Here is a 71,039-nt window from a genome sequence, read left to right on the forward strand (position 1 = left end):
TCCTGTAAAGACACACACTTTAACTGACAATGGAGGTCTCCCAACGTATGCTTACAGATTTGGACGAAACTGGTGTCAATCGATCGCAAATTTAATTAGTATGAAATTTGCAAATGCAACTATCTGCAAATACGCAGGTTTGGTGTAGATATTTGCATAAAAAGAGGTGAAAACTCGCAAATTTGTAAGGCAAAATTCGAAAAGTGTAACATTGATGGCATTTTGGGGGCGTTTTCGCCTCTTTTTATGCAAATATCTCCGCCAATCCTGCGTATTTGCAGATAGTTGCATTTGCAAATTTCATACTAATTTAATTTGTGATCAATTGACACCAGTTTCGTCCAAATCTGCGAGCATACGTTGGGAGACCTCCATTGTGAGTATGTGTGCACAATGTCATATGTGTGTTATACATTCAACCATTATCGGTGTGGGTGTTATTGGATACGTATGTAGAACATGCGCTGTTAAAAATGGACCTGATTACATAACTGCATGCTGATTGTGCATGACGAGGTTTTTCCATCCGACTTTTACATATTCCACATACATATTTCTTAGGACACAAGTCGGAAAATAAGATTCCCCTACAAGAAAGGAGACTTCCGCTTGTGTGAAATTAATACAATTTTGTATTTTCAAATATACAAATTCGTCACATTTAAAATAAAAGCATTAACACATCCGTGATTAAAATGTATGTAGCTTGATCTTAAGATACATACATATCTTAGTAAATAAAGTAAAAAAAAACGAGAATTCCAAAACGATTTAAGTTGAAGTTGATTCCCGAAATTATTAACTGTTATTAATTAGTAATTGTTAACGGAGAGGTAAAATAATCACATTTTTAGTTTCAATGTATTTTCCAAACACTCAAGAATCTTATAAAATCACGCAGGTACATATGATATAAATCAGTAATTAATTAGGATTAACATTCTACCAGTTCGTAATACTGAGCTACTGTCACACTACAGATTCAATTTTCCAGCCAACTTTTTATTTTAGAAAGGTGGAACAAATTCGAATTAACAAAATTTTTTAACAACTAATTTTTGTATGGTACGTCGACGACCTAGATATTTTTAAACGTGCATATCTTTAGATTTTTAAAGTCGATCCAAAATTAAAAAAGTTACAGAAATTTAAAAATCTTAGTTTTTGGGTGGAAATATATTTGAAAATCCCTCCACTCGCCCAAATACGAGTATGAAAAAAACAAAAACAGACAAATAGCTCAGGTTATTCTTGGTGGCGAAGAAATTAAAGTGGACCCGATTAAAATATCTGTGCGTATAATTTGGCATTTAAATTTTTTTTCAATTACAGATGGCGCCACCATGGGTTAAAGTAGCCGAGACCGAAGTGCCTAAACCAATTGTGAGTAGGCCACCCTGGGTGACGACAGCTGTGGCTACTCCGCCACACCCATTCTCATTACCCAAGATACCATCAGAACCACCATCGGCTGGTCAAATCCAATGCGACTTATATGTCAACGGTCAAAACCAAAACTTCCCGCGTCCATCTGCTATTCAAACATCGGGGCAATCACCAAACAGCTTAGCGATCTTTTTGCAACAGGCACCCCTTCGTACCCCATCTGCCGCTGTAGAACAAGAAATCCCGCAACAATCACAACCATGTAACAAGATTAAAAAACCAGCCCCCGTAGCAGCCGGTCCGTTGGCAGGGGCGAAGTTTGTCCTGCCTCCACTTCCAGTTCGTCAAGCTCCTAAACGTGCGTGAATTTAGATAACCGACAAATATGATTTTTTTCATGTGTGCACTAAAATTTTGTTGTCAAATTCTCATCACCGCCTGTGTGACACACTTGACTACACCACCTTCATTACAATGTTGATCCTCAGTCTTAGTATTTAAGAATCATTGTATAAAATGTTACGACCAGACCAGCTGGTCCAGACGGTAAAATTTCACTACCACTCAGAAATATAGTCGAAATTCTAGAATTAGACGTCCTTTTCTATAAGCAATGCATAGAAAAAGGATCTAATTTTAAAAATTTCGAACATGGGAACTCCAAGTCAAACATAAAAATGTTCAGAATTTCAGACCCTTTTTTGTATGAATTGCGTATTGAAAAAAGTGTCCAATTTTAAAATTTCGAGATAACAGTATAACCCAGGGGGTTAAGTCACCTATGTATTCACTCCGGCGGATACGACATTATTTAAGGTGCAGAAGTTATGTGTGCATTTCACGTGGAAGCAATTATTGGTATTTATTTATGTTCAGCCGTGACTGGAAAGACGGACCGTGAGTTGGCCAGGATAGCAAGTCTGCGTCAATCCGTGCGCCCTCGCCCGGACGATATTACCAGCCTGCTGCTTGAAATACAAAGAGGAATGAAATTAAATCACGTTCCTTGTGACGACAGGTCAAAACCACTCGTTCGACGATGTCAGACTTTCTATCCTGAATTTTGATGAGAACTATGCCTAAAAATGGTTTTTGTTTGTGGAATGATGTATATTTATTCCTCTGATTTATGTTCGGAGAAAATAAATATAAAAAGGATTATGTGTTATAAATTGGGTATGATGGATGACATTTTTACAAAAGTTTGTTGCTTCAAGCTCAGTTGTACCACTAGTAGGTTAGTTTTGTTGTGACCTGCATTTCATAACATTGGATTTAAAACCTCACGTTTTTGTATAAGTTCAATTAATCCTTATAATTAGGGTTGCCGTGAGACGAGATGAGGCGAGATAGACTTCGTCTCAGCTCATCTCACTACTTGATGAAATGAGATGGAAGTTAAGTGAGATACAGTGTCGGACAGATGTCTACGTCCACATAGTCGCGTCAATTTCATTTTCAAATTATCACTGAACTACTGAACCAATTTTCATCATTGATATATCAAATTCTCACAAATTTAACGTAATTTCATAGCACATTATTAGTTTTCCGCTAAAAAATTTATTTTAGGCCAGAGATGTATTTTAATTCAAAATGAAAACAATTGGATGGACAAAAATCAACGTCCAGTCAGAGAAAACATACAAAAAAAACTGTAATTTATAAGGAATGTTATAACAATTAATTTTTAATATTTGGTTGGGCCTCCGTTCGCTTTAAGGACGGCTTCAAGGCGTCGAGTCATAGAGTTTACCAAATTCTTGGTCACATCTTCAGAAATGGTTTCCCAAACTTCACGAATTCTGGATTTTAGGCCCGGAATTCCTGAAAAAGATTTTTTTCTTATTTCTCTTTCAATGTGGTCCCACAGATGCTCAATGGGATTCAAGTCTGGAGATTGGGGAGGCCATTCTAGCTTCGGAATTTTTTTTTCTTGAAGTATTCCATGGTGGACGTGGCAGAGTGTTTCGGATCGTTGTCTTGTTGGAAGGCAAATCGTCGTCCAAGTCCAAGTTTTCGAACAGATTCCTGGATATTACGGTCAAGTATTCCCTGGTATTTGTATTGGTCCATAATTCCGTCAACAAATTCCATTTTTCCTGCCCCACTTGAAGCCATGCATCCCCACACCATTACCGACCCGCCGCCGTGCTTAACTGTGGGGTTGAGATTTTTTGGATTCAAAGCTTCTTTTGGATATCTCCACACTCTACGACGCCCATCTGACCCAAAGACATTGAACTTTGACTCGTCAGTCCATAAAATATGTGCCAGAATGTTTGTGGCTTGGAAATGTGGTCTCTGGCAAACTTCACTCGTTTGGTTGCATTCCTCGGTACAATAAGAGGCTTCCGGACTGCTCTGTGGGATTTCAAATTTCCCTTATTCAGTGTTCTTTGGATGGTCCTAGGACTAACCTGTTTGCCGAACATCTCCTTGATCTCGGTAGATAGCTTTGGAGCACTAAGTGAGGGTGTAACGTTGACTTTGTTGAGCACGTGGCGTACTTCTCGGTGAGCCAAAATCGGTTTTCGACCACTTCTGACCTTGTTTTGGACTGAACCATTGTGCAATTAAGAAGAAAATTATTTAAAAATTAATGCGGCATATGTTATTGATAGATTTATTAAGTTACCTGATTTTATAAATTGGAGAGATTTTTGTTGTTGACAATTAAAGTGAAGTGGACGTAGACTTTTGTCCGCTCAAATTTCATCCTCTCTCGCTCTGCACTATGATTCTCAGTTTTCCCAGAATTTTCAGAAATAACTCATATGTTTTATGAAATTACGTTAAATTTGTGAGAATTTGATATATCAATGATGAAAATTGGTTCAGTAGTTCAGTGACAATTTGAAAATCAAAATTGACGCGACTATGTGGACGTAGACATCTGTCCGACACTGTAGTCAAAGTTGTATCTCATCTCGTCTCATTTATGTTGAGATGAGATGAGATACACTGCTGCTTATGGATTTCGTCATTTTTAATCGTTTCAGTAGGATAAGACATATCTAAGTATTTAGTTTTACATAGATTTATTTGCTTTCTCTTGCAACGAATAGTACGCAATCATTAGTAAATGTTTGGTACGACTGCAATTATTACGAATAAGAGCAACATTTCCCTTAGCATGAAGTAAATGGAGTTTTTGGGTTGTATGTTTGGTTAGTTTATTGGCAAAATTATGGATTTAGATATCAAAACCTACTTTATTATTCTACCAACGTCATTGGGTTGCGTGGTTATGGAAAATGTTGTAAGTTTAACTTCTGCTGACCCGATACAGAGGTTATCCTGTAGATGAACATAGCTACATACACAGATGCAGTATGCCACTGTAGAGCTATTTGCTTCACGGGACTTACTTACATACATTTAAATATGGATGATTATAAGATTGATATGTGATTGGCAGTGTTGTGTAAATTGCATTAGTCCAACTGAAAATTTGTAACAAAACCGCAGAAAAAAATAAATAGGTAAATCTTGAAAAAGAGTGTAGATTCAAACTGGAAAGCTCGATAATAAAACCAATACTTTTCCTCCAATTTCCACTATACCTCCGTGTATTCCAATTATCCAAAAATAAGTTTATTGGCCTACTCATGGCAGCGTCTTGTTGAGGATCGGACCTCATTTTGCTAACTTTTACGAAACGTGTGGATTCACAGGGTAAAGTTTGGAAGAAGGAATACATGGATATCATACTAAACATTTTGCATAGACTCACAGACACCAAAAAAACTTCACCGGTGTGTTGTGTTGATATGCACAGTTTGAGAGATATGCACGATTTGCATAAACGTTGCAAACCTTTAAACAGTCAAACGAATAAACGTCATCAACGTGGATGTGGGACCAGTCATTCTATTCCAAACGAAAAACTCCAGAAGAATACACAGGCGAATCATATAAGGTATAAATGCATATTTTTTGTTAACAAATATTACCTATCTATGCGCAACTATCAGATTATGCAGATAAAGCGGATAAGTATGTTCAGCATTTCTAAATTTATAAATATTTGATTACAGCCAACTTTATAAAGTTTATCTAATTATTTGTTATATAAGTTACTATATACGTATATCACGCTGAGAGCCCACCTTCGGAACAAACCTTCTAACCATAAAGCCTTCAAAGTTTGAAGGTTTGAAGTTCACAAACCTTTCCCAATGGCAACTTACGGGAGCTGGCTTGCGGTTAAGCGGTACCTCACCATCTGCAAACACCTCTACCCCCCACCTTGGGTATGGGACACACCCACAATGTCCCCCACCCCCACCCCAATCTCAAAACTAATTCCATGGATCACAATGAACCTTGGAATGATTACAATCCTTATCTCAACAATAATTCTAATTCTCCACAAAATAATTGGAGGTTCCCCAAACGACCCGGATTTCCATCACGGTGTCGCCCTCGTCTGGGGTATCGTGACAGCCACTTCGATTATCGGCACTGCCATTTCGCACTTTTTAGCTTCTTTGAACCTGGAATTTTGCTGGTGGCTAGGAGCGGGCCACAATCTATCTCAGCGAGTAAATACTAGGAAATTTAAACAGAAACGTTGGACCAACTGGAAATCGGACTATATCGGGATTGCAATGCATTTAATGATTGGTACGCTGTTGCTGGGAAGTTCTGTGGGATTTATTTACCCCATAGTGCGACACGGAGATCCCTGTTTTTTCATATTTCGCACAGCTGGCTTAGCTCCGAGGGCCTGGTGGGTAAAATTGCTACGGTCCGTAATCCAAGGAAGTATCTTTGTCCATGGGAGCCTCGTGTATTTGGGTGCAATGTTGCCCGTATGGGTAGGGCTTAGCTTATTGATTAAGTTAATTCAGAGTTTGTCCCACCCAAAAAATTCTAGGGGATCCGGACCAGTTAAGGAATACCTTAACGATAAACTGATCTACGACCAATTGCAAATTTTAATGTTTGAAGGAAACAAATTGGTTTATTATATTGCCCCGATCGGATTTATGATGGGAATGACGTTGTGCATCTTACTTGGCAGCGTGGTCGTGGCTGTAGACCAACTCCCGATCGGGATCAAGCTGGAATGTTGTCTCATGTGGATAGGTGCTTGCACCGCAACACAGGTTCTTTTTCCATTTGCCGCAGCGGTTAGTAAGGGTTCAGAACAGGCTCGGAAGTTTTGGAAAGTTAAGAAAAATCAACTGCTCAAGTGGGAACGGAAGGATGTTAAGTGTTGGAGAAGAATTGTGGTGGATGTTGGGCCTTTTTTTGGGATAGTTAATTCTACAGCCACAACGTTCCTGTATCACACAATGGATAATACGGCGGAGCTCATAATTTGGTTGAAATTTAATTACAGTGGGTCAACGGGTTGAATTCGTGGATGATCTTTTAGACGATAAGAGAGCATACAACCGTTCATAATTTCATAATTTTTGCTAAGATAAATATATAATTTGTATTCATGTTGCAATCAATTAACTAAAACTGAGCATATGGTGCTTTACTATTTGGAAATATGTAATTGTAAGACTTATATGCATAAACACATTAATATTATATGTAGATAGTGGCTTCTGCATTACATGTTGCTGTTGGCACCAGTTGATTTAATGAAATGGTGCTTTGTTATTTTCAAATTTCCTCAGATATTCAATTTTTACATCTATATTATATCCATATTTTACAGAGCAAAAGATCAGACGGAATAAAGTTGGTACCAAAAGTTTTCTCAGACTGTATTAACCAGGCAATGATTTTGCTTCCTGAAAAAAAACAGCCCGATTTGAAACGCAATTATGGATTTTTTTCATAAGATTAGATTTGCATAAATGGTGAAAATCTTTATTACTGTCGATATTTACAGTATTCAAAAAGTGGGTGAGATGTACACATTTTTTTCTAGATATATTTTATATTAAGTTTGTTAACGGTCCTGTGCGTTGAAAAATATATACATAAGTATGATAACTGTCAAATCACACTCGCATGCTTGAAAATTCAAAAAACAATGTTTCATACTTAGGAGGGGAGCTTCACCACTTGCCACTCACAGAATCCGATGCCCCTTGGATATGTTGTAGTACCCGATGAGTGTACTAAAACCCTGAAACGGTTTGACTCCATGGCCACATTTGCGTCCGCCACACCCACTCAAAGGTGCGAAAAACACGAAAAATACTCTGTTTTGGTTCATTAAAAAATCCGCCAAAAATCCAATTTTGATCGGATTTTCAAAAAAATTACATATTCTTCATCTCAGACACTTCCTTTATGATATCCAATACCAAACTCAACTTTTTTGAAATTTTGATTTTTTCGAAGACATACCCATAGTCAGAAAATTTTCGAAAATATCCAAAAAAATTAAAAAAAATTATTTTGGTGTCGGATAAAGAACGTCCGGGAATGAATGGGAATGGTCTGAAAATGTGGTCATAAAATCACAATGAGTTATCGGAATTTTAAACTTTTTGCATATGTATAATACCAAATACGTACCTACATAATTTAATTAATAGCTAAGGCCGCCACACCCCCGTTGGCGACTAGTTCGATTTTCTTGCGAAGATTTTTCATTAAATTTTTTCCCGAAGTTTTTGCCACTTCCGAGGTGATTTTCTTCCATCGTCCTTTGAATTTTCGAAAGGTGTCAGGCACATCTTGAAGCCGGGAGTATACTGACTTAGAACGTGCCCAGAATTTTTCGATTGGGCGGAGTTGGGGTACATTAGGTGGGTTGATATCTTTTGGTACGAAATCAATATTTTTCTTTCTGAGGTACTCGGTCACTTTCTTTGCATAGTGACAAGTGGCGAGGTCAGGCCAAAACAAAACTTTATCATTTTTGTGAAACCTATTAATAAATGCTTCCAATCCAGCCTTGACGCAATTTTTCAGATAAATATCTTGATTGATATTCCCTTCGAGAACTACCGGGTCTGATACATGTCCGTGACTGGAGATGCATTGCCAAATGCAATATTTCTTTGGAAATTTGTCTTTTTTTCGTACTTTTTCTTCATAAATGCCACTTCAGAGGGATCCGAGCTATGAAAAAAATGACGCCCTGGAAGATTTGAAGGGTCAACCGGAACATACGTTTCGTCATCCAGGATCACTACTTTTCCACGCATTTTCTTCAACAATTTTTGACAGCAATCCTTGATCCGACTTTCTTGTACGGGCTTGTAATTTGGTGCAGGTTTTTTGGTCCTTGCTTTGATTCCTAATTTATGGACCTTAATTTCCCCCAGGTAGCTTTTGGAAATTTTGACTTTCCTGGCAGCTACAGCTACTGACGTTGATGGCTTGGTTTTGAAAATTTTTTCAATTCTATTTTTCACTCGAGTGGTCGCTAGCTTCGCCGGACGACCAGCTGGCTTCTTGAATTGCACATTTTCGGAATCCTTGAACTTTTTTATGTAGGAATACACATTTGAACTTGGAATTCCTTCCTGCTTAAAAAAGTTCTAGGTCACCTTGGAGTCTCGGTTGGCTGTCGTGTTGTAGAACTCCATCACTCGTTTTCCTAACAGCTCCCTTTCAAACAAGCTTCTTCTACCCTTATCCATTTTTGAAATTTAAGAGTGATATACCAAATTGACCCTAATGAAGTGGGCTTTCAGAAATTTAAATTATTATAGTTCGCGGGTTTATTGATTTGTCAATATACTCGCTAGAGCGCGCATTCCCATTCATTCCCGGACGTTCTTTACATTTTATAAAAATAATTTCAAGCAGGAAAAAAATTATTCGTGGATGTAATTGTTTCACTTGAATGGGAACTTTTCTTTTTCCATTTAAAATCATTGGACCACAAGTAACTCTTTCGTATTTATTACTGCCATGGCCAATAATAAATACGAATGGGTTTATGAACAAATGAAAGAACTCAACACTTCATGCAACAAATCGTACTTTGGGTAAAATCCATGCTTAGTTGAATCTAGGTCAACTCAGCACCTTAAGGTTTACAATATCTATGTACCTTTTCCTAAATATGGGTCAAGTTCAAGGGCCACAAAATTCCAGTGAATCATTTCTTCCCTCCTGCCAGTGAAAAGGTGAAGGAAAGTGTCACCTTGTCCTACATAAAACCCAAAATTCACTCACAAATATTCACCAGTCTTGCTCGACTCTCTTAGGAAACAAAGCTCATCAAAAATGGGTAGAAATCTTAACACTCCATTCAGTTTTACCATCGTCCTAATCGCTGCATTTGCAACAAGTGGGTCAGTTCATGCTGGCCAAATATTTCAATGGGACAGCGGAAGACCGATAGTTAGTAAAATAAAAATTATCGTAAATTAAATCAAACCAAATATGTATATCTATTTAAAATAATTAATCTACTTTTTAATCATTTGTTTAAATTAAAGAATTATTTTATTAATTTAATTTAAGTTTCATTTTATTTTATTTACATTTTTTTAACTTTTTTAACCCCTAGCTCTCCGATGAGTATGAACTTTACGGGTATAACAGCGCTAAATGTGTCACCCTTCACGGAGACAATCTTGAGAACGATGCCATCATCGATATTTGGGGTTGCCAGCATAAAATTAATCAAAAATGGACTTTTGGTTCGTTCGATTGGGCTAATGCAAGTTGCATACATGAATTTATAAAATTAACATAAATTTCATTCAAATAAAAAAATTCTTATGCTACATAATTTCAGTCCGCCAACACGGGAAGGTACGCTTTAGTGAATCGCTTATCTGGAAAATGTCTCACCGCCGGGCCTCGAGGTGGTAGCACGGATGAGGATGAATTTCAACAAATTCACGTCTATCAGTACGCCTGCTCGTCGGAGTATAATCCATACCAATTATGGGAAATGAATCAAAGTTGGGACTATCGGGTTAGGAGGGGAATTTTCTTATTTTATTCATAAATAAATAACCTTGATTTCATTTCGTGTACATAATTTTAGACGTATTGGTTCATCGAGAATGTCGGGACGAAGAAATGCCTCTCGGTTTCTAAAGGTCAAACTAATGAGGGGGCTGCCATGACTGTGTGGGCTTGTGACACCACAACCCCGAGCACGAACCAGTTGTATTATTTTTGGTAATAATCATAATTCGTTTTTTGTTAAATTGGTTTTTAAATTTGTTCAATTTTTACAAAATTTTTGTTTATTTGCCATCTATTTCTAAATACGTGCAACATTGGTGGGTGCATTCGTATTTTGAATCGATTTGACCAAGTGTAGATTTTTGGAGGAATAAATAAATATTTTTGTTTCATATTCCCTTAAATTTATTGATAAATCATCCAATTAAACTACATAAAACTCATTACAGATTCATAGGCATACATATGTAAGTCACCATTCATGAAAAAAGTCAAGTGGGGTAATGAATAACTGCATAACATTCCCATGCATAAAGCAAAATTTGTAATCTATTTATTAAATACTATTAACGTTAGCATATTTAAGTATGTAAGACGTTTTAAACGGGATGGTAAATATTTTATCTATGTATGCTGGTACAAATTTAGGTACTGACGAGATAAGTTTTTTTCCCCATGTTTCTTATAGATTATAAGTTTGGCTCGCCCAAACCCCCACTTTTGGCGAGCGAAACCTTCATGTGAATTTTGCCATGATGGATGACAAAATTTGTGAATTTAATTCTTCTGGAGATTCAAATCACGTTTTATTGTTCGTGTTCATATTTACATATATTATGCATATGTGAATCAAACAGTGTGATTAAACACGACCGTCGCAACTACCCAACTACAAAAGCGGAGACGATCTAAATGATAAGCTCTTACCTAAATATCTGCGGTATCAAATCAATCAATTAAACCATGCACATCACCATTTTACCTGTATGAGCAACAAGACAAATAATTAAAAACTGTGTAAGGTATGCTCTCCACTTTAATATTTTATTATAATTAATTAATTAAGCGCATGCACACTTGACAGAATCATCCCATTATAATTGTAATTAAATATTCACTTATCATTTCGATAAGCCAACCACTATCACGTGCTTGTTACGATAAGGCTTGAATATGTATAACTACCAAACGCCCCTGGTCCACTTGTCCAGTTTGGAATTGGACGTGGCTGTTTTGGACACCCCGATTCGAGTGTTAGCACCTGGATATAATTTTACCTTGAGTGACAGGTAAAATTTAGAGTAGGTTTAGTTAATAGTTTGTAATTTTATGACATTTATCAAAATGTACTCAAATACAGATATAGAACGGAGAGTACGACCTTCCGTGACCTTTTGTCCCACAAGGTCTGCACATTTCCAGAATTGCCAGGCATGTTTGTTCAATCTTATACCGGTTCGGATGACATATATTAGTAAGATAAGAAAAATCATTTTTTTACGATATTTGGGAAACTTTGTTATAAAATTTTGTGCATAGTCGACACCGCTACGCTCCCGAGTACTGCAGCTTTCGAGACGGCTTCGCCTACAACAATGGGTTGATCGGGATGGCTGGAGATATCATTGCGTACATGGGAAACACAACCTTTACCGATATGGTAGACTTGTAATTAATTAAGTCAATAATGATGCCTTATTAGCTCACCCTGCGTAGCAGAGGAGCTATTGAATTCCTCTTGTCCGTCCGTCCGTCCGTCCGTCCGTCTGTCCGTCTGTCTGTCTGTTAACGACTCTTTTGCATCAATTCATGCTAATTAGAGCCATTTATTGGCATTCTTGACCAACTTATTAGCACCACTGATATCGAACAATCGGAGACTCAAAATGGTGCCAAACAATTGAGGGAACAGATGCAAAACGCAGCAAACATGCAGTAGAACCGGATGAGATGACTATAATTTTTACTTGGAATTTGTCAAAATTTCATGTCAAAATTACTGTTTGTTTTCCCTCCTTTATTTTCCACCATCGACGCAAAATTATGTCACAATTATGTATATATTTTTTCCGCCTGTTCTGCACCATTAATGCAAACTTATACGAAAATTGCATATCAATTTTATACGCCTATTCTGCACCATTGGTGCAAAATTACGTCAAAATCATTATTACAGGGTGAGCTCCTTCTAACGTTACAACGGTTTATTAGCTCACCCTGCGAAGCAAGGGAGCTATTGAATTCCTCTTGTCCGTCCGTCTGTCTGTCTGTCTGTCTGTTTGTTAACGACTCTTTTGCGTGAATTGATGCTAATTAAAGCGAGTTATTGGCATTTGTGACGGACCTGTTGGCACCACCGATATCGAACAATCGGCGACTCAAAATGGTGCGAAACAATTCAGGGAATTAATACAACACGCACCAAAAGTGCAGAACAACCCGAAAAAATACCTATAATTTTGACGTAAAGTTTGTTAAGATTTTATGTCAAAATTATGGATTTACTTTAACCGTTTAAATTCCACCATTGGTGCAAAGTTAGACACAATTATTTGCATCGTTTGTACGCTTATACTGCACCATTAATGTAAATTATACCAAAATTGCGTATATATTTTGTCCGCCTATTCTGCACCATTGGTGCAAGATCATGTCAAAATCATTATTACAGGGTGAGCTACTTCTAACGTCACAACGGTTTATTAGCTCACCCTGCGTAGCAGAGGAGCTATTGAATTCCTCTTGTCCGTCCGTCCGTCTGTGTGTTAACGACTCTTTTGCATCAATTCATGCTAATTAGAGCCAGTTATTGGCATTCATGACCGAGTTATTAGCACCACTGATATCGAACAATCGGTGATTCAAAATGGTGCCAAACAATTGAGAAAATAGATGCTAAACGCACCAAAAGTGCAGAAGAACCGTCAGAAACACCTATGATTTTGCGTCTACTTTTTTAAGGTTTTATGTCAAAATCCTGGTTTCTCTTCCCTCGTGTATTTTGCACCATTGGTGCAAAATTATAGTAAGGATTATGGGAACCCGATCACTTGGATTTTTGACCTTTAGAGGGCCAAAAAATGATTCTAAAAATCACAAATTTTGCTAGGATATTATAAATATTATTGTTCACAATATCCGTAAACATAGAATACTTTAATCCATTATCCACTTCATATTTAATCTTTTTCGTCACATCCTTCATTCGTTGTTTTTCGGAAGACTTTGCAATTTCGTTGTTAATTTTCTCCAATCAGAAATGAAATTTTCTTAAAGTATCGACTGTTTCACGAACCTAGAAGTATTTCTTCTTACATAGAGGCCAAATTTTATTTTTTTGACGAAGATGAAGGATGTAGATGAGGTTTTCATTTTTCAACATCAAACTGATATTTTTTTTCGATTTCTTCCTAGATGGATGTTGCACTGTAGATTTTAGCACGGTCGGGTCAAAAACTTATATGGCATTTTTTTATACCTAATGATGTGGGGAATACGATGACCTATCACAAATTCCTTGAAATCTATTTTGGCATTCATACGACCACCATATATGCAAGGGTGCGAAATATGGCCAAATTGAACCATCACCTGCTAAATTACAGATTTTTTCGGAAATTTGAAAGAAAATTTTATTTTCTCGTCGGTTTTCACTTTCGTGGGATATTTGGGGTGGAAAAATGGCCTTCCCATATTTTTTGTCTGTGTTTTAAAGACGTGGGACTCGTCGTGAAATATCAAATCTTCTGGTGAAATTTTGCTGCAAAGCTTGGAACATGTTGCGTTTATCATATTTTCTTGAGCTTCCGTGTATTTTTCTGAACATTTTTCTTTATGCGCTTAAACCCTCAATTTATGGTGTTTAATGTGGTACAATCAGTTTGAATTAGTCTTTAACTTTTTCGCCACACCAGACACGGACTTTGATGCGTACTTTCCAAAAAACAAATTAATCGTTTTTAACTTTCGTGGGGTTGTTATAGTGTTTTCTTTTCATATTCCTTTTCTGAGGTTGACATTTTCGGATTCTACATACTTTTTTATGTATGTCTTAATTTTTACCGAAACATACCCGTCTTCCTTGAAATGTAGTCAGGCATTCTCCTCACCCTCGAGAAACGAATTCTGGTACTTACAAAAAACTCATTTCGCGAATTCTTCGCTTTGGAATCGTGTAGGAAATTTGTTTGCCAATGAAAATTTAAGAAATTTTGAGGATTCGTAGTTCGATATATTTGTAATATCATACCAAAAATTTGGATTCCTAAACCTGATTTTTGACTAGATCCCAGCTAAAGTTTAAAGTGATCGGCTTCCCATAATCCTTACCTTATATCCCAATTACATATATCTTTGCTCCGCATATTCTGCACCACTAATGTAAAATTTTGCCAAAATCGCTTATGTATTTTATCTGCATATTCTGCACCATTGGTGCAAAATTGTGTCGAAATCAGTACTACAGGGTGAGCTACTTTTAACGTTACAACGGTTTATTTATGATGACGTTTGAATATTTAGTTGTCCGAATTACTTGTCGCCATTGGGATGAATGAGACGACCTGGGTGAAGGACACCGACGACCACAATAACATGATGGGTCGCTCAGTTCCATACTGAGGAAGGATGGCGGACTCCTCCGCTACAATTCGGAATTGCTCAAGTACTTATTTACATATTTATTTATGACTATTTAAACAAGTTAAAACATGTTGGTTATTTCAGGTCCGTAGTGATTGTAAATGCTGCGGGGGGAATTTTAAGTTCTCCTCTAGATATGCTCAAGTATATGCAATTTCATCTAAATCTGGGCAAAGTAGGAGACCAGCAGATCGTCCCAGAGGTAAAATTTGTATGAAAATTAATGCCTGATTTACACATTATAATTATTATTCTGGCGCCCAGAACGTCATGAGCTGGTTGACCACACCATCCAACATGCAATTCCGCGGCGTCATAAAAACCGGAGATAATCCAAATGCCACAGTCGACCTGAACGTGGCGTATGGCCTTTGTCTCAATGTAGGAATTTATGACGGTTTGTGAGAAGATACGTAATAATTTCTTGGAGCAAATTGAAATTATGGAGAATTATTATCATCAATTTTTTGGTCAGGTTGGCTTCGCCTGAGTCATGGTGGCTACATCACTCCGTACGAAAGTTCGATGCATATCTTCCCAACGCTGAACTTGGGCATCTTCATCGTTATGAATGGACCTGGCTCAGTTTCCGGGACTCTGTACCCCGTCAATGTTTTAGTGAACGATATTTTCGACACACTTCAAGGTTTTGTGCATCCGGTAAATTTTGTAACCAGTTTTTGTGAGTATGTATAATTTATATATAGGAAATGCAAAGCGGAGTTCACAAATTGCCCCGGTTGGTCAACCCTCCGACTTAACCGTCGGACCGTACCCGGTTCGAAGAAGGTATGCAAATGATAACCAAGTAAATGTAGGAGCCGAATTGAAAATTGAGCCGGAAGAGGCTGTCGGTCTTTTTGGGAGTGGTTTCAACGGTATTTTACAAAATTACGCTAATAAATATTTAACAACCAATTCACTAATGAAGTAATTCCTCGCAGGCGAGATGAACATCACGATGCGGACGAATCTGGACGGAGTGCCACAATTGTACGTCGAGTACGGCATTTGGGGTCATGGTTGGCTAACGCAGAGTTCCAATGCAACATTTACCATTGCATGGGATACTGACTACTGGATGATGTCGTGGTCCAATCAGGTCGGGGCGACGGAAGTGACTTTGTTCTTCGTAGATGTGGACACGATCCAATATTTGGAAGCGGGATTTCAAAGTGCTACCAATTTTGAGAGAGGATTACGACTCGATGACCTACCAGCAATTCCATACGCACCCGATAGTTGTGGATTGTAGGGAACGGGAAAATATTTATAAAATAAGAAATTAAACTAAGGAGGGGAGCTTCACCACTTGCCACTCACAGAATCCGATGCCCTTTGGATACCTTGTAGTACCCCATGAGTGTGCTAAAACCCTGAAACGGTTTGACTCCATGGCCACATTTGCGCCCGCCACACCCACTCAAAGGCGCGAAAAACACGAAAATCATCACGTTCAAAAATTCATCAAAAATCCAATTTTGATCGGATTTCCGCAATTTAAGCATTTTCGTGATCCCAGATAGTTGTTTGATAATAAAGAACGTCCGGGAATGAATGGGAATGCGCGCTCTAGCGAGTATATTGACAAATCAATAAACCCGCGAACTATAATAATTTAAATTTCTGAAAGCCCACTTCATTAGGGTCAATTTGGTATATCACTCTTAAATTTCAAAAATGGATAAGGGTAGAAGAAGCTTGTTTGAAAGGGAGCTGTTAGGAAAACGAGTGATGGAGTTCTACAACACGACAGCCAACCGAGACTCCAAGGTGACCTAGAACTTTTTTAAGCAGGAAGGAATTCCAAGTTCAAATGTGTATTCCTACATAAAAAAGTTCAAGGATTCCGAAAATGTGCAATTCAAGAAGCCAGCTGGTCGTCCGGCGAAGCTAGCGACCACTCGAGTGAAAAATAGAATTGAAAAAATTTTCAAAACCAAGCCATCAACGTCAGTAGCTGTAGCTGCCAGGAAAGTCAAAATTTCCAAAAGCTACCTGGGGGAAATTAAGGTCCATAAATTAGGAATCAAAGCAAGGACCAAAAAACCTGCACCAAATTACAAGCCCGTACAAGAAAGTCGGATCAAGGATTGCTGTCAAAAATTGTTGAAGAAAATGCGTGGAAAAGTAGTGATCCTGGATGACGAAACGTATGTTCCGGTTGACCCTTCAAATCTTCCAGGGCGTCATTTTTTTCATAGCTCGGATCCCTCTGAAGTGGCATTTATGAAGAAAAAGTACGAAAAAAAGACAAATTTCCAAAGAAATATTGCATTTGGCAATGCATCTCCAGTCACGGACATGTATCAGACCCGGTAGTTCTCGAAGGGAATATCAATCAAGATATTTATCTGAAAAATTGCGTCAAGGCTGGATTGGAAGCATTTATTAATAGGTTTCACAAAAATGATAAAGTTTTGTTTTGGCCTGACCTCGCCACTTGTCACTATGCAAAGAAAGTGACCGAGTACCTCAGAAAGAAAAATATTGATTTCGTACCAAAAGATATCAACCCACCTAATGTACCCCAACTCCGCCCAATCGAAAAATTCTGGGCACGTTCTAAGTCAGTATACTCCCGGCTTCAAGATGTGCCTGACACCTTTCGAAAATTCAAAGGACGATGGAAGAAAATCACCTCGGAAGTGGCAAAAACTTCGGGAAAAAATTTAATGAAAAATCTTCGCAAGAAAATCGAACTAGTCGCCAACGGGGGTGTGGCGGCCTTAGCTATTAATTAAATTATGTAGGTACGTATTTGGTATTATACATATGCAAAAAGTTTAAAATTCCGATAACTCATTGTGATTTTATGACCACATTTTCAGACCATTCCCATTCATTCCCGGACGTTCTTTATGTAGAAAAATAAACTAGGGGTTCACGTGCATAATCATTTTTCTTTTATACGATTTTTATTTAAGGAGTGCAAAATTTAAAAAAAAATCCAAAATCGGAAAAAAGTTATGTTTGGGACGTGTGTATCAAAAGTAAGTTCCGAAATGCACCTCTACTTATTTCAGCCTTTATCTCAATGGTTTGCAGACGTAGTTCTCGGTATTCTTTACGATTTATTTGTCTTTATGATTAATGTATTGGAAATTTTAATATTGCACCTTTTTGCAAAATTTGAACGAATTTTATGTACATGCGGTTTATTGTAATGCTAATTAATTTACATATGTACATCTTTACATGCATATGAACAAGATGAGATTTTATGCATGAATGGATAAGCACATGCCAAGCGTAAGTATATAAAATTACATAAAATAATGGCTGATTTTATTTTGATTTAGTTTATAAAATTAACCAAGAATCATTTTATTTTTAAGTTGTTGCAACTGCTAAATATGTATTTTGTAGGCATCAATCACTCTGAGCAGTGTATGTATTTACATTGAATTGAATACATACAACGCGACGTCATCAAAATATTTAATTGGGCTACACATCAAATGATGGAAATTTATTATTTATGTATTAATAAATCAAACAATTAAAATGAATTCACCGGAGTATCGATACTGGGGTGAATATCGTTGAGTAAATATCCTCATCTTTCTATGGTCGAGGCATTTAAATTAGAGACAATTTAGTCTGTATCTTGCTGAGAGGCTTGTTGGCCGATCTTGTAATGCTTAACAACATTGAAATTTGAAATTCGAATTACTTTTTCAACTGAAGACCGATTTTCAAAATACCGCCTGTTTTGAAAACCTTAGGTCAATTGGCGAAATACATATTCCCAGATTTTTCAAATTCGACTACACCCCCTCGAAATTAAGGTCACAAGTTCAAAAAACACGTAAAATAAAATAAATTCTTGAAGCGGAATTTCAATATATAAAAATCGAATCGCATGTCGAAAAAATACCCCAACACCCAGGTCACCGATAAAAATTTCAAATGGTCACTTGGCCACCCCCCAGGGGGTGTGGTTCTCGGCGCCTTTCCGATTGTATTCAAAACATGGGTTGTGGCATATCATTTTTCTCAGCTCGACGAGCAGATTACGACTGAGTAAGTAAAATTTTGAAACCACACCGCCAGGGGGTGTGGTTCTCCGCGCCTTTTCGATGTACATGAAACCATGTCATGTGATATATCATTTTCATCAGCTCGACGAGGAGATTGAGTCTGCATTACTGAAATTTAGAAACCACACCCCCAGTGGGTGTGGCCATTGGCGCTTTTTCGAATTTATCGAAACCATTTCATGTGACAGGTGACATTTCATGTGATAATGATTGCCTCATGTTAATGTTCTAATGCTTGTAAGTAAATAAATATTCACGCACATATCTAGCTGGAAGTACTTTTAGGGCAAAAATTATAAAACGAGCACAGTTGTCAAAGTTGTCCATAAATTCGCCACGTAGTGAGTTGGTTTCAGGGTGCGATAAAATACATCCGTATGATTTATAATTTGGTACTGTCTCCTGACCTCATAACATGTGGACATGTGGAAACGTCTCGTTCCCGATGAATACATTTTGATTATGTAAATGTATATATGTTATTGGAATTTAAGATAATTAAGTAGATGCATAAATGTAATTAAATTATTCCCCAGGATGCTTTAAATTTGTGCTGTTTCCTAGCAACTTTTTTGTTGCGGAGGATGGGAAAAGTGTTTCTACTAGTTTTTGGGTCTTGAATAAATGAATAGTTCAATAAATTTAGAACTTATAACGGGATTTATGTGGTATCGCGAGACATATATTAGACATGACTTGAGAGTCTCAAATATAATTTTATTTGATTCGTGAGCTTTCGAACAAAATTTTGTTGAACGACGGTGCAGGATTATATTCATTCAAATTCAATTCCGTTACAATTTGCATTACTTGTTAAAGTTCTGAGACACATTCGGAAAAAACTTCATATTTTCAGTTATCTATGCTAACGAGTTGTTGCATAAACATCCCTCCACCCACCGTCTCGAAGGCAGGACAATTTTAATGTCGTTCTTGAGACTAATCATGTGTCAATTAAATTCAATTCGACTCAATTGATAACTTAGATTTATTTAGTATTTGCCCAAACTTTTGCATATATAAATACTTATACGAAATTTAGTAACTATATAAATATGTAAATCCCTCGTAAATATGCAAAATCAAAATGGCAAAAAATTCGACAGATTTTAAAATTTCTTTGCAATTAGATCATCCCTCTCTCCAATTCTAACATTTATTATTTAAGTGTTTTGTTGTTTTGTACTGGATTCTTTTCCTCGATTGTATTTCAATCCTTTTTAGAATTCTTAATCCACAATTTTTTTCATTAATTATTAAATCCTGTGGAATTACTTATTATCTAACCTGGCCTTGCCAAGCAATGCTGCAAACAATTTATAAAAGTTATGCACGAATGGTTATTTGTTCAGTTGCGTTAGTATATTACAATTTGAAACGACACATTACAAAGAAAGCAATCATCCCTAATTATTTTAGTGCCAATTATTGAGAATGGAAAATTCTCGGCATGGAAAGCTTACGTGCCATAAATAACCATCGTATAACCCTTCAGGTTGATTCTAGAACATTTACCAGGAAACATACCCAAGTGTTGATCGAGTACAGATGTCAGACCCACGTCATATTATTCTTAATATGCGGATTATTCGACAAACTGATCAGATTTTTAACAGCAACTTTGAAGCCTATACTGACGGTTGCTATGAAAAGGGACGAATGAAGAAAAATTATTCTTTTGCGAATTTATGCTAGGCAACGTTGCTGAACAATTTGCACTTGGTTTCAGCTCGATCCGATAAGTAAAGCTATCAACAATTGAACTAATGCTCAAACAAAGCGCCAAAAGCCAGTTTGGGAAATATAGTTTTTTCAATTAATTTTTAATCAATTATGTTAACATTAAAATTTTGTGCCAAGGTTTAAATCCAAACAGCGTCCGTAATTGCTATACTTCGTGATGACCTTAGGGACCACCTAATTTAAATTGCATAATAAATTATATAACGACAGGAAATACGGTGAGATACATATATTTATAGCGACAAAAATCATTTTTAACCTCTATTGACTAACCTTCTATACTGGTTTCCGGAACCAAGCAGAATTCCGTGCTACTTTTCAAATTTTGCACATCATATTACAGCAAATAATTTTTCGGTATAACCAACAAATTATTCTTCACCAACGGCCTAATATATGTACGCATGCTTTAATTAATACCTCATTTTAATTATTATATTGATTATGTCCTATTCAGGTTTAATTCGCACAATCCATTTGCGATCAAACACACAGATATATAATATATCCTTCTCCTTCGGACGGGCTGACATTAGAACTTTTGAAAAGTCACAAAATAAATTTATTACAAATAACACAAAACCTCTTAAGTATAAGCGGACATATACAGAAGAACATACCGGAAAATATGGATTAATGCCAACCCAAATCGGTCCAACCCAATTGCCTAAATCCTTTGAGGAATGGAGAATTAACAAGCTAAAAGTTGAAGTTGTTGCCAATATGAGTTTTTAGTTGAAGGAAAAATAATTTCATTACCATAAAAAATAAATTGAGTTTCTAAGCAAACGTGTATTAGAAATTTCCATTCCCAATATATGAAGTCCGGTTTAACAGTGAAGCTATCATAAATATTATTTTAGACTTACATGATAGACCTAAGTAGTATTTGATAAGATATTAATGAGTAATATTCTTTAAGTCGCTGGCTGATTTTCATTGATTTTTCGACTTAGAACTGAGGAATAAATCGAAGCGTCAGCATCTTACCAGCACGGATCCCTTGTAAAGCGCTGCAGTTTAAAAAGTACAATGCCAACAGAACTGGTATATCGGTCTATACATATAGCATTTCGGCTAAATCGATTCATATGGAAAACTCCATTAGGTTGGAATCATGTTCTAAAGCGGTACACTTTCGACAAAGGTGGACCATTCAAGTTCAAATGGTGGTACATTGTTATAGTTTTCAGCTTTTTATGTGTGAATGGTGCAGGGAACGTTTTCGTAATTTATTCCCATCTATTACGCAATCGATATCAAATGACAACACATCATATAATTCAATACGTCATGATTACATTTGCTGGCTTGTTGGCATCTGGCATTGGGTTGGTTATTCTTGTTATAGGTGATGACGTGGTTGCCACTGTGAATGCTGCATTAGATTTATATGACGATTTCCGGAAAATGGAAGATAAGCCATTAGCGAATAGTAGAGACAACTCAAAGACAAACATATTGCAGAAATCAATAAGGATCGAGCAACCTAGACAGCTTGCGAAAACTATAGAAGGAAATCTGGATAAAGCAGGTTACAATGTTGGGAACATGGGCATTGTATTTTGCACTGCTTCTACAATATGTGTTTACTCTATCTAGGTCTACTGTGTCTAACGGTATTTACTACAACTATAATTTTGGCACACATAATGGCTCCCATTGTTGTCTTCATGGACTATGATGCCATGAATTTCATCCTTCGGGATATCTGGGATGCATTGGGAATATGGAATAATGTTGTCGTACGAGTTCTAAGTTTTTGCTTCAGAATGGCAAACATGTATATCTTCTATATGGAAGTTCAAAGAATTTTGCCCTTTATTATTTTCGTTCTGGGAATCGCGGGACAAATGGGGTTGAAAAGCTTGGGTATCGTGCTACGTCATGCGGAAAACGCTAGGTGAGTCAGTCTTTCGTAAAAAACCGATACGCTGAATATTAACTTTTCGGGTATTAACTGACATATCCACCACTGACACTCCAACTTATAGATTGGGAAGAACCACCCTAACCACAGCCTGGATTACACGATACAGAGGCATACAAGTATTAGTGAAAGTACCAGAAGTACCACTTGCAGTTCAGACATTTGTGCTAATGGCATTAGGTCTTTGCCTATCAGCTTCAATGAACTTTGCCTCAATTCGTTTTCTCGACTATGGCCTGAACCCATTGTTCTACATAAGATTCCCGTTTTATGCAATCGTCATATTACTAATTATAATTGCATTACTTCCACTGGCCATACGAGCGAACACAACTTCTGGACAAATTATAACATATTGGAAAAATCGGGTACGGGCTCAAGGCGAGCGTCGACTCATAAGTACGACACTCAGGGCCCTGAGACCTGTTAAAGTATATGCGGGGGTCAATGGAACTAACCTCTTCGAAGTGGACAAGCCAGTTCTTGGAACATATTTGAGCTCTATAATTGATTGGACTATCACGCTACTAATAACCTTTCCGCGCGATCAGTTGCAATTGAATTTTGGAAAATTAAAATAGATTAGATTAAAATAAGAATGCATAATACATATATCAGAAATACGGATTAGAATAAATTAGAATAATGTAAATGCAAGTCATCAAATCTTATGCCACATGCAAATTTTAGCCTGTTTGGTGTAAGCGGGCTCTCTCAATAAGATTATATCAATTCGGATTTTCAGTTTCTACTGAAAATCCGAATTGATATGGAACACTAATTAATAGTTTTACTATGGTTGCTTCTCGAACTTTGACACCATCCCAACCATTACCCCCGTAGTACTTCCACACATTTTTAGTTGAATACCTACACAGTGTCTTTTCAATATCTTAACCACTACATTGCAAATATTTTGCAACCAGAAATTGCCAGTATTTGGATTTACAAATATATATTTTTTTTTAGTTTTCCAAGTCAGAAGCGGACCTATTTATTTAAATTGATTAATTTCCATTTATATCTCAAAACTATACAAAAATTCGGAAATCCTAACCCTGTCATCAGGGAAATACAAGAATGATTGTTGATAAGCATTTAAACATTAAAGTAAAACATAACTGACTGAGGCAAGAATGTATTGAAGAATAATAGCAAGTCAAAATATAATAACATAATGAAACTTAAAATTGGATAGGAAAATAATACCAAATATCTCTGACCCAATACGAAAAGATCTCACATTCAATTGTTTAATAAATTACCCTGAAGACGGCTCTTGAATTGATCATAATTACTTCATGCTTTAATTTGCTTTGGAATAGTGTTCCAGAGAGAGAGACAGCTCTGTAATTAAAATATTAAGAGCTTTGTGTAGCCTGTGAGATTTCTCTTTAATATCCTCCATAACAGCAGCTACTTCCATCTTAATATTTGAATAAATCGAGTTCAAAGCGGCTTCAATGTTATCTTGTCGCCTTGCCAATTCCGAAACTCGGTTAACTACTGATCCAACTTTTTATACAAATTCAGCAGATAAAGAGTCGAATTTTGATGTTAATGTCTCCCGCATAACTTCAGCAACAGTTTTCTTCAGCAGTGGTAGAGAAATAGAAACATTGCTGTTGGAATTATTAAGGTCCCAACCAAATTTCCTGAACTATTTGTTGCTGCGGATAAGAGTCCATTACTTGGGCTGTGTGTTACATGCATCCTGATTCAAAGTAAAAGTGGTGAAAGTATCTTTTAGGATTGAATGGACATACAAGGAAGTCATCGCCGGGAGGATATATACAAGTATAGGATTGAACTTATCTCAATGCATACAGCACGGTCCGGTGTATATCCAACTATTAGAGCCCCAGCAACATGTATTCCTCCGATAGTTATGTTTCCAAAAATTTTGAGTACGAATAATGCTCAGAAACCAAAATAACAGGTTTCAAAAATTATACCACTGTGTGGAGGAGGCTCTGATGCACATGTTGATATAAAAATTATGTATGAACTTGGATTTTGAATGTAGAAAAAAAATTAACCATAGGGAACGTCCATATATTACGTCATCATTTTAGTGCGTCGGTGGTTTAGGCCTTCCTATCTTTCCCATGTTAAAATTCCCTATCCCTTAATGTTTATGTTGGGTGGGTGGGTGCTAAAATCGAGAATTTTTGAAGACGTAATACATTATGTCAAAAAATTGTAGATGCAACGACATATTTTTTATTTCGACATGATCCCTAATTTTTGGCACATGAAGCTTTCGTACACAAATGTCAAAACTATCTTTGACAAATTTCCTCGAACCGTAAGTCAGTTTGCGACAAAAAACGACCAGGTCGATCCAAAATACATCAAAGCTACATACAAAATATGAATAAGGAGACGAGGTACCGAAAATTGGGCAGCAGGGGAAAATGTGCTGCAGGCCTCTATCTGTAAAATAAATTCAAACGGTTTGCTAAGATAATAAAGTGCGGCAAAGCACGATACATAAGTAGCGCAATAATGCTGAGAATGCTGAGAATGCTGAGAATTAATTTGCGCTATAAAGCTCAAATTAATTAAATTAATTAATTAAAGTAATTAATAAATTGATTGACTGATTGATTAATTAATTGATTAATTAATTGATTAATGACTGATTAATTAATTAATTGATTAATGATTGATTAATTAATTAATTGACCACATGCTCTATACTGCGACATGTTGACAACAGAAAAACATGTTTTGCCTAAATTTCATGCATATTGACCGCAAAATGCCGAAATTAGGGCATGCCGACAAAATTTCTCGTCGAAACCTTAGTCGCCATATTGCGACATGTCGACAACACCGAAAAACATGTTTTGCCCAAAGTTCATGCAAATCGACCGATAAATGCCTAAATTAGGCCATGGCGACAGAATTTGGCGAAAAAAGTTTCGAAACCTTAATCGCCATATTGCGACATGTCGACAACACCAAAAAACATGTTTTGCCCAAATTTCATGCAAATCGCTCAAAAAATGCAGAAATTAGGCCATGGCGACGCTTTTCGACATGATGTCGACAAAGTGGCCACACCCCCTTAATAGGGTGTCACCCCCTACCCGTGTAGAGCATGTGTTCAAAATTTCAGGTCGCTGCGACAAACCGTTCTCGAGTTTTAGTGCTCACGGACGGACGCACGGACGGACGGACGGACAGACTAACTAACGATCGCATAAAGTAGCTTGCGCTACTTAATAAACCATGTAACCACTCAAAATAATCATATAAAATCTACTGGATAGGGACATACAACAGTCCCTAGAAGCCACTTTGATCCTACAAAAAATTAGATCTTGTCAAATTTGGCCATATTCTGGAGATAAAACGAGTTTTTGACGGTGAAATAAAACGACGCCACACCCTCAATACTGATGAAACAAGGATTTGCCTTAATCATACTCGGAATTCTTAGACTAGGGGAAAAAATGGAGCTGTCCAACAACAAGGACAAAAAACCGACTGAAGATTCTGGTTGCTGGCTGGTACTGCATCAGAGAATTGATATCTTTGCACATCATCTCTCTTGGCTAAAATAACAATGCCGAGTATTATCGTGACCAAATGGTGCCTTCAACGCTATGAAAAATAAGAGACTTTTTCCAAACAAGACAAAATTACATTTATTCAGAATGGTGTCAGCACATTCGGAAAATGTCACCATGCAACTTTTGACTTTTGAGATCAGAATTTGATCACTTGGGGTAAGAAGACCTGGCCTGAACTTAAAGCTGATATAACAGCATATGGCTACAGGCTTCAAATTCCTTACGAACGTGCATCCCTGGTTCGACGATTTCGAAAAGTGGAGAAAAAAATTCGACTTTAGTGTAAAAGAATGTGACCCACAGCTTTCCGTCGGGAATTAAGGAAATGCTCGCTGCATCCGGTGCAAGCACAAAGTATGTATAAATGTACCACGTGTAGGAAGGGTTTTGAGAAGAAAATCTTTTAACATTGAAAATAAACGCATTTTTAACCTATCAAACTGTGGAGTCCAATTTTTAATTTCACTGGACGATGCGAGTCCATTAGCTTGGTTGGTCCCTAGGTCTGATTGGTAACACTAGGAGTTCAAAGTTGTAGTCATTGTCAAATCAATTGCATATCTCTTACTCACATTACCAGTTAGAATATTGCAAATTATTTTTTTAAACTGTCAATCACTATAATTACCAAATCTACTTATTATTTTCCAAAAATCATATATGTATGTACTTGTCATTTATAATCCGAACTCAATTTTTGTGACCTGATGAAGGTATTTGTATGTACCGAAAGCTTGTCAACATTAAACAATTTCAAAAACATGGCCTCCAATCCCGATGAACCAATCTTTATATATAACATGGAAGCAATTACTACATAAAATATTGTAAATTGTTGTATTGGAAATCCCTTTATATTAAACGTTAAGTGGATGATTACCCATGATGTAAAATCGATACTTTTAAGTTGATGTGATCCGTCACTTGCACGGTGACAAGTTCTAGAATCAGTAAAAAATAAAATGTTGCAATTTTTATAAACCTCCCTATACAACAATTACCCCGATTTCTTATTTCAGATTTTAATTATTGTTTCCACATTCAGTTGAAGCATACATGGACCTTGATAAGCATCGCTCGGTGCGGAATTTGTTTGAGAATAAATAAGATAAATACACTGAATGAATCATTATGTTTTATTACAATGTCCTCATGTATATATGTACCTACGCATGCTATAAGTTAAGCACGTATGTATTTACTTAATTTAACAAAACAACCACCCATTGTGCAAACTCAGCAGCAATACATGCAGAAACGTACTTATCAGAAATTAGAGGAACGTTTATGAATAAATTAAACAGATATGAAACGTTGCCTGTACTTTGTAGTGATGGAACATCCATCCAATTAGTTCACAGACAATAATTGTGATTGTCAATATGTAGATGATCACCATTATCTACATATTTACGAAATTTAAAATAATCTCGGCAAAAATAATAATTATCTAATCATTACTATGTTCGATATTTGGGTCTACATTTCTCTCTCAATGTCACATTTGGACGCCACTACAAAATATTTAAAAATGTGTGTTTGACAACCCAGCTGAGGTATCATGATATCATTGCGAAATATATTTCGCAACGCAATTTCGCTATCTATTCCTTATTTCGCAACGCAATGAATCATCGTATTTCGTGTTGTGTAAAAGATTACATAGATATTATCGTGCTGATAAAGGCGATATTTATGTGGTCGAATAGTTGCACAAATTTAGTCATCAGTAAAACTAAACGTTTCCTCCTGCTTGACGGATTGAATTGGAACGTTTTTTTTAAAATGAATATAAATATTGTCACTACTTTGAAAAGATTTCCTAGAATAATTAGAGCATGGAATTGGTACAAGATAAATCACTATTCCAGTCTAACATTACTAGTAGCCGTTCTGACTATAATACTTACAAATAAATCCGAAGAATTTGAGAAAACTGAGATATCCATAATTAAAAGAAGATCTGGAGAGACAATCCTAACTGTGGATGGAGTGCAGGAAATCGAATTCGACTCAATGATCGACTCAATGGTCAGTTTAATAAATTAATTTGACTAGATATGTATTATATATAGGGTTAAGATTTTCCCGTCAAAAAACACATTTTTTCCAGGGCATGTGGGATAAATGGGATAAAGTGGTTTATACCGTCCAAACATGTTGAAAATGGGCAATTTATTTAGTTATGGAAAAACTTAATTTCTTTAAAAATCAATATTTCTGGAATCTAACTTCTTATTCGAGGTTGACCGAAACACTCATGAAAACTGCTCATATTTAAATTCTCCCATTTCAACAATGCTAATTTTAAGATTCTTCAATTGGAATCGTGATACCCACTCATTTTCTCAGGATTTCGTGGAGAACACGAAGATGATTTTCAAAATATTAGCTTTCAGATAAGTTTTTTCAAATCTCTACAATATCCCACCTTTTCCCATCGACTTTGGGTTAGTAACGAAAAAGTGCATTTATCCCACTTTTTCTCTCTACCCTGGGAAATTTGGTTTTTAGCCCGAGCCAGGGCTTATGGAACCGTCATGTCCGTCTGTCTGTCTGTCGGTCTATGCGTCTGTCCGTGACGGTCCACCGGATGAACCACTGGACCGATTTTGACCAACTCTTATCTCGGCCAGGTCGAGGCTAAGTTCGAAGATAGGTGCGATCAAAATAGATTTAGACCGGTGGGGGTCAGATCAGTGATGTTGATTGAGGGGTTGGTGCAGAATATTCGGTTTGGTTTATTATGAACCAAACTTTAATAGTTATCTTAGAAAGCTCAAATTTGGTATGGATGACCCTAAAGGTTTCTAGTGAAATATTTTCATGTCACATTGCAAAAATTTTCATCTTGAGGGACCCTACACTGGGTCACCCATACCGATTTCTAAAACTTGTCGTATTGAGCTGAAATTTGGTATGGTGGTTGGAAATGACACCTGACAAGGGAAGGTCCACGACTGCTAAGCGTGTCCAGGGTACCCACTATGTTTCTTAGAATCTACAAGGACCCTAGACCAAGGATTCATTCATATTTACGTGTTAAGCGCATATTTGGCGCCATGGCGTGGCGCCCAATTCGACAAATTTGTATGTTTTTATTTTTAAAACCGCCATAACTTTTGAAATCCTGGGCGGACTTTCAAAAAAAATTCCAAAAATCATGAAAAAGAGTTCAACTTTCGTATGCCATCCAGTTTTTCAAAATATTGATTGTTTCAATTTTTGTCAAAATTTTTGGATTTTCCTAGAAACTTTTTGGCGAAACTTTTTTAAAAAATATATCAAAAATAAAAAATTTAAATTTTTACTTTTTTCTTAAAATTTTGATCTTTGTGATCATTTGTAGCCCAAAATTTTGAAAATCCGACGGAAATTACAAAAGTAATGGAGGTTTGAAATTGGTCGAAAACGCAGATTTTTAAGCTTGGCGCCACGCCATGGCGCCAAATATGCGATTAACACGTAAATATGAATGAATCCTTGGTCTGGGGTCCTAGTAAATTCTAAAAAACATAGTGGGTAACCTGGACACGGTTAGCAGTCGGGGACCTTCCCTTGTGAGTATGAAATATCAAATTGGATATCACATTAGTACTCTCCAAATTTGGCTCGGGCTATCTCAAGTCTGCACTGTAGGTTTTACCAGTCATAACCCTGATTAAATATTCCGTTTGCTTGAAATTTAATTAGATTTATGTACCCCAGGGTTTCCTAGTATATGAGGATGATTATGAAGATTGTGGAAAATTGAAACAAGTACGAGGCTCGAAAAGCACGATGCTGCTGGATAATTGGAAGTTTTCCTGTGATCCCCTACAACGTCTCAGATTAGCGAAACGTGCCGGATACAGTGGCATTATTGGGTACAATATCCCCACCGGGTACAAAACACCGCCAGGAGTATCGGTCTCATTAACCTTGATTGGTGAAAGTGATGCAAATATTTTGAAGAAATATTCCTACCCGAATTCCGTCAGATTTTATGTTTCTTCTAAACCTGTGACATATGTGAGAGGACGATACTGGTTTGTGCCGGATTGCAGTGTCCAACAACTTTTGATTTACGTGTTTATAACTTTCTTCACTGTGGTATGTTTCTCTAAACTTTTAATTAACTTTAACATGGTAGTAATAATAGAGAGGTACAAATCCACCATATTGTTAGTGTGATTATAGAATTAGTCACAATTAGGTGTAGCTTTAGAGGTGGAGAAATTGAACTGTGGTTGTAGCTTAAAAAATGTGGAAAATTTGAAAAATCTCGCTTTCCTCTTCCCTATTCTCATGCTGAAGCAATGATGGCCAGTCTAAGATGAGAAATCGCCACGCGGGAATTTCAAGCTACAGTCACAGTTGGAGACAGTGGTCAGTTTTTATTGAAAAGACGTAGCTTTGGATTGTAGATAAGTAATGATGTCACTACCTGTAATACCGAAAATGGGCTACACTCACAATGGAGGTCTCCCAACGTATGTTCACATATTTGGACGAAACTAGTGTCAATCGATCACGATTTAATTAGTATGAAATTTGCAAATGCAACTATCTGCAAATGCGCAGGTTTAGTGGAGATATTTGCATAAAAAGAGGTGAAAACTCGCAAATTTGTAAGGCAAAATTCGAAAAGTGTAAAATTGATGGCATTTTGGGCGCGTTTTCGCCTCTGTTTATGCAAATATCTCCGCCAAACCTGCGTATTGGCAGATAGTTGCATTTGAAAATTTCATACTAATTAAATTTGTGATCGATTGACACCAGTTTCGTCCAAATCTGTGAGGATACGTTGGGAGACCTCCATTGTCAGTATTTCGAGTGAAAAAACCGGACTGTACAGGGCAAAAGCGGCCAAAAGGCCGCTTTTGACCCCTAAATCACAATTTTATCTGGACAAAAATTGTCAAAGCCAGTTTTTTCCCCACTCTGACAAAAGTGGTTTTAACTCCAAACCGTTTTGGATGTTCGAAAAGAAACACTACGCGATTTTTACCTCTCTAATATTAATGTTGTGATTTTTTTTAAAAAACGCAGAGATTCTTACTGGTTCCCAACGAATACAATATTTTGGACCTGTACTACTTTTACATGTATCCAAGACTTAAATATTCGGAGTTAGGTGTGAATATTCCCATCCCACTCAGCAAGAAACTACTTTATTACTTCAGTTCCACGAAATATGGGGCTTATCCAGAACCCATAGCGTATACTCATATTGAAAATGAACGGGTTAAAGCTATCCAAGAAATTAATAATAATAATGACGACTTTTCGGATTTTGGAATTGGAGATAAAGATTTCGAACTAGTGTCTGACATATCAGTGGGAACGTATGGGAACGTTACAAAGGTATTTATAATATGTACAGAGTGGTCCTAACTTGCTACACCTGGTAAATATTTTTGGGATTTAAGAGTAGTTAGTCCAACAGAGTAGTTTCAGATACTGATTAAAGTCAAAATCATGTCATTACATTCAATCATGCACAATCATACATAACTCAGTTAACTAAACTACCGTAAAAACTCAAATAGTAGCCGGGGCTACTATTTACAAAATTGGTGACTGGGACCCGGCTACAATATGGTTGAGCATAAGGCTACTATTTGAGCAAGGTCACTATATGAGCAACGGCTACTATTTGAGTTTGCAAATATCCACCCATAATTGTTGGTGTTCAAGAATTTTCGCAGATCCACATTCATATTGGTTACATCATATATTATACATCCTACATACACTGAGTGGAACTGCTGATCATCCTCACCTAGTGCGCTCGGTTCCAATGGTCACCGAAAGGGGCATAGCCGACCAATATATGTCAAAAAAGCATCAGACGTGCAGAAATATGTACTAAATCAGTCAATTAAGCAAAAACTTCCAAAAAGTTAACTGCACTCATTTTACACGGAATGAGCATAGAGTAAGACAAGCGGGCTCGCAACTAGTCTTCATCCGCCACAACAAAAACACAATTTTCGAGTGGAAACAATTTTCTTGATTTATCATTTTTTTATGCGGGTAAGTGCATCTTGATTACTATTAATTCAAGTAATGAAGACCATTTTATTCATTGTCATTTTGGTTTTTCAGAGCTGAAAATGCCTGGAAAACACTTGTCGCACGACATTAGGAAATTGGTGATAAGTTACCACGAGAGAGGATTGAAACCTACAGCAATCAGCAACAAGACGAAAGTGAAGATTCCCACCATCAAATCCATGCTGTCGAAATGGAAGAAATACCATACAATTACTGATTTGAAGGGAAATAGCCGCCGTCGTGTTACCACTCCTCGAGTCGACCGACTTATCCAGAAGAAAGCAAATTCCAATCGCTTCTTATCTGCCCGAAAAATCAATGTGGAATTGGCTCAGCAGTTTGGTACGAAGATTTCTGATTCCACTATTCGAAATCGGATCCGAAATATGGGGTTTAAAGGCCGATTCGCAACCAAAAAGCCACTGCTGACAAAGCCCCAAATTAAGAAGCGTTTGGATTGGGCGAAGAGTCACTCCACGTGGTCCGTATCCGATTGGAAAAAAGTTCTTTGGAGTGACGAAACCAAAATAAACATATTTGGATCAGATGGCAAAGTTTTTGTCTGGAGAAAACCAGGAGAACGAGTCAAGAGTAACTGTACCAAGAAGACCGTGAAGCATGGTGGGGGGTCCATTATGGTTTGGGGTGCAATGTCGTGGAAAGGCGTGGGAACCATGGAAGTAATTGAAGGAATTATGACGAAAGAAGTGTACCAAGGGATTTTGGACCGAAATTTGATGAAATCTCGGAACAGCCTGCGACTAGGGAAGAATTTTGTCTTCCAACAAGACGGGGACCCCAAACATACGTCCAAATTGGTCACGAATTGGCTGCAAACAAAACGGGTAAACGTAATGAAATGGCCGCCACAGAGCCCGGATTTAAATCCAATTGAACATTTATGGTCAATTTTGAAGAAAAAAGTTGCTGAAAGGAACCCGACTTCCAGAACAAATTTAATTTCAATTGTGGACGAAGAATGGAACAACATCCAGAAGGAAACAACAGCGAAATTAGTGGAATCGATGCCAAATCGAGTCAATGCAGTCCTGATGGCCAAGGGTGGTCACACAAACTACTAATTGTAAAATTAAGTTGGTAAATCTAAAAATAAATGGAATTTGCTTTAAGCGGATGAGCAGTAGTTGCGAGCCCGTTTATGAATTTCTCCATGTTAATGTCGTATAAAATGCATCTAGATAACTTTCTACAAGTTTTTGATGAATAGACTGATTGATAACATATTTCTGCACATTTCATGCCATTTTGATTGGTATTGGTCGGCCGTCCCCCTTTCGGTGACCATTGGAACCGAGCGCACTAGGTGAGGATGATCAGCAGTTCCACCGAATGTAGATCTTGGTTATTTTTTAACAAATATAACGTCCTCATTTTATTGATATTTTGCAACAAAGCAATGTTACGCCCCCTATTTCTTACGTGAAATCAGTAAAGTACGACGATTAAAAATATTTTAGCTAAGAAATAGCGGGTGTAATCTTGGTTTTTCGCCACATATTTCTCATGCAATATTTTTTTGTCACATTTTACTAAACTTACACCAGAAGTATAGTGTAGAGGAGTGACCTGGTATTTTTGGTTAACAGCTAAGGCCACTCTGTATCTACGATATTTTTAACGATTTGCGACCTAAATTCTACTAAACTTACCAAACAGAAAAAGTTTCTCCCTACCGGGGAACAAGTCGCGGTGAAATCTATTCTTAAAATTTATAACGGGTCCATCCTGGAATCTGAAGTTCTTCAATGTGGCAACATTTCTGATGCAATTGTGCGTCTATTGTACGCATACGAGTCAGATATATATATTCATTTTGTCACAGATTTGATGCAGGGTAATGACCTTAATATATATTAAATTAGTTGGAATTAATGAATTAAAATATTATAATATGTGAAATAGGCAGTTTATTGGATTTCACCAAATTACTTAGAAAAGATCATGCAAAAATTTTTGCCGTCGAGTTAGGACTGGGACTTGAAGCGTTACACAGTTTCGGAGTTGCTCATCGAGATTTGAAACCGGCAAATGTCTTTCTAGATCAAAAATTTCACATCAAAATAGGGGATTTTGGTTGTTCCGCTAAATTGAGACAGGTAAATGTTACATTTCCTCAAGTATTTGTGACATAAATGAATCCTCTTGAATTAGGGGAAAGTACGAAGGGAGCTTCACCAACTTGGCACGAAGGGATATTGGGCCCCAGAAAACTATTGTAACGATTGGACCCTTAACTCTGACTGGTGGGCGTATGGTTGCATCGTATTTGAAATGTTTACCAAAGGCAGATTATTCCTTACGAACGAAATTTTACTGGATCTTGAAACCAAAAACGTTTCAAAACGTTCTTTATGGTTACGAATCATGGCCAATATGGGTGACGAGGATGTCAAAAAGCTGTTAAAAAATGTCTTAAATAAGTCTAAATTTAGAACCCCATTCACAAATGGGATGCAATTTTCGGAGCGTACGGAATACTTGGGAGTACCAATTCCCGTTGATAGATCAAGTAAAATTTTAACTCTTATTTTTGCACACTCTAAATAATTGGGGAACAATAATATTACCGGCGAAGGTAGTATGAAATTCTACCCACAGGTAACAATTACAGATACAATTTGTCATCCCAGAGTAACACATTGTTAACAACGTCGGTAACAATTTTATTACTGATATGACATTAGGCAGAATTTAGCGACCGTATAAATGTCACCCTCCGGAGCCAAATCGTATCTAAGTCGGTAGAATTACATACATAGTACCTCCGCCTGATGCTACAAAATCGTAGAAAAAAATATATTGAGTAGAATTCTAAAAATCTGAATTTTACCCCTTTTAGAAAATATCCTGACACACATACCATTATTGAAGATAAACCGTGTAAACAATGATCCAGGAAGGAATGATGATGCCGCACTGCAATTCTTCCAGAGGCAAATGTTTGCCAGAATTTTTATAAATAATACAGACTTAAGAATTGATCAAGATTTTCGCTTCGATCATAAAAGTAAAAGTTGCTACCAAACGAATTCATTGATAGGCCAGTTGTTCTAACTAATCGGCATTAAAAGAGGAAGTGATTAAATTTGCAACTACTTTAATTTACTTGGGAACACTTGGCAATAATACCAACTCTCCAAAGGCTCAAACCTTTAGCAAATTATAAGCATCATTATTAAATAAATTATTACAAAATATATTGTAAAAGCAATAAATATGTTATCTCTGCATTCTACGGAAAAGAATTTATTGAGTTTTATTATGAAATAATTGCGACATTTATCAATGGAATAATAATCATTAACCTCTTGGGTACCAAATGAAATCACTTGAAAAGAAAAACTGGTTAGCGACTGATTTATTTTAGAATTGCAAAACTCAAAACTGACAAGATATCAAACAACTCGAAAATTAAACTTTTGTGCATGGCGTTGATATAGAAAAATTTTAAAAATTAGGTTATAAAATCCACTTTTTACCATGAATTTTTCCACATTTGGCAATGTAGTTGATCCGTTTTTCATATTTTTCCCATCTATTTTGGTTGTCAATAGTAAATTTTAAATTACACATATTTGTATATTTCGTCCTCAAGGGAAAATAAAATATCACACAATTGTGTGTATTTGGTCCCATGGAGGTTAATTATTAACTCAAAACCCAGTTACGGTTCGACTTTACTTTTGAGCGCCTCCTTGTTATAAATAGGGAAACCAAGACATTATGAAGATATATAGATGTCGCAAATCTCATATTTGTGACCATTCATTAATTACATTATAGTTATAATTCCGATTTTGGAACCCACCACCAACATACAAAAGCTTGTAATGCCTATCAGCCGGAACATATCCCACTGTTTTACGCAGATCAGCATTGAGGGAGAAGTTCACCGTGACTGTCGCTAGGCTTGGTGAAGGTGATTTCAAATTTTTTTCGGTTTTTTAAAGTCAAAGCGTATTCCTCCAATGTAGATGTATGTATAGCCTGAATTTATTAAATAAAATCCAGGCGGATGTAATATTCGAATGTCTTGTAGTCTTCTAACAAAAACGTCACAAATGGTCGCTGTTATAAAGAATTTGCCCGCAATATGCACAAGAATTATTTCACAGAAATTCTAATCATTTATTCAACCAATGATAAATTTGCACAAATAATTACTCCCGAATTTCACTTGTTGACATACACTATTAAACCACTGAAGGAATCAAAACTTTTGTAAATAAAATCACTACCTAATAACTAAAACCCTTTTTTAATTAACCAGATAAATTACTAGACTAATTATTTTAAAATCTATACATTCTTTCTCTCCAAAATTCTATGAGTCAGTGTGGTCTCGAGATCTGTCAAAGAGTCAAAAGTCTTTTCGGATGAAGAAATATCCAAAAATGCCCGGAGTATTGCACCTCCGATTTAGGGATAAAACGACGGTGGAAATCACACCCTACTTGAAAGGAAACAAGTTATGGAGCAAAGAGGTCTCCAAGAACTGTCCAGTTCTGTGGTCCAACGGTCCTTTTTATACCCCCTTTCCTCCATTACGTACATATCGTGTAACAAAACATATCTACTAAATACAGTATTGAATGTTTGAGATTTCCTCCTCAGAGTAATAATCACTAAGAGAGTGAGACTCAAAAAGGGTCTCTTTTCCAGGAACTGCACTGAAAGTAAAAGTCAAGTTCAAGAGATTGTATCTTTTGAGACAAATTTATGTGTCTTCATCTGCACTTATACCTATATACATTTAATCTTCTACCTACTTACATCTTATGCCTATATTTCACGTAACCTAATATAACAGTCGCAAGATGTTACGGACGACAAATTATGAACAATCATGCGATTATTAATGCTATTTAGTATAGTTTTTATTGAAGCAATACGTCTTAATTTATTTGAGCACTCATTTACAAACATATTCAAGTTACCGTGAACATAATCAATTTCCTAAAATCTTTTGAAGCCTTAATATTTCCGGATGCTCAATCGTCATTTCCATACCAATATAAAATTCTTCAAATCCTTCCATTTCGCCTGCAAATATTTTTCCAACTTCTCTCCTTATTTTGAGCACTTGGTCCAGTTTAGCTCTCCATTGATCAGACTGGGACGTATCCCCACCCTTAGTATGTTTGATTCCGTCAAATAATCGTATAATTAGCCCTTTTTGCATATAATATAAAATCCGTCCTGAAAAGTTTTATTTAAATTTAAAAATTATAAAATAAATTTCGAAAATGTGTAACCTTTCAAAATCTATACCTCTCTGTCGATTTAAGCCTGGTAAAATAATATCTGTTACGTGTATCAACATCGCCCCATAATCAAGTAGCAATCCCACCAATTTATTTTCTCTTTTCTTAATCTTTGAATTTCTTGATTGTTGTTGCGATAATAGAAATGAAATTCTCTGGATCAACTCTGTCGCCATGTTATAGATTTTAAAATGATTTTGGTGTAGCATCACTCCCGCGTATTTTGAAATAACATTGCTCAATCTTTCTACAGCACTGTGAGTGAAATCATCCTCAAGATTCAAGGAATTTAAATCTGCATCAATTTTAGAATAAATTGATTCAATAAATTCCCTAGATTTTTCCTTATTGCAATTTTCACATTTCCAAGTTTCGCCTGCTCTATCCACAGGAAGTAAATAGAAATTATCCGCACAAGACTTCTCACAACATTTTACTCCTGTGAAATAACTGTACATTTCACTTGGACTGCTGCATCTGTCACATGAGCAGTCAAAGTCCTTATCTTCCTTCAATTGCATCCTCCTTTCTCTCGTTGGCAGGGTTCCATCACAATACAAAATTGTAACACTTTCTCCAATCTTAATTGAAACGGTGGCCATCAAATGCATTTCAGAGTTGGATTTGATTGACCAGGCCGTGTTTGGGGTGCAATTATGGGCACACATGCTCGCAATGTGGTAAAGGTAGGTCCCATTTCTGAAAAAAACAAGAATTTATTGGGTATAAATAAATTTGCAAATTTAAAAAAATTAGTAATTTTCTTCAATTTAAACAACGCAACCTATAAACTCTTGGACCGTCCACGGGAACGCCATCATCAGAAAAGAATGCATTGATTGCAATAACACCCAAAATATGGGAGATGTCTTCATCAGACAAATCTGTTAATTGACAAAAATCGCGAATAAAGGATATGCAGCCGGAAATTAATTTAATTCCAATTTCTGATTCCTTCAGTTTCCCATGGTTGGATTGGAGACTCTTGATCTTCTCCCAATTTTTGGGGTTCACCCTTTTTTGTAAAGCACAACGGAGAACGGTAATTGCTTCATAGATATTAAAGTTTTGTAAATTTTCCATTAAGCTTGCAAACTTTCTGTTCGCTTGTGTAAATATTTTGCATTCTAGTTCCAAATGCTGTTTATTCTGCAAAATATAATTCTATTATTAATTTGCAAAATATAATTAATATGCAAATCCATACAATTTCACACTCAACTCCACAAACTGGCCATCCGCATTTGGAACAAGCATAATTTGTCTCAACTTGTCTAAAACAACCTAAGCAAATTGGCCCGTTTATAAAATCCGGGGTTTCTTCTCCAAAATGTGGACCTGAAATTAGTGGCTGCTCCTTCAAAATTATTTCTCCTTGTTTTATATCTCTCGTGGTGATCAAGTGTCTCCCAAGAATTTTATTATTTTTCAAAACAATTGGAAAACACAAAGGTTTATGATCTTTCCAATGTTTTTGCTGATGTTGTTTGCTACAATAGGCAACTTTTTTACAAGATGAACAAACACATGTGGAAGAAATATTGCAGAATGCACAATTAGTTGGGGATGGTGATACGTATGGTGTGAATAAGGACGCCATGAGAGAAAATTGAGAAATATTTGAGTAAGTGGTCTAATTAATTTTTGTTTATCTTATTTTTGCAAGATATGTGTAACATGTAAGGATTGAAAAGTCTGAATGAATGAGATGGGAGGAAGGGTTGGTTAAAATCTGGTATTTTTAGACCAGGCAGTGCTGTACATGTGAATATAATCTTCTGCCTTTTGTTAGAAACTCGGGTTTATTTTATGATCACAAATCGGGATAAGTGGATTTGGGTTTTATTCATTCAGAGACTTTATTTATACAAGTACATGTGGTGATAAAGAAAAGCGTAAGCATTTATTTAAACTGTGTTGCATATCCAAGAGAGCAATGCCAAGTGGGGTTGAAAAACAATTCTAATATTAGCGAGAGTGACGTACCTGCACCACTTCCACGGGTGACTCGTCTATCATTCTCGTTCTCATCAAATTCTTGCATTATTTTACTTAACTGATTTATTGTCTTCTTCTAAATAATCAATTTTAACGACATAAATTAATTACTATCTTGATCTGTACATTGAATTCTACCTCCTCCTCCGTTATTTTTCCTTTTCTGCATCCCGAATCAACGGCAAACTAGACATATTTTCCAAATATGTAACTTACACCCAAATATTAAAATGCATAAATTAATCGGCATCATATCTAAAGGGAAAATATCCCTTTAGAGGCCCTTCGGCACCTAAATAATTCGATGAAGCGACGAATAATCTCCGTAATTCTGGCCAAAGGGGGTTCCTCTAATTGTTAAAATAGGTTGCAAAGTTATTTAGCCATTAAAGGTTAACTTATTAGGTAATTCAATTGCTGAAAAACGCCCTATCTCTTACTTTTGAAACAGTTGAATTTTACTAATTTTTTGTGGTTGTCCATAAATTTTGTGATTTGAATCAAATTTAAATGAAACTTGGCATGATAATGTGGCAAGACCTTTACCATAATATAATAAAACCTTAGGCCACAGGATTCAACCATTAAAAAATAAGAGCATTTTCCAAAACTATCTCTTCATTTTGAGACAGAGTGTAGGACACTTCATATATGGCAATTTTCTAACATCCTCCATCGAATAACTTTCGTTGTTTACACCTCCAAACTCCGTGGTAAATTGAGTAGCATCTATTGATGTTAAAAATTCAGCTTTCCATTCGCTGTTATCCTTCCCGTAGAGGGTTATCACATCCCGCGTTTCAGGACTGAGGAATTGTTGTATAATTTGTATAATTTAAAATATTGTCGATATCATTTTCTTTTCTCCATTTCAAGTTCTACAGAAACGAATATTATGGATGAAATTTTAAATCTATTTAGTTACACATTATTTAGTAAATAACCTAGTAAATACCTTCATTCAGCTTCCCTAATATCAAATCTTTGTGCTGCAAATGAAATATGAAACCTTAAGGAAAGACACTGGTTACAAAAACTGTATCCAATATGATTACCTCTCAGCCATCTAACCAAATAAATATAATCATATAATCATATATTTGTTCATATAATCATGTAGAAGTCGACGTTTAACCAATTCCCTAAACTTGAAAAAGACCAACTTATTATTGTTATTATGACTAAAATTAACGTGAACTTAAAATAGTACTTCATAAAAGAATTTTGAAAACAGGAATACAATGTTTGTTTGACAAAACTAGGAATCAAGTCAAGTCAAGTAAACCTTTATTAATATGTCAACAAATATCAGTTAATTAATATAAACTGGTTTTCAATCCATGACACAATTGCTATAAATTTAAGAAGCGACTAATCTATACTTAACTAATAATACAAATAACAATTCTTGTTCCGAGTCAACAAAATTTCCCTAAATTGTTGAACAAATTTATTATATGTAATATTAATTGACCAACTACGAGGCAGCGAGTTCCAAAGTTTGCTCTATACTCGATCGAATTTTGCCCCACTTTTGTACGATATCTAGTAACACTTAAAAGTGGAAATGATCGCTGACTACTTGTAGAACTAATGATACATTTGAGAAACTTATATGCATATTTAAACAAGAATAAGTCACGTCTCTCAATCTATTTTATAATTTCGAAAAGTCCGTCCCGTGAAATTTTCCGTGACATTCCTGCATTTTGATTGGCTGTTGGCATTTTAAATGAACCAATCACATTTTGGTTATGGTTATGGTTATGATTATTGTTATCATTATGAGACCAGAAAATTCCTTAGCAACGTTAAAAAAATTCCTTAGCAACGTTAAAAAAATGCCTTAGCAACGTTAAAAAAATCCTTAGCAACGTTAAAAAATTCCTTAGCAACATTTAAAAAATTCCTTAGCAACGTTAAAAAAATTCCTTAGCAACGTTAAAAAAATTCCTTTGCAACGTTAAAAAAATTCCTTAGGTTAAAATCTACAATACTTTATTTAGGCAAAATAACGAATAATCGTAACGAATTTGAGCAAATTTGTATGTAGCTTTGTTAGAATGTTATTAGTGCATTATTATTGAGCATATATTTATTGAAATATAAATCTGTCATTTTTAGCGTCAAACTAACGTAAATATTTCCACGGTAAATGCCTGGTGAGATTTGCGAGTCTTCAGCTTGTGTAATGCCAACTACCCAAATCTATTCCAATTCCAATTTCATAATAATCAAGTAACGAGTACTTTAGGTTATCACGTGATGTTTTGTTTGTCTAGTCCACGCAAGTCTACTCAAATGTGTGAACTTTAAATGATCACAACCTCGCCGTTGGGTAATCCCGCTGATAAGGCGACGACGCGGTCTCAACGAAATTGTTTTGACATATTTACGTCTTGGTTCAATCAATATCATGCGTACTTTAAAATTCAATTAAGATGAGAAACATTCAGAAAACACAATTAATTTCAGTTTAGTTAGCTATCGCATTCCCATTTCAACGGAGGTCGTCCTCCGAAACCCTTCCCCCACTCCTCTCTCCGATCTTCCCCCTACACGTGGTTTCCCTCTCCATAAACCACCTCCACGAATTGTGACGAAGGGGCTGGGGGGTAGCACGTGGTAATAACGTGGTCGTATTGTTTGCAAAGTTCGCTACTTTTTTTAGAGTTATTTGTTTTCTATTACGTCGTATCTCATCCTTGTCTTCCTGGATTTCTCCTCATAAATCATTCATTTATAATTTGAGCTTTCACTTGAGAGCAGAGTCACCTGTAACGGGTGACTTACTGTATTTTTTGAAGGGAAACGAGTGCCCGAGATGAATTTTTCGTTTTCCCTGTCAACTTTATTTTCTCAGTTACATAAAAATCAGATTGATTTACGACATGCATATATTATCATTTCTTGGACACCCTCAATTTTCACATCGATTTTCATGTTCCATTAATCTATCAACGCATTTATTCTTGTTTTTGTGAAATATTATAGATTAAAATGTTGGACCCACATGGTGAATTATGGCTATTTAAAATTAACACATGCAATTGATTAACTTTCTAATAGTGATAGCAAAATGCAATAAATTTAATTACTACTAAACAAAATGTGTAAACACCCATCAAGGTTGCATCGACAAACAGTATAACATTTGCAATCCAAAATATGTTCGGCTCCATTAAATCAATGTCTCTAGATATAGAAATAAAATCAGACGCAATGCAGATATTAGATTGTAAAATTTGTAACAGAAATAATTTTCACCTCTTACTCAAATCCAATTTTTGCTTGAATGGTTGACAAAATACTACTAAATTCGTAGCTAAGAAAGCCACTAGGGATATTGGCTGGTGCATATTTTCCCTCAGATCGAGAAGCAATATCTGCATGAAGATTTACAAAAAACCATTTCATCAAGTCATCGAACTCCTTCATATATGAGTGTCCTTCATAAATCCAATTTCTATATTCTGGGAGGTAAGTGAGTTTTTTCCATGTGGTCTTCTCTTCGTTATTGTGCCACCAAACATTACTGTCCCTTTCCATGTCACAAGAGCGGTGCAAGAGTACTTTGGTGTATTTATTACTACATCCCGCCAAACCCATGGGTTGATGGCAAGTGTGATGTTTGGCTTGCTGACCGCTATCGTTTTCATGACCATTTGCGCCCCAGCAAATCCCGTTGCATAGAAGACAATGAAAAGTACAACCCATCAAATTTTGCAAGCTTTCGACCTCTGACAGATCCACGATAGTAATGTTTTCCTCCAATTCTTGTCTTTTCTCACTTTCCATAAAAGCTTTTAATAGCGAGATCTTAAGCTGAACGAAGTCAACTTGCTCAGGTGTCTGTTTTGGTTTGTACACCATTTCATTTGAAACGTTGAGATAGCTATCCGCAAAACGTTTCATGGTCAATTAATCCGCAGAATTTGCAAGGTTTTGTCTTACATTGGCTAGTTCTGCCGCAATAGTGTCCTTAAAAGCTCTGATTGCTCTTTCCTTTGTGAATGAATTCAGTTTAGTTTTAAACCACTGATTAATTGCTCTCTTTGGATTTTTAAAATGTTGCAATGCTGGTTCCTTATTTTGTTCATTTACTTGTCGTGCCAATCCAGCAAAATACTTTAGACGGACTCTTTGTCCATTTGATAGCCAGGATTGACTTTGAACGAACGTAATTTGATGATTGTCTGCAAATTGTTGTGCGCGTTTCCTAATCGCCTCAAATAATAGTTTGCATAAAATCTTCCCTTCCGCCTCTGATCCATATCCGTTCTCCAGCCGGACTTTTATCATCTACAAAATTTTTCAAAAGGACACAATCTTATTGTTCGCACATATTTAGTTACATTAAGTGGAAATAAAGAAAACACAATTATTGCGACTTGCATTTAATGTATATATAAAGGTATTAGTAGACTTTTACCTCTCTGTAAGTTGATATATTATTCTCCAAAATATGTAAGGGGTCGTTATCACGTTTCCACAGTTTTTCCCTTTTCTCCATCTCCACTAAATATTTGTTAAGGGCAAATAAATGGGCCTCCCATTTGAAGTTCGAGTTTAGCTTTTTTTTCTCGAGCCTTTGGTCTTCGAATGCTTGCAAAATTTCGTTTACGTTTGTTCGGAAAGTCCAAGTCATTCCATTCTGAAAAATGTCTTCTTTTCTTTCCTTCAGCATCTGCACAGGCAAATTTCCCAAAGTAGCTTCCAGTTCATTAATTAGATGCAAACTAAGAGTGCCATCGGACCCTAGCACGGCGTTTTTAATTTTTTTATACCAGTTAGGATCTATTGCTTCAATGTCACGAAATTCTTTGAAGATAATACGACCAGTATTCAAACCTTGCAGGACAGCAGAGTCATTTTTATAGTAATTTCTAATTTCATCCATAATCCTTGTCTTTACTGGGACTACTTTTAGCATAGTTGAAACCTCCCGTTTAACAGCTGGTAGCACCATTTCAACTTTCCGCTCGCTGTAGCCGTCATCTCCACTTTCGAGGAGGCATTTCTGTATTATGTGATCCAGCTCAGAAAATTTTCCAAATCTTATTTTCCTAGCGTTCGCTTCCTGATCCAGTTGCTGAATTATTCCTTCGCGCGTCCTTATGATAAATTTTTGTATTGTGTCTTTTGTATCAACTTCACAAGGCTGGTTTTCAACTTGTGTGTACAGATCGTTTCTCAGCGTCAAAAATGTTGAACACTGGTCGAACGGTGGGTTAGAATTAGTGGACCCACACGAAATTGGAATTGACCGGAGATCGATTTTTACAATATTCATTAGATTTTCTTTTTCAACTCCCCACGATTCCATTTTTAAATTGTCTTCTAATTCCTTGATTTTGGCCGAGAACGCGACCTTGTGTTTCGCGGCGTGAGAGGAAAACGATTTCTCTGCTGCCTGCTTAACCTTAGCAATTTTCACTCCTCGATCAATAAATTCATTTATTGCCGCGATGTTCTTGAATCGAAGTGTGAAATCCTGCTCTTCTACAGCTTCCCAGTAACTTCCAATTAAATTGTGCCAAGTGCAAAACTCTCGATCCCGATATTGAGTGACTTTTTGTTTCACGGATTCCAGAATTATTGAATACAACTCAACAACATCTTCGTGATACTCCATTGACGGTGGAGCATTTACAGTAGATCCATTTTTGAAAGGGCGAAATTGCTTGAGATGCGACCCATTCTGTACCCGCTGAAGAAGTTTGGTGAGGGACTTGCTGTTCCGTATTCCAATGTCCATTTCTTTCTTTTCAGTCAAGTCAATAGCTTCTTTTATGGCGTTACAAAATTCCTCGGAACCTCGCAGGGTTTTTGTTGCATCTCTTTCTGTTAAATGTTGCACCATTAAAATGTCTGGAGTCATTTCGGCCTTATCAAGTCGAGCCATGGTGACAATAACTATTTGCAAAATTTCAGTGAGGTCCCGAACGGATTCTCCAATAACGTTTACCAAAGTTAAGTCGCTGATACTCATAGCAAAGGTGGCAAGTTGTCTATCCTTTCTTTCGCAGTCTGGGTCATTCATCTTTTCTGGGGCCCCTAGTCCTTCAGTGTCAACTAGTAAAATAGCATCCACTCCGTATTCTCCTTTCAAGTCATCTTCCAAAAACAGTAGGCGCATAAAGAGTCCTCTGGTACATCGACCTACGGAGACGGCGAACTTGCAAGCAAATAGAGCATTCAACAATGTAGACTTGCCTGAGGATTGTAGTCCAATTATGCTAATTACAAAAATCCGGATTTTTGGGTTGATATTGCAAATAGAGTGGCAAATCTGGTCAAACCAAACTCCATGAAAGTGACCATTGTCCCCGTCCAATAATTCTATTGCGTGCCCTTCGGCCAACAACTCACCGTAAAATGTGGGCAACGAAATGAGCCTCGAATTGTTTGGTTCTTTTGGGAAAGTCTGAGCCAACTCGTATAGTTTTCCCAGTTCTCTGTAGAAATGTTCTAGGCCTAAACTGTTATTTTCAATTTCTTTATAGGTAAGACGGATTTTCTGCTCAAGTATTTCATTTTGTTGAAGTAAGTTTTGGGTAACATTTAGAGGCACGGTGCTACATCGTTGTTGCAAAAGTTTGAAAAGATGAGACTTTTGCCCTTTGGTCTGATTAGCAGATAGAGTGGACGTTCCTTTATCAAGATGAGCAAAAGCTAGCTTCCGTTGATTGAGAGGCAAGGTGAGGATCCCGATTAGACTGTTATTTTTATTAATATTGCTGACCCAATTCCACAACTTTCCAGAAGAGATCCAACATCTTTGTGCTTTCCATAAGCATTCGCACCCCTTGTTTGCAACTTCAATAGTTCCCTTACAAAGCCACAAGAGTCAGTTTCCAAAATATTGATAAGTTGTGAAGACAATACTGTGGAAATGGGTGTGACTGGTTGAATTTTCTCAAGGCTCGTATTCTGGTGATCGGCATCCCTTTGCTCCATCCGCTGAAAATTAATGCATTCTGCCAAGCAATTTCTAACCCCGTCCAGACTGCTATCGTTGACAAGATCGCTCGTATATACAATACCATCTGACGACCCGTCTGCGTTCTCGTTTGAGGGGTCGATGATCACGGTGTAAAACTGGGTTCCACTCCACATTTCCGAAATTTTGTCAAACTCTTCTTGGGTTTTAGGAAAAGCAGCGTCCGCAAAAAATACAAGGAATGCAGAAGCGTATTTCTTCAAATAGTTGATATGATGTGGTAATTTAGCCCCGTTTCCGTGTAGATTTACTAAGAGTAGGGCTTCAGCTAGTTCTGAAGATGAATAGTGGGAGGCGATTGAGTGCTGTGGTTTTCCTATATCAATCCCATTTTGCCAATTGAAAAGACGAGGGGAACATGTTTCCTTTGTTAAAACGACGAGTTCGGCCGACCCTGACAAACATTTTGGTGGCCCACGTTCAGATCCAGCATTGCTTTTTGAGGCAAAGGTGTCCCGTCCGTTAAACAGTTGGGTAAGAATTGTACTTTTTCCGCTTTCCCGTCCAGAGCTTGCCCCGATTCTGATGGCAACAATCATTTTGTAAGGATCCACAAATAGTTTGTTGTGCACCATAGAACCAGACTTGGTTTCCCATTTTATGGAACTTTCTTGCAAAATGAATTTCATGGAGGTGAATCCTCTGTTGGTGGGTTCATCATCAAGGGAAAAATTTAGTTGCGGCAGTATAAATGGTACTGCTAATGGGAAAAAGGTTAGAATCCTGATGATATCCTGGAGCACGAGGGGGTCACAGAGATACACTAGGCTGGAGAAAATGTCCAGTTTTGAGATTGTTATCGAATCCCAATCGGATTTAATTTGATTTGGTTGTTGTATGGCTGAGTGAACAACCGATGCATTGCATTCGCTACCGTCCCCTGGTTTGCGAAACCTTTTACCTCCACCGGTAACAGTTGGAATCTTCTGACAATTTGGAAGCATTTGATCTAGCAATCTATCCTCCAAAACGAAAACTCCCCACATCTTCAATTTTTGTAAAATGTAGGGCAGAATCTGAGAAATAATTGCTTCGCATTTGTCATTCCGGTTGAACCGTGGTTGTTGTAAAAGTTTCTGTACCCTTAGAAATCTCTTATGGTCAATTGAAGGATGGTATCCAACAAGTAGAAGGGAACCACGGGTGGCTAGCACATTTGCAGTTTCCGGAAGAGTAGAACGCTGAATATTTTGCTCAATTATATTATTCAAAGAATGATTGGCTGCTGGATTATCTAGAATAATTTTACAGTCTTGGGGAGGATTACTGTTTACTAAATCTTTGGGCTTATCCATGTACTCTCGCATTTTTTCACGGGCGAATTTGAGGGTGTCCTTGTTAAACGGGCGATTGAAAACCTTTTGCTCTTCGCTGTAGCCATACTCATCCGAGGAAATGCTGAGAGCAGTTTTAATTTCCTCGTTTTCTGCCAATGAGTTCAATACAAGTCGGACATAGTCGGTCGGAATGTTTTCCTGTTGAAAAAGCTGTTGGGAGATGTCAAACAACTCCTTCACCGTTTCCACCTTTTCAGGGATTTGAACCAGCCCTTCTCCAACACTTTGAATCGGGGTTAACTTTTCCCTTAGAAAGTCTGGCAAGAAGTCAGGCACACTATTGGAGCAAAGTCTTGTTTGAATTAGTTCGAGGCAATTCTCAGAATTTAGCACTCGTTTTAATAAATATTTCACTGAGCTCTTCTGAAAAATAAATTCTTGTTGATTCAAGTTGAGGAGGAGAATCGTCTGTAGAAAGTGTGTCAATTGCTTAGTTTCTAATGTGAATGTATCCTCCAGAAGGATTCGAACTTGATACAGGGACGAATTCCCGCATGCTAGGTGCATTAGATCGCTGAGCACTTCGTAATACCTGCGGTGCTGTAAGTTCTTCTCCAATTTTGTTGCAACGGTGCTGTTCAGTTTGGAAACAAACTCTTGCAAGAACGTATCCTTAAAATAGCTCGAGTACATGTTTTGGTTATTTAAATCTGCTGGTGGATTTGAAGTTTTTGGTGAGGCAGAATTAATGAAGCCAAATATTGCTGAAATAATTCGAGAATTTGGTTTAGTTTCTTCGCTTTGAGCTGTGCATTTCTCCAAAATGGAAAGAATACTCTTGTAACTTCGGTTAAGTATGGATCTGCTTCTGTTGCATTCATCAACTGTTCCTTAACCTGGCTAACACAGGCCGGGTGGTTAGTTACGGTTAAAATAGATAGCTTAATTTCTTCTACTGATTCTTCACATTGAGGGTGACTCTTCAATCTTTGTATTGCAACGTTCACCGCACACTGGAAAGGATTGATTGTATTCAATAAAGTCAGTATTTGGGGATAGTATTGGGCCAAATTGATTTCACTCGGGTCTGCTTTTACAAGTTCAGCCTCAATTTCCCTTGGCATGTGAATTGATGGATCTTTCATTTTCAAAAGTTGCAACAAAAACGCCAAACCAAACGACATATTATTTAGCGGAACAATGAGGCAACCTATAAGGTAATTGATGGCTAACTCCACTTCCTTGGCAGGTTCAATAGGGAACACTTGCTTAAACAGGTTGCTAGTAGGATTTCTTGCAGCCATTCTTCGTTTGCAAAATAAGTCTACAATTTCTGCCTGGAAATTTGTTCTCTGTTCGTTGAGAGAATATTTCTGGTCCTCCATGAATTCTTTTATGTTACCCTCAACATTTTTCTCTTTGATGCCATCAACTAAAATTTGGAGCTCCAAAGTATCATCAGCCACAGCTAAAAGTGTTTCTCCCTCAAATAAAAACGCCAATGGTGTTTCTTTATGAAGGCCACGGAGTTGAAAGGATCCAACAATTGACTGTACAGATGTGTCCTCAGCCAACGAAACTGACAAAAGATTATATGCGGCAACGCATTCAAAGTAGTTCCATCCCTCCATAGTGATAACGAACGAGTACGCGGTCTCAGATTTGACCAGGCACTCTCTCAACTGGATGTAATTATTTGCAATCTTAATTCCTTTAACTTGTTTCAAAATTGTTATGAGTCCAACAATTTCATTCACATGACTGGACAAGGGAAATGAAATTCCTCGCGTAGCGCAGTAGGCTGTGAAAAATCGTTTTTCAACTTCACTGACCTGATCAACCATCAGAGAAAGCACGCGAACCACATGACCCACATCCTCAAATTCTTCTGGGTCGGATTTCGCTTTTATTGAAATTTTTGGGGTAGTGATTGGCTCTTCACCTCCAACTGATGGAAGGGATATCGCAACATCAATTCCAATTCCTTTTAGGAGGCTGGCAATTGAGTAAAGCTGAGCCAAGTCGGAGCCGTTTTTACAATTTTTTGCAGACAAAAACAACAGTTTAACGGGTAAACATTTGGTTTGCAACCAGTTCTGTTGGGCAGCAAAACTTGTGTGGATTTGACATTCGGGAGTTGAGTTTGAAGCTGCTACCCCATACAGCTCAGAATTTCCTTCAGAAACAAAATTTTGCAAAATTTCTTGAATTATGGTAGGACCCAATTTTTCGTTAAATTCATTCCCCAGAGTAATTAAATCTTGGGCAGACTTTTGCTGAATTTTATACAACTGTAGACATTCGGTAGCGACTTTGAAAAATTTTCGACCTTCCGTCAAAAGTTGACTTTCTTTTCCTTGTACATCTAGATTGAGTTAAATTTCCATCCGCTTCAGTGTTAACTTTGAATGTCTTGTCGCGAATTCGTAGATTTGCAGAGATGTGGGCTCCCAGTTGCACTTGCTTCACGACATGGGTTGCTTTGAGTTCTCCTGAAAAAAAAAAATATTAAGCAGACACATTAAAGAATAATGTTTAATAATTATACACGGACAGTATACTTTGGAGAAATCTAAAAGTTTTAAGGATCAGAGCAAAACGGTTCCGGGGAAAAAATTCAAAATCTGACGATCGAAGTAAATACTTTTTGGGAAGTCTTATATCTTGCGGGTACAAAGAGAGGCAGCCGGACATTTACCAGCAGTCATATTACCAGCCGCAATGTGTTAACCATCAACTTTTCCATATTTCATACATGTAAACCTAATTGTTGATTAATTCCAAGGGAGGTTCAGTTAGTAATGGCTATCGTACCTTCAGAGATAAGATACAAAACTAGGATTTTTTCAATTCATTCATCCTACATCATATAAATTGCGCCTGAAAAATCATAAGATTTGGATATCTTATTCCTTCACAAACTTTTATCAAATTCAGATATCGTAGTAAAAATGGAATTTAGGAGAAAATGGCATTTTTTACGTTTCGGTTGTTAACGTTAAAAATTCAATTTTAATGTTCCGGAAACATTGCACAAAGATTCCTGCGAACCTAATCCGTCGCACAGTACAGTTTATAGGTCGGTAGTGGAGTTTAAGTATGACAGCAAATTAATGAACCTTGTCATCGACCAAAGGTCCCCACCGCGGAAGATTATCAATCTGGGCTAGACTTTGACGACTTAAAAATGATATACGCCAAAGTAAGGGATAGTTGGTGCGCTTAAGAAAAGTTGGGGGAACTAATAAATAATTGATTAGTCCTCCTCTTGGCAATCTCTTATTTTGGCGTGATGGGGTCACTCCTTGCTTCCCAAGAGGGTTTTTGCATGGAAATTGGGCGAAAATTAATTTTGTTTGCATAATTTTTGATAACCATCATGGTAGTTATGCCGGATAATAATATTATGACCCATCCAAACAGCAGAAAATCATTGCAAAAATACCTTAAATACTGGAAGCATCACTTTTGGCATCATTTATGTTTATTTTGAAGACCCTAGGTGGTTAATTACGAAGAGAAAAAGAAACTGCGCTCTGTGCCACACAAAGAGGGTGACGAAGTCAAATCGAGTCAGGACTTCGTACCTCTGGGATTCTTTTTGTGAACTTGTTGGAAATGATAGGGAAAATACAGTCGCAATGACCTCATCTGCAATCATTGCCACTCTGAGGTGAGACATAATGACTATTTTTATGTATGCACTCATTAATTAAATAATGGCTATAATGTCAGGTGGCGAATGTTAAGATGAGACGGCTACGAGAGAATAGAGACCAAGGCAGCCAAAATCTCCCTCAAAAACGGCAAAAGTTGGGAGAAGACGACGACGAAAGGAATTATAAAGATGCTACAAATCTAGAGTTAACGACTGATCATGCTCCGGACTTCTGCCCCCATGAAAACCACCAAGAGGAGTCTCTGCAACATGACCTCGTTCTGGAGTATTGAGTTATTATCTGACCCAATTACTGAGACAAGTCAAATGGTAATTGCTCCAGCATTTCCAAAATTATTTAAATTATTGTGTCACTTCAAATTATAATTACATATGTAGGAATCCCAACGTGTGTTTTATCACGAACCAATGCCAAATGATATCGTGGACTCTTTCATCGATTTGTACGAGAATGCAGAACTATCCTACCACATCGACTGTGAAGACTTCAGTTTAAATTCGGAACCAATCCTAAACCCTGATCTCTCTCAAATAACGGATCAGTCGGTGCCTATTTCTGAATCTCAAGTCTCTATTGCGGTCGCAACATTTTCGATGTCATCATCACAGTGTGCTCAATCTACACACGTAATTCATGGAATAAGAAGCTACTCCAATTCGGAGTGTCGATGCTCCCTGTGTTTCAATCCGTCTGGTCGGTCTCGTGTTCCGAAACAAGCTATCAAGGAGACTTGGCTAAGGAAAAAAAGTGTACATATCTCCGGGGTCAAGATGCTGTCGTGATCATTTGATGGGTTTCACGTTCACAGAACCAACATTACAAATAATTGAGGGAACAAGGGACAACGTGCGGGTCACGAACTCAGAATTGGTGGAATGGATTCATGTCATCACGGAGGAAGCAACTAGGAAACAACTTCCGATCGACTTCAACGCAGATTCGAAAATGGTATCTGAAGAGTACGAGATTTTCACTGGGCTCAATCGTGAACAGTTCGACCAAGTACTGAAATACTGCCGGGCGCCGGGAAGACATTAGAAACAGTCCAGTTAGAACTGCAAGGAATGCCCTTGCAATATTTCTTGTGAAGCTAAGATTAGACCTCCCGCAAAGAATATTGGCTTTTCTACTTGGAATTGAGCACCAGTCCAGTGTTAGCGATGTCCTCAGCAGCGTCACAGCATCGTTGGCGAAGAGATTTTTGCCACGTTTTCTGGGATATAGTTCGTGTCACATCACATGGGAAGAAATAGCATTGAGACATACATCGCCATTTGTGAGATCCCTGATCACTTTACCTCCTAAGAATATTTGCTTGGTTTTCGATGCAACGTATTTGTATCTGGAGAAATCATCCTCATTCCAACTGCAACGCCAAACTTATTCCAACTACAAGCTACAAAATCTGTGCAAACCAATTGTAGTCACAACAGACACTGGATACATTCTGGCAGCGGACGGTCCGTACTACGGTGACAACAACTACAATGATGGGAGGATCCTCAAGTCAATGCTGACTCCATCACCGGATTTGCCTGCCGAAGAGTACTCTTTATTGACGTTTCTCAGACCTAGAGATAAGGCCACCCTAGACCGCGGGTTCCAGGAATCCACCGCAAGATTAGAAGAGTTGCACATCGATTATATGATGCAACTCTTTTTGGTTGGATCATCAAGTATATGCCACATTTCGAGGGACCGGAAGCAATAATTGGATATTATTGCAAATGTAAAAATGGGGCCAGAACTGTCGGGATGTGCAGTCATATTTGACTGCACATCCCGACAGTGCGGTGAGTATAGAGTTGTCAGGCGTGATTTTGCTAGTTTAATTATTCATGCATATTCCCAACTAAGGAGGAAAGCTTCAATAATTGCCATCAACAGATTTCGATGTCCTTGGGATATGTCGTAGTACCCGATGAGAGAATAAAACACAGTGAACGGTTTGATGCCATGGCCCCATTTGCGCCCGCCACACCCACTCAAAGGTGCGCATGTTAAATGCTAAACTAGATTATGCCATCCCAGATAGCTGCATTATCATGTTCAATAACAATCTCAACTTTTTTTTAAATTTTGCATTTTTTCAAGTGAAACCCTTGCTCACGAAATTTTCGAAAATAGTGAAAATTTCAAAAAAGTTGATATTGCTATTGGATATGATAAAACAATTATCTGGGATCAAGAATATGTAACTTTTTTGAAAATCCGAGCAAAATTGGATTTTTGGTGAAGATACGCAAATAAGTCCTAGAATTTATTCATCATGATGGTCCTGTTAGCATGCATTAAATGGCCATGTAGATGAGCATTTTTGTTGTAAGTGAGATTTAATCCTACATGACATACTAGCTATTTATAAGCTAGCAGCAATTTTTGTTGCAAGTCCACTTAGACAGCCGCAAATTAGGCGATTTTTTCAAACCCTGTTGAATTTGTGCAAATTGAATCGGACCGCCTTCACACATAAGGCGTTGGCGTGTCACATGTGTCCCTGCTGTGAACAACGGAGCCGCTAATTATGAAACCTCAGCCTTAGCCACAAACATGAGTTAGACTTGGCGCCGATGAAATTTAAATTTTCACATGGACTGTATGATTAAGTTAAATATACTATGAAATTTACGTACTTAAATACACCACCTCTTTGGGGTGTAGGACGTTTACTAGCAATCTAATATGATTTTTGCATGTAAATATAATAGGATCCTTCATCTGGGGTCCTAATACATTCTAATAAAACGTAGTGGGTACCCTGGACTCTCCACCCATGTCAATAGTATACCATGTTAGCCCGGTTCATAATTTGCATGACTCGATGGGCATTCGGGAACCCTTTCTTTTAAATATAGGAATATTTGACCGTTGATGTGGACGATAACATAACAATGGAGTCAATTGACGTTTGACCTAATACCAACTTCACATTGTACATACAATTAATTACGTAACATTCATTCATATTTTGTGTCACTCTCAATTCCACTGATTTAATTTGTAATAAATATTTACCTCTGAGGATTTTATCTCGGACGAGGTCATTAATTACTGCGTTTGAAACAACTTCCACGCGGAAAGTCCGTAGGCTGTAGCGACAGACCAATTCTTCTTCCAAGGAGCTTGACTTATCCTCAAAGTCATATTTTGCGCTGCCCTCCACTTTTATCAAGCCGGACAAGAGCTCCAGGAAAAGGGAGCCTTCCACGTTGAGGGGCTTTATGCGATCCTTCGTGCTTTTGATGTGGGTCAAGTCGTACGCATAATCTCCCAAGGGATGGACGTCCAGTTCACCAAGGGAGGAAAATAGCTTGGAGCCGACCAGACTCGAGTCCTGACAGTTCCACAAGTCGCCAATCCATACCGGCCCATTCTCAATGTTTGGGAGGATTATGATATCTTCCTCTACAAACTTCTTCATGTCTCGGCCTACAAAATATTTAAAAAATCGAATCCAAATTTAATGACAGGATGTTTAAATTCATATAATAGCAATTGTCTACCTGTCCTCAGTCAGCTGATGACGATGAGGTAGGCAAACCTCTTGAAAATGTAGGCAGTTACTAACCGTTATAAAAAATGGGCATTCTAATTATTTTTTGATATGCGAATTTGTTTTGTCATCAACAACTTACCCAAGACAGAGAAAAACGGCAGAGATTGGCGAGTCAGAAGGTAATCTGAAGAGTGTAAGTTAGTTTATTATTCAATTTAGCAAGACACATTTATGAAAAATAGTCCCATAATGAGCATTAAGTGTGCACGCAGTAAAATGTTGCACTGAAAACTTGAACCCACAGAAAATCCCTTGATCAAAGATAAGATTCTATTTTCCTTCGCATAACACGAGTAGAATGAACTAATCTGATGACTGCAATATGCATACATATATTTGCATAACGGGCTGTGTGTCTGGCGAGAATAAATAAAGTGAGTAAGCTATAATGGACTTTCTAACCTACCATGTCCATTAATTTATTGCTTTACAAACTTAGGATAAATCGACACTGGGACCACAGTGTTAAGAAATGTTTTACAATATTATCATAAATCGTTTTGTGTATATAATTGACCCAATCAAATTGAGATGGATAACATTTGTGTGTACTTAATTTGAATTTCTATTTGTGCATATGTAAATAGGTAGGTGTGGTCAAAAAGGGGGTTTTGTAAATTTTGAAAAAGTCTAAAATTCACTTAAAAACAACATCTGACACGGTTTCAAATTCTGAATAAAGTGAGCCTTTAGCCTGAGTCATGTGTTTCTAACTTTTATATATTGATTGCAATTATTGCAAATTTTTGTAAATTTTGACACTGTGCGGATTCCCGACCAAAAATCGCGAACGGCACGCGCAGTTAAAACATCAACAAACTTAACTATATATACACACTTACATACATATCTGCTTAATTTGTCGTGCCCCACATTCCATGTGGATTAAGTCATATGCAGTAAGACCCTCCACATCACACTTATATGCTTATGCAAATCTACAGACCTGGAACGAGAGGTTGCTGGTTAATAACAAAATGTTGCTTTATCCGTATTTATATAGTCCTCAGAACGTCTCCAAAGCAGATTAGATCACCAGAACCATGTCTCTCGTCCAATTATTATTTAATTTCTCTGCAGTATAGTACATTAAGTACAATTCATACGGTAATCCAACAATAATTGGAACTATTTACAAATTTATGCTGAACCCTATATCGCATTTATTCCATAGGTTTGTGACCACATAAGCAAATTGATGGAATGCTCCGTGTTACCGAACTAATTTATTGTAGTATGTCATAAAGATAGTTGTACTTATAAATGTGAATACGTTCATATCATGGCACGGTATGAATGCACTTTTGTTTGACGGTTTCAGTATATTTATGACGGCTTGAGTAGCCATTATTATTTAATTAAAACTGTAAAGGAGATAACATTCCTATTATGCAGTGCCGTTAATTTTTTCGCCTTCGCAACTATGCATATGTACATGCAAAATAAGTACTTTAAACATGACTGTGCATGATGACATTTAGTTTTGAAACTAGTCAAAATTATGAATTTGTTTAAGTCATGTGGATATGTTGTATCCACATCTCCTGAGTGTACGAAACCCCAACAGGTGTAATGCCATGGCCACATGCCACACCCACTCAAAGGGGAGCAAAACACGAAAATCGCCATCTTCAAAGGCTCGCCAAAAACCCAATTTTTAACCGATTTTGGTAATTTCTGCACATTTATATTCTCAGATAGTTGTTTTATCGTATCCGAGAAAAACTCAATTTTTTGAATTTTTTCAAAATTTTTGAAAATTTCCTGACGGTGTGTTCGAAAACATCAAAATTAAAAAAAATGAGTTTGATCTTGGATATGAGAAAGCAATAGTATCTGAGAGTATAAAAGTGAAAGTGTTTTCAGAGTCCAAGAGAAATTTGATATGAAGGATTACCTCTTGGATACACACAAGGAGTGGAGTGTTAAACACTGGAAAATTCCAGTTTTTAACATTGTGTTGATATAGAAAAAGTTGAAAATTTTCGCTGAGAAAAGCCCCAGTCTCCAAATTTTTAACTTTTTCCAATCAAGGTTTTCAACTTTTCCCATTTTCATTATCTTTTTGATAGTCAATGGCAAAATTGTTGAAATACACAAATATATGTATTTCGTCCTTAAAAGGTTAATGAAGAAAACAGGGCTTTTTTCGAGTCTTTCGCCCATTTGAGTGGGCGTGGCTGAAGCAAATACGATCATGGCATAAAGGCACTTGTGCGTTTATTATATTTTGATTGCCTCAGTTTATTTTATTCCTGATGTGGCTTTCAGGATTTTTTCCCCTTTATCTTCCCACAAAATGCAAGGACTTTGTAACGTGAACTTGTAAATGCGCAATAAAATATCAATTGTGTGATATTGATAAACATTTAAGTGGTAATAAATACTTACTCAAATTTGGATTTTTATCAGCTTAACGTTGAGTTTATGATGGAATGAGGAATGATTGATTGACGTCCAAAGTGGTGGTGGTTGAAAAACAAGGATTGCTTTTTGGGTATCGGTTATTGCCTCCTAGAATGCAAGGTTATCAGGGTCAACATAGATATTTGCGTAATTAATGTACACAAATTAGTTATGGGGGCGTATTTAGTTAGGGGAACTCTCGTAATCACGCAGTTTAAAAAGAAATGTAGAATAACATTGGAATATTTAAATCCGAATCCTTAAAATAAAAATTCTTCAGAAATACATATTTCCCTTATTTTGTAAATCTTAACTCCAACTGTGCATGTACAATTTTTGAAATTCTTGTCTAAATAAGTTCTAAAATTGTCTAAACTATGATTTCGAAGGTTCTAAACGTATGTAACTCTCGTTCACTGTTAATAATTATGTGCAAGTATTTAAATAATAATAATAACTGATTAAGCCTGCTCAAATTTAAGATTAGTTGCAAATCTTCGCCTGATAACATGGCAAGTCACTATAATTCAAACGAAACGCAAAAAAACACCTCTCGTTATTTTACTATACATACGAAAAACTTTTTGATGTTCTAAAAGTGCATACAAAGTGATTTATTTTTTAGTATCGGATTTGATCGTAGTGCTAAAACTAACTCTTTGAGCAACAAATTTTTATAGTACTCTAGCTAAGGAAGCCTCGTACCAAAAATGACATACATTTATCAACTGTTGATTGACGTTTTGTCTCTTGTGTGCCATATTTTGCCTTTTGCATATATCTTACATAAATAAATAAATAAAATGCTCGACAAATTTAAAGAAAATCCGTTTTCCTCGCTTAAATTACGCGTGAGGAAAATAAATACATAAATAAATAAATAAGCAATAAATCAAATCAATTAAAATTTTCAGGCGACGAAAATTGTATATAGTGTGTATACCCAAATAATCGGAGGGACACGGGTCCTCTTGCCCGTCTGGTTCGACGGGTGCCAGCAAGCAGAAAAATATTTTAGCCAAAACTACGTAGCAATGGTTTTATTCGCTTCGCAGGTTGGCTGATCTAATTTTTGAAATTTATTTTAGTACGGGTATAGAAGAAGGGTGGCGGAGCCGGAATGTATGTATCTGTGCAAAGTCTGCAATGATACTGACACTTTACACACTTCAACTGTGACTTAAATAGAATATATCGTGACATGAGTAGATCCAACTCATGAAAAACCCATGAGCCACAGATTAACCTTGTGCGTACTCACCACAACGATTTATGTGTGTATTTCGTATCACAACTCGCTTAAAGAAACTGTCAGGTTTCGAACATCCTGGCTTTGCAAATTTCATACCGCCAATATTAGGTGTGTATTTAAAACAGTCATTTTAACATTTTAACAGTCATTTTAACAGTCATTTTATTTCCATGATACATAGTCTGAAATTTCTAGGGGAGGATACATACATAAATTGTCGAAATTATAAAACATGCCAAATTTCGGCCTGACAAAAATTACATCATTCGTACGCTTGCATCCCTTTGTACATATTTACATATACATATGTATGAGAACTTGCGTAACACCAGCTTTAAGTATTTGAGCAAACAAACAGTAAGTTTTGTAATAGAAAATTCCACGACTGGATAGCCTGAGGATCCATCAAATCCATCGAGCAGTAAATAAGAGCCATTAAATTAATCAAAATGACAACCTTATCACGCGAGAATGTTGTCCCCTCAACAATTCCAGTTTATGATTATAACCTTGGCCTCATGATAAGAAATGTTGAACCATTAGCAAAGTCGGAATATCCTACTTGCGTTACCACAGGGATGGTTATGCTCACACAAAACGGATAAACGTGATACATATCTTTACGTATTTATTTGCACCGTGCAAATTTGGCCATTGTATGTACATCGTCACCAGTTCTATGTGTACATACATAGATTACAGTGTTGTTGTAATTAATTACAAAAGTAATTAATTACTTAATTAATTACAAGAAAAAGTCGAGAAGTAATTAGTAATTAAGTTTTGTGGCAATGTAATTGTAATTAGTAATTAATTACCTTGCTTCAATTGAGTATCAAAGTAATTAATTATTTGAGTAATTAATTACTTTGTAAGTTGAAATGTTAATGCTCATTGTGTAAAATGTTGATTTGCGCGACCTTCTTTAAGACGACGGTGGACATTAATTATTCTTAACGAAAGAATTGAAAAGGATTGGTTCTTTTTACTGTAAAAAATTCGGTAGAGTAACCTATACAATCCGTACTGGCATTAATTTCCTACCGGATTGGTGATAGTTTGCATCTGAGAGGTAAATTTGTCATTACCATAAGCATTACTTAATGCTCGATATTACGATGCCGGTAGAGTCATTTATGTATGTACTCCGGCCAGCAATTATTTAATACCAGTTTCGGAAGATTGTTCTTACGGGTCCTCGTGTTATTCATTTTGCATTGCAAAAAAATAATGTATTTGTAGTAATTCAGTTCTTTGAATATAAATTAATTAACACTTTAATTTTTGATTACAATTTAATACATTTGCCTTCATGATCAGGCAAAAATGTAATTAATTTGTAATTGAGTAATTAATTACTAATTACGGAAGTAATTGAAATTGTAATTAATTACCTGACTGATGTACTAGTAATTACTAATTAAGTAATTAATTACTTTCTCTCGTCGAATAGTAATTAGTAATTAATTACAAACTCAAGTAATTAAGCAACACTGATAGATTAATGTTTTCATAATTATTATATTATCCGGTACATCCGTCCATTCTTAGCAATTTTTATAAATAATATTATTTATAAAAAAAAAATTGCGAAATTTTTTAAAATACATAAGTATGTATGTAGCTATTTGTGGATACACATATCGTCGCACTAATTCTAAAAAGACGTAAATGCACTCGATGCTTAATTCTAAAAAGACGTAAGTGCACAAAAAAATTCTAAAAAGACGTAAGTGCAATTTCAAAATTATAAATAGTAATAATTACTTATTCAAAATTATCCTCTCAAGGAAAATTTGGATTTCTTGACCCCCCTAGTGGAGTGATGAAACCAGACCAGTTACTTAGGGGAATTCCCCTTAGGGGAATTCCCTAAGGGGATAGCATGTGTCTTCTATAACTAAACAAATCGTTGTACAGGTGCACTTAAAAGAGGCTGTTCGAAAAAAAATCAAGTCCACATGTATGCATGACCGCGAGAGAAATTTTGCTTTAGGAGCCCGCTGGGTGGGCTTTAAAGACTAGTAAAAAATAGAAACTTTGACCCGCCATTACTTTTGAACGGGACTTTTCCGCGCTTTCCGGTTTCGAAATTCTTGTTCAGCTCGTCGAACTGAACAATTTGACGTATCGTATGACCCCATATCGAAAAGCTGTTATACTAAAGTATAGCCTTTTAGTCAAGGTGTGACAATTTACTGAATTTATGTCATCAGAAATTACCACGTACTTTATGCACGGGACATGATTCAGAAATGCAGAAAATAACCCGTGGATGATGCAAATCTGCTAAAATACAACTTGCAAAAAGATTATCATTTTGTGATTCCATTTTTGAAAAATGATAATAATTTAATCATTAATGAATATAAAATTTTTATAAGTAGGGAACAAAACTGTAATAAATATAAGGAGTTCAAATACAGGGTGTTAATAAAGTCCGATCCCATTTTTCCTGTAAAAAAGTGAAGGCTAGTATAAAAAAAAACTACCCGTGATACTTACAAAAAATGTTCGACATATTTACCTTAGTATTTGGTCTTGTTACCATTTACTTTAACCATGCCCTCAACTCTTTGTTTAAGGCTCTGTGCTAATTTTTCCATTGTGCCTCTGGAAATCGAATTCCATACATCTTGAACTTTTTTTTACTAGCTCTTCCCTCGTCCGGGGTTGTGGCTCTTTGTATACATTTTCCTTAAGTATGGACCACTGGTTCTTCAGGGGATTCAAATCTGGGCCGTTAGCGGCCCACACCCCCTTGCTCCAGACCGTTGAAACTTGCGTCTTGATGAGACTCAAACTCGCTTTTGCTGTATGGGCTATAGCACCATCCTGCATGAAAACTATTTTTCTTTCATTCGGAAATATTTCCTTGTTCCCCATGCTATCGAAATAGATAGGTAATATTTTTTCCATATAATGCTTTGCATTGACTGATTGGCCTTTTGGTATGATATGTAGAGGGGCACCCGCTACCATAACTTTAAGCCCGAATTTTGGGATCGCTCTTGATGGTACATCCGATTTGTTTTCTGTCCTGTAACGAACATTTTGTTGGTTCAATTTTGGATATAGTTCAATAATAGATTCGTCAGTCCAAAGGATGTGACTGCGCAATTCTTCACCAAGTCTTTTTTCACTCAAATGGGCACTTTTCTGAAGGAGTTCTTCAAATTTCAGACGGTCATCGATATATTTTTGTGACATGAGAGGTTTTTTTGGTTAGTTTGTAAGCTGTGTGACCCCACTTCGTAGTTTTCACAAATTTTTGCACGGTCACACAGTTAATTTGCTTCTTCTTCTCTTTATAGCGTTTTGAGTCATTTAACTCCCTTGCTCAATTACGTAATGAACTACCGGTTTTCTTGCAAAGTCTGTTTTTAATCATTCTTTTTGTGGTAGGTGACACCTTTCTGGGTCGCCCTGGTCGCTTTTTGTCGTGGACAAAATTTTTATTCTTCCATTTCCAAACAGTTCTGCGGCTGCAGCCCAATTTTTGCACAATTTCTGTAGGTTTAAGCCCCTGCTGATGCAATGTTTGTATCTCAACTCTAAGATGCTCATGACTTACACGTTTAGTTGTTCCTCCCATGGTAAAAATTTGAAATAAATAACTTCACTGGTTCAAAAGTTCCAGCTGAATTTGTAACAACCACGCTCGAAAAAATGCATGGGATCGGACTTTATTAACACCCTTTATATTTAATTAAAATTATAATTTGTATTATATACACCTTGTAAAATGTAAATCACGCGTGCATACATATACATTTTGATTGATTTATGAGGTTACTTATTTACTGCAATATTTTATACTGATTAATTTCAAATAAATAAATAAATTCAATGAGAAACACTAATTTTAATTATTCCGAACAATTTTGTCCTTGACAATGGACGAGACAATTTATCTTAAAATAATTAATGCTACCCTATTCAAAATGAAATACGCTTTGCCGTGAAATGTTTAACAAATTCTGTGTAAATTTCGTCAAATAAAAAGTTTGCAAAAAAATGTGGAACGCTTCACGATTTTGCGTGTCATCCTTGCGCAGGGGCCATGCTAATCTTCTCTGTATCGTTCCAATTTTAGTATATGTCCTCCCGAAGGAGGACAAATTGAGTTGGACGGATTTTCATATTTATAATAACACTCTTTCACCTCTTCAGTTCCCCCAACCTTATCTTATTTCACATGCAATTTTCACCACTTTCGTACAAACTGACCCATTCAGGTTGAGAAATTTACATTAATCAAGTCATTATGAGACTAATTATGCATTAAAAGTATCCAAAATTAATAGGGTAAGGCTGAAAATTGGTAATGCAATAGGGACTATTGGATGCAATGAGCAATCAGGGTGTCCAAAAACATGCCCCATGTATTTCCAGGTTAGGCGAGTTGTGAGTTTTGGGCAGCAGTGCACGTTTTTTTCCGGGTGCAGGTTTTCCTGTTGTCCAAATTCTCCTCCCACGTGGGAGCACTCATGCAGCACGTGGAGAGGACAAGTGGTCGTTTGCAATAAGTAAAATCCAATTTCTGGGTAACTTGCACCCATGTTATAATTTAACTATGGCGTAAGTTACCAAGGAGTGAAATATAAATCCACCTCTATTTATGTATAAGGGGTTGGATGCTGGTGACGTAGAGTGTGAATATCTTTCCTGTTTTTCATACGTCACGTGATCTGGGGAGAAGGAAGATGCCTCTTTTTCGAACACTAAAACTGCTCCTGATCTTGAATCAAGATTCTTGATAATGCTAATTAAATACGATAAGCATGAAAATTTTAGAAAATAACTCATTTGCAGTTTATCTACGAATTATTATTTGTGCTATGCTAAAAAATACTGCCTATTTTAAAATAATTTCTCAGGATGCAAAGTAATACATGATGCTTTATAAACTTGTTGCATGAAGCAGAATCATAAACAAGGCGAACTACAATGTAATTACGATAACTTATCGTCGATAAGTATACAATTTTAGAGATTAATGAAAAGTAAATTGAAGTTTATGCATATGCGAATTGTTATTTGTGCTTTTTTTTAAATACTGCCCGTTTATACATTTTTGCAGCCTATTATGTACATAAAAGCGATACACGATGCTGCAAAGCAAATGCTAACATGTTCCATGAAACATCATGAAGTTGATGGAACTTCCATCCATGAAATTGCATGTAATAGACATTTATGCACTACTTTTCCTATGTACATATTAATTTGTCCATCTTGTCTTTAAAACATAGAGTGTTATCATTCTTATGAAATCTGAGTATGCATAACTGGATATAATACACTCTTAGCAACTTGGTAATAAAAAAACCCAGCGGAGTAGATATATGACTCTACCGTGACGGAATTAAAAATTTACACCATGTTGGTATAGATTTAGTAATAAAATGACACTTTTTGGTAATAATTTTAACACTAACGTGTGTTAATGTTTTTACCATATAGTATTGTTTTAATAACAAATCATTACTATCGCGGTAGAGTCATATATGCACTCCGCCCAGTAATCATTCATTAAAATTTTGTTTAAAGTGTACGGTCCGCCAGCCACTGATGCAGTTTTTTTTTAGATAATTGCATGTTGACTAATATTGATTGATTTGATACATAAGTTAATGTGCGTAAATATGTATTTGTAGTGTTGGAAATGTGATTTAATTTTTTCATGTAAATTACATGATGTAATATATACAATTCTTTATTATATTAATATTTTGTTACATCTTTTTCTCGAATATTCAACCCCATGCACATTCAGAAGTACCTACATACTAATTGCTCCTCCCAACGTGAATTATCAACGTGAACGTAAATTTCCATATGACAGACTTCCATAATTTTGAAATAAAACGAATTCAAAACTGCCTATAATCATTCAAAATTGATAGTTCGCTACCAATTACAAAAACTCTACCGCAAAAAATTATCGTACTTCAACTTGTGGAAAAAGAAGCATCCACTTATTATTATAACTTGGCCTCATGATAAGAAATGTTGAACCATTAGCAAAGTCGGAATATCCTACTTGCGTTACAACACGGATGGTTATGGTCACACAAAACGGATAAACGTGATACATATCTTTACGTATTTATTTGCACCGTGCAAATTTGGCCATTGTATGTACATCGTCACCAGTTCTGTGTACATAGATTCATATTTTCATAATTATTATATTATTCGGTTCATCCGTCCATTCTTAGAATTTTTTATAAATAATTTATTTATAAAAAAAAGTTTTGCGAAATTTTTTAAAAGTACATAAGTATGTATGTAGTAGCTATTTGTGGATATACATAATATGTAGATATGTGTAGTGCATAAATCCCTATGTTATTACTACGCAGCAACGACATACAATTGACTGATTGGAACATTTTTAAATATACGTGACTCGAAATTAGTTTTTCGAAGGATAACCGTGGTTCAAGAAAAGTTGTGGGTACGCTTCTCATACGTATATTTGCGTGTGATTCAGCATGTGTGGGGTAGATCCGTAAGTTCGAAGGCGTGGGCGAAGATGAGAATGAAATTTACAATCTAACTATGTACCTATTTACACATGTAAGTATGTCAATATGTAATCAATGTATTAGCTTACCTAACATATTGTTCATGAATTGCTGCTTTTTGGGAGGTAAAGTCAGAGCCGTACCGCCAAATTCTATGGCCTGGTACGCGTTTAGTTACCGGGCCTTTTCATAAGATCAATATATTCGACTAAAAAATAGCAAAAAAATACTGGCATTTTTAACACAACCAAATGGGAAGTAGAAAATTAATGCTTGCAAGACCTTGAGGAATTTATTAATTTTGTTATCAGTTGTGTAATCCCTAGGTGGTTACATTCCATAGCAACTAGCGCTGTTTATGAGATGTGATCGGGCCGTGCGGCAAACCACCTGTAGGAATGAGTCGCATTTTTCCACTTAGTTTTAAGTGTCGAGGTGCAGAGATTGCATCATCTTTCTTGTCGACGTGGTTGGAAGAAAGGAGAATTTAGTTAAGAGTTTAAGTTAGATTTGGAGAGCAGTCAAGTTTTTTGTGCCCTCAATTAATTGTCATAATTCTTATTCGTATAATTAAAATAAAGTGAGAGATTGAGATAGTGAAATCTGCAGTATGGTCTACTTTTTTTTATACGAAAAAGTTATTCTCAACCACCGGACATCAGGTCGGCTGTCACTGTCATATTCTTCCGAAATCACGGCCGGCTCAACCCAGTGTAACGCACATTGGTACCCAATGGGTTCCAATGTGAGCAGATATGAATTTTTTAAATTTACTTTTGCTGGTTTGTGATATACTAAATCAGAAAAAAGGATATCATCAAAATTGTCAATTTTCTATAATCACAAATACTGTATTTATTGTCGGGGCTAAAATTCGAAACTAACCCGTTTACAATTAGAGACCGGCTATAATTAGAAACCCGGCTAAGATATGTTTTGGGCATAATTTGAGATATTACAAGAGCAGGTCATGCTAACTCAATTTAAGTTTTTGTATTAAGCAACATATTCTATTAATACATCATTCACTTGACATCTAAATTAAAATCATCCCCTCTCATGAAAATTTAGCAACTTTATAATTTTGTGTAACGGTTATATGGATGTTTATTTTCATATATCCCTATAAAATGCATACATTTGGAAAAGTATCGGCGATGGCCGACGGATGTTGCCGAGTTTGTTTATAATTTGTAATACTCGTATAAAATATTTCTCCTCAGATCGCTTTGCGCCATGCCAGATCAATTAAATAAATTAAAACAAATGTGCCGCACTCTCTATTAAATCCTGCGGAACCGTGAGTAACAAATTAATCGTGTGTGTCACCATTACCACGAGATATGCCATTTTCGTACTTCTCTTATAAATCAGAAGCTTATGCCCTGCCAGGATCGGCGATAGTGTCAAAACCCTTAACGACTTGAGCTCCTCTCTCGTCCCTTCCATCCCTGCTCTCGGCTGCGAAATCGCAAAAAAGTCCAAAATTCGCAACAACTTATCCGAATAGTCTGCCACATTGTGCAAATAATTCATTCCTACAAGCGCTATAATTAGGATCATAACTGCAATGCATGGAAATATCCAGTACAACCAGATTGGCAGGGTCGCATAGAATATCAAACTTAGAAAGATACTCAGAATACCATTCGCCAATCCTAAACCTTGCACAATAAGACAAACAAAGCCAATAAATGATTCTATGCTAAGTAGCACGATTTGCACTTGACGATACTGCGATTCTACCGGATTCCCGCTCATTCTGCCGACCATGACGCTGAAAGGGCTGGCATTCTGTTGAAGCAGAAGATCCAGCGAGGTTGGCAACATTTGAAACGTGCTGATAGAAATGATGACAATGAAGGCGAGAAATCTGCACAGCTCGGCTGGTGCGGTGCAGATTATATAAAATCGGAAGAGGTGGGCGTAAAGTGAATTGATGTTAAGCATGGATAAAATATGGTAGTATGGATCCAAATGGAAGAAAATGGCGGATAGGGAGATGAAGAAGGGATACGTGGAAAACGCCCAGACAAATAATGTCATCGTTATCCAGAGATAGTTTCGTTGAGGGGAACCTGAGTCGCGATGGTCGTGACCTAAACATTGTAGAAATATTAAATTTATAATCAAATTTATCACAGTTATATTCGATCATTGGTAACTTGAACGTGAAAAGCCGTAAGTTAATTAAAGTCATTTGCAAACTTTTATAAATAAAACGAAGGCTCAATTTGACAACTTCAAAAATTGTATGATAAATATTATCGTTAATTATTTTCTAAGAACTATGTAGTTGTAAAATTTTTTAAAAATTTTGAACTTTCCGGATTTTAAAATCTTACCAAGCCCTTGGTGAATTTACGGATTTTACAAACTTGCCAAAGCCTGCGTGAATTGGCTGGTTATATTTATCATTAATGTGTTTGATGGTCACCTTGATTCTGTAAGTTTGCTTCCATTCTCCTCAACGTATTCCAACCCATCACGAAGTCCTTGCCGTACAAAATGATCCCCACATTTATCGCAAATCCAGCCGTAGCTGTGGAAAGCTGTACCACAAACAAGAATATGTACGCGAGTGGGAGTGGTTTATAAAAATTGAACATTTGCGACAAAAATATGACCCCAACTCCACCCGCAGTGCAGTCTCCCAGACCAATAAAGGTGTGCAAGTACCATAAGTAATACTTGAATCCATGAGTCCAATACTCGAACCTTTTCTTCTTTGGGTGCCATTTGATCGGCGGCGACGTGAAATGCTGCATCCATCGAGAGTACTCTTTGAAAGTGAGGAACATCGCGGTTTGATCCATTCTTCAAATTTTTCTCGCTACGAAGGTATGAACCGTTGAGTTTGAAGAGGAATTTACCCATAAATTGGGTTAAGTTTTGGTCGAAAAACCAAATCAACGTTTTCTTTATTTGTCAATATTTCAAATCCTACGCGCAATGAATAAGACGAAAAAATGATCGCAAAAATGTTAAAATTGTCGTCTAGGCAACGGCAATGTTGCATGCTCAGTTTTCGCTAAGTGGACACAGGAGGAAGCTGAATAGCCAATTCAGTAGTTGGTTTAATTTAATTTCGTGGATAAGATACATACACTCTTAAAAATAATGCTACCATTTTGATAAATAAGTAAATGCACTCTAAAGTCTAAATTTAGTAACCTAGTCTAAATCCAGCATAACGTTAACTAGATGAAGGGTAAAGTTTCCCCTGGATTAATGTATCAGAGTTTACTTAATTTAGAATTTAGAAGATTTCATGTACATTTGATAAGGGTCGCATTAGTTTGAAGAGTGCACACAAAATTAACTATTTTAATTTCCTCTCTTTGCCGTAAATCCTGCCAATATTGGATTGCAGGGTTTAGTTTAATATGACAAAATGTCTGCTTGGAAATTTGATATCTGGAATACTGACAACTTGCCAAATTGAATTTCGATATTCGAATACTTATTAAATATTTATCCCAATTAGATAAATACTTTGCGAAAAACTGAGCTTTGTTTGTAGCGGATTCTCAAGTCTGATTGTCAATGTTTATTTGTTTTCCTTCTACATAATTGAGCACTATTACATTAATAGTATTAATATACCTAGGTTGATTTAGTATTTTAGATTTAGCGATGAGGAGTTAAGATTTACTATTTAAATATGTAAATAAGTATAAATACATATGATGGATGGATGGATTGATGTATTATTGTATGTATGTGTGTATTATCTATCTTGGTGATGTATGATTGATAGATAGGATATGTATTAACGGTGGGGAAGAATGTTATACCCAACGGGACTTGTGAGAGTGGAATAGATCTTTATTGCAAGGTGGTCAACGTACAAGTCCACGATCCAGTGATGGATCCGTGTGTATATACGTGTCTCCACTTTCCTGCTCGGGCAAAGTGCAGCCACGTTTACATACTCATAATTCTTCATACATTTCTCTAACGGAAGTTACCGCAATAATACTCAACTTTTCAAATAAATATTATTCAATTTCTGACTTTCACAATTTTACGTTTGTCCATATTCGAATATTTAGGGCCATTGATATGCATAAATATATTATGTTAGGTGTCAATTTGGGTAAATATAAAATTTTGTAATTTTATTTCTTTGATGCATATGTGATAATATATTTCGTGCAATGATTTATGCAGAGTCTAAAATAAAAAATTAAACCTGGAGAATAAAATTTATAAATACTTATTTTTTAATTATTGTACTGACGAGATGTCCTAAATGATATTAGATTGTATCATTACCCATCTGCTTCATCAATCCTCGATATCTTTTTGATTGCATAATCTCAAGCTATAATATGGCTTGAGATTACTTATGCTAAACATAAGTAGACAATTACGACTCAAATTTTGTTATATTTTAATTCCAAGCAGTTAAATTTATCCAGACATTGGCTGTGTTCGTGTTTATATGTCAGTGCCGATTACCTGGCCGTGTCCACCATAACGGTATTGAACGGTACTAAATTTGTTAACACTCGTATCATAGGTGCTATTATTGGAGTTTTGTCGGATTATTTAGCATGTGGATGTAATTCTCAATTATATGGATATCTAAAATAAATTAAATAAATAAATAATAAATAAGCATTTAGTATACTCGTATACTAGAACTAGTGATTACAAAATCGGTGTTATTTTTATTAAGCTATTCTATCTATTCTCCTGAGTTTACATCCTATTTAATTCACTACTAATACGTATGAAATAGACGTCAAATTGTGAATTTGACTAGATGAACAAACAAACTATTATTGATATCTATTTTTTAACATTTTCCAGAGAACATTGCAACTCTTGTACTTCTGCATGAATGACTGTATGGACACATACAAATTGGCGGACTTAGTAACACGATGTGATTTATTATTTTAGTAATAGCCATTAAACCGAGATAACGCAAATTTATGTCTCAACAGTTCAATAGAAATTACCAAAATACAAATTAGCAAGCCAATCCCAAAAACACAAAAACCCGTTGTGATCTTAGAACTAAAATCCAATCTTGAAACCTTATCGACGTTTGAACCTATCCTATTTCCATTATGCCCCAATAGATATCTTGGTTTCCACGATGCATACACGACTCTCCACTGTGCAAAGATTCCTGAAGAAATAAAGGCCTTGAGACGTTTTTCGACGTAGTTTCCTCTTACTGCATTTGTAATGCATCCTCTTGTCCTCGTGAAGAAGGAGTCCCCATCTCCTTTGACGTATTTCACCTTGTCCTGATGATCGTTCAAGAATAGTGTAATTGCAGCGATATTTTATTTTGTATCCATTAATGCCACTTTTCCACAAGTCTTCAGACTTTTAATAACCCCGCAACTGTCCTGCTCATCATATTCCATTGGTTGGATAGGGTAATCCAGAATTGCAGTTTTATTAAAACGTGATGCGACAGTCAAATTATCCCCTAGTGAAAACGTTCCGTTCGGTACGGGTTTAAAATTCTCGTTCATTCCAAAATATCGTATTAACTTCTTAAACAATTTTTCTCCTGTTCTCATATAGCTAAGTTTAGAGTGAGATAGGTGCCGCATTCGTTGAGTACGCATTAGAATTTCAAGATAGAAAACTTTGTATAGAAAATAATCAATGGGAGGTATCCCATCAAAAATACTTTCCGCAAGGAGATCAAACGGCACTCGAATCCCTTCTACGTCCATCACACCCTTCCAAGGTGACTCGTAAATCGTTGGAACAATCATTTCCATGGTGAACCAAGTTTTGTACCAATTAGTCAAAATCGTTCCAATCAGAATAGTCCAGAGGGCAACCAGGGTGCAAACCCCGA

The 71,039-nt window shown here is 36.5% G+C and overlaps 7 protein-coding genes and 1 non-coding gene across 11 annotated transcripts; 4 read left to right on the forward strand and 4 right to left on the reverse strand.

The window, feature by feature from the left end:
- Nucleotides 1-474: 474 nt before the first annotated feature.
- LOC110850487 lies at nt 475-2,783 on the forward strand. 2 transcript variants are annotated; one of them, XM_022097922.2, is made up of 3 exons: nt 475-901; nt 1,333-1,744; nt 2,263-2,783. In XM_022097922.2, the coding sequence occupies exons 1-3, from the start codon at nt 860-862 to the stop codon at nt 2,451-2,453; spliced, it is 645 nt and encodes a 214-aa protein (XP_021953614.1). In that variant the 5' UTR covers nt 475-859; the 3' UTR covers nt 2,454-2,783. The 2 variants fall into 2 exon arrangements, with proteins under 2 accessions (XP_021953614.1, XP_035707942.1); XM_035852049.1 differs by having other exon boundaries at nt 475-833.
- Nucleotides 2,784-9,443: 6,660 nt separating this feature from the next.
- LOC110850244 lies at nt 9,444-10,484 on the forward strand. The gene is made up of 4 exons (XM_022097706.2): nt 9,444-9,660; nt 9,830-9,982; nt 10,061-10,243; nt 10,316-10,484. Exons 1-4 carry the CDS (start codon nt 9,544-9,546, stop codon nt 10,454-10,456), a joined length of 594 nt encoding a protein of 197 aa, XP_021953398.1. The 5' UTR covers nt 9,444-9,543; the 3' UTR covers nt 10,457-10,484.
- Nucleotides 10,485-11,465: 981 nt separating this feature from the next.
- Nucleotides 11,466-16,359, forward strand: LOC118435771. The gene is made up of 9 exons (XM_035852185.1): nt 11,466-11,528; nt 11,600-11,713; nt 11,779-11,899; nt 14,761-14,902; nt 14,965-15,082; nt 15,145-15,277; nt 15,356-15,526; nt 15,588-15,758; nt 15,825-16,359. Exons 5-9 carry the CDS (start codon nt 15,017-15,019, stop codon nt 16,133-16,135), a joined length of 852 nt encoding a protein of 283 aa, XP_035708078.1. The 5' UTR covers nt 11,466-11,528; nt 11,600-11,713; nt 11,779-11,899; nt 14,761-14,902; nt 14,965-15,016; the 3' UTR covers nt 16,136-16,359.
- An 11,541-nt stretch (nt 16,360-27,900) lies between these two features.
- LOC110850488 lies at nt 27,901-35,472 on the forward strand. Of its 2 annotated transcripts, XR_004834972.1 has the most exons (8): nt 27,901-28,208; nt 29,886-30,269; nt 31,209-31,523; nt 33,894-34,071; nt 34,140-34,333; nt 34,389-34,835; nt 34,922-34,978; nt 35,077-35,208. XR_004834972.1 is itself a non-coding variant. In XM_022097923.2 (7 exons), the coding sequence occupies exons 1-7, from the start codon at nt 27,963-27,965 to the stop codon at nt 35,289-35,291; spliced, it is 1,890 nt and encodes a 629-aa protein (XP_021953615.2). In that variant the 5' UTR covers nt 27,901-27,962; the 3' UTR covers nt 35,292-35,472. The 2 variants fall into 2 exon arrangements, 1 of the variants encoding a protein (XP_021953615.2); XM_022097923.2 differs by lacking the exon at nt 34,922-34,978 and having other exon boundaries at nt 34,389-34,746; nt 35,077-35,472.
- A 1,620-nt stretch (nt 35,473-37,092) lies between these two features.
- On the reverse strand, nt 37,093-39,179 carry LOC118435876 (SET and MYND domain-containing protein DDB_G0292140-like). The gene is made up of 4 exons (XM_035852369.1): nt 38,709-39,179; nt 38,286-38,650; nt 37,509-38,200; nt 37,093-37,436 (listed from the first exon to the last, which is right to left on the reverse strand). Exons 1-4 carry the CDS (start codon nt 39,099-39,101, stop codon nt 37,186-37,188), a joined length of 1,701 nt encoding a protein of 566 aa, XP_035708262.1. The 5' UTR covers nt 39,102-39,179; the 3' UTR covers nt 37,093-37,185.
- A 2,477-nt stretch (nt 39,180-41,656) lies between these two features.
- On the reverse strand, nt 41,657-46,193 carry LOC118435855. The gene is made up of 3 exons (XM_035852327.1): nt 43,932-46,193; nt 42,767-43,801; nt 41,657-42,694 (listed from the first exon to the last, which is right to left on the reverse strand). Exons 1-2 carry the CDS (start codon nt 45,636-45,638, stop codon nt 43,421-43,423), a joined length of 2,088 nt encoding a protein of 695 aa, XP_035708220.1. The 5' UTR covers nt 45,639-46,193; the 3' UTR covers nt 41,657-42,694; nt 42,767-43,420.
- Nucleotides 46,187-58,548, reverse strand: LOC118435854. 2 transcript variants are annotated; one of them, XM_035852325.1, is made up of 6 exons: nt 58,365-58,548; nt 57,407-57,529; nt 55,095-55,139; nt 54,963-55,022; nt 54,475-54,888; nt 46,187-50,271 (listed from the first exon to the last, which is right to left on the reverse strand). In XM_035852325.1, exon 6 carries the CDS (start codon nt 48,470-48,472, stop codon nt 46,214-46,216), a length of 2,259 nt encoding a protein of 752 aa, XP_035708218.1. In that variant the 5' UTR covers nt 48,473-50,271; nt 54,475-54,888; nt 54,963-55,022; nt 55,095-55,139; nt 57,407-57,529; nt 58,365-58,548; the 3' UTR covers nt 46,187-46,213. The 2 variants fall into 2 exon arrangements, with proteins under 2 accessions (XP_035708218.1, XP_035708219.1); XM_035852326.1 differs by having other exon boundaries at nt 54,475-55,022.
- Nucleotides 58,549-62,686: 4,138 nt separating this feature from the next.
- On the reverse strand, nt 62,687-62,792 carry LOC118435973. Its single transcript, XR_004835089.1, has one exon. It is a non-coding gene; the product is annotated as a U6 spliceosomal RNA (small nuclear RNA).
- Between the last annotated feature and the right edge of the window lie 8,247 nt (nt 62,793-71,039).

This window comes from Folsomia candida, unplaced genomic scaffold (assembly GCF_002217175.1).
Source record: "Folsomia candida strain VU population unplaced genomic scaffold, ASM221717v1 Fcan01_Sc005, whole genome shotgun sequence".
Taxonomy (NCBI): Eukaryota; Metazoa; Arthropoda; class Collembola; order Entomobryomorpha; family Isotomidae; genus Folsomia; species Folsomia candida.

Bases quoted from the DNA above. Each gene is read 5' to 3' on its own strand.
- LOC110850487 (XM_022097922.2), top strand. From the start codon at position 860: ATGTATTTTCCAAACACTCAAGAATCTTATAAAATCACGCAG. The intron at 902-1,332 runs GTACATATGATA...TTTCAATTACAG, and splicing joins AATCTTATAAAATCACGCAG to ATGGCGCCACCATGGGTTAA. The intron at 1,745-2,262 runs GTGCGTGAATTT...ATTTATGTTCAG, and splicing joins AGTTCGTCAAGCTCCTAAAC to CCGTGACTGGAAAGACGGAC.
- LOC110850244 (XM_022097706.2), top strand. From the start codon at position 9,544: ATGGGTAGAAATCTTAACACTCCATTCAGTTTTACCATCGTCCTAATC. The intron at 9,661-9,829 runs GTTAGTAAAATA...TTTAACCCCTAG, and splicing joins GGGACAGCGGAAGACCGATA to CTCTCCGATGAGTATGAACT. The intron at 10,244-10,315 runs GTTAGGAGGGGA...ACATAATTTTAG, and splicing joins ATCAAAGTTGGGACTATCGG to ACGTATTGGTTCATCGAGAA.
- LOC118435771 (XM_035852185.1), top strand. From the start codon at position 15,017: ATGCTCAAGTATATGCAATTTCATCTAAATCTGGGCAAAGTAGGAGAC. The intron at 15,083-15,144 runs GTAAAATTTGTA...TCTGGCGCCCAG, and splicing joins ACCAGCAGATCGTCCCAGAG to AACGTCATGAGCTGGTTGAC. The intron at 15,527-15,587 runs GTTTTGTGCATC...ATTTATATATAG, and splicing joins TATTTTCGACACACTTCAAG to GAAATGCAAAGCGGAGTTCA.
- LOC110850488 (XM_022097923.2), top strand. From the start codon at position 27,963: ATGAATATAAATATTGTCACTACTTTGAAAAGATTTCCTAGAATAATT. The intron at 34,072-34,139 runs GTAATGACCTTA...TATGTGAAATAG, and splicing joins TGTCACAGATTTGATGCAGG to GCAGTTTATTGGATTTCACC. The intron at 34,747-35,076 runs GTAAAATTTTAA...TACCCCTTTTAG, and splicing joins AATTCCCGTTGATAGATCAA to AAAATATCCTGACACACATA.
- LOC118435876 (XM_035852369.1), bottom strand. From the start codon at position 39,101: ATGGCGTCCTTATTCACACCATACGTATCACCATCCCCAACTAATTGT. The intron at 38,651-38,708 runs GTATGGATTTGC...TATATTTTGCAG, and splicing joins GTGGAGTTGAGTGTGAAATT to AATAAACAGCATTTGGAACT. The intron at 37,437-37,508 runs GTATAGATTTTG...AAAACTTTTCAG, and splicing joins AGGCTTAAATCGACAGAGAG to GACGGATTTTATATTATATG.
- LOC118435855 (XM_035852327.1), bottom strand. From the start codon at position 45,638: ATGCGCCTACTGTTTTTGGAAGATGACTTGAAAGGAGAATACGGAGTG. The intron at 43,802-43,931 runs GTAAAAGTCTAC...AAAATTTTGTAG, and splicing joins ATATATCAACTTACAGAGAG to ATGATAAAAGTCCGGCTGGA.
- LOC118435854 (XM_035852325.1), bottom strand. From the start codon at position 48,472: ATGTACTCGAGCTATTTTAAGGATACGTTCTTGCAAGAGTTTGTTTCC.